Source organism: Mytilus galloprovincialis, chromosome 14, assembly GCF_965363235.1.
Source record: "Mytilus galloprovincialis chromosome 14, xbMytGall1.hap1.1, whole genome shotgun sequence".
Classification (NCBI taxonomy): domain Eukaryota; kingdom Metazoa; phylum Mollusca; class Bivalvia; order Mytilida; family Mytilidae; genus Mytilus; species Mytilus galloprovincialis.
The window spans coordinates 63735503-63807591 of record NC_134851.1 but is presented as its reverse complement, the minus strand read 5'-3'; the positions used below and the strand labels follow the sequence as shown (position 1 = coordinate 63807591).

The 72089-nt window shown below is 32.4% G+C and overlaps 1 protein-coding gene and 1 long non-coding RNA gene across 2 annotated transcripts; both read right to left on the bottom strand.

Moving 5' to 3' along the window:
* Positions 1–26892: 26892 nt before the first annotated feature.
* Positions 26893–28736, bottom strand: LOC143059612 (uncharacterized). The gene is made up of 2 exons (XR_012973537.1): positions 28479–28736; positions 26893–27011 (listed from the first exon to the last, which is right to left on the bottom strand). It is a non-coding gene; the product is annotated as an uncharacterized LOC143059612 (long non-coding RNA).
* Positions 28737–29044: 308 nt separating this feature from the next.
* LOC143058144 (tubulin delta chain-like) lies at positions 29045–50965 on the bottom strand. Its single transcript, XM_076231605.1, has 10 exons — positions 50946–50965; positions 46117–46287; positions 45347–45399; positions 44628–44706; positions 43601–43659; positions 36600–36741; positions 34343–34495; positions 30927–31022; positions 30449–30521; positions 29045–29209 (listed from the first exon to the last, which is right to left on the bottom strand). The coding sequence occupies exons 1-10, from the start codon at positions 50963–50965 to the stop codon at positions 29045–29047; spliced, it is 1011 nt and encodes a 336-aa protein (XP_076087720.1).
* Positions 50966–72089: the final 21124 nt, after the last annotated feature.

Below are 72089 nucleotides of genomic sequence, written 5' to 3'. Positions count from 1 at the left end.
TAAAAACAAATACTACCTCAAGATTGTATTTAATTTATGATTTAATTTTGAATTATTGGTTTCAGCTGTGAACTAGTAGCACTCAGCCCTGGAGTTGTAAAACATATCCCAAAGATTCAAAAAGACGATTGGAAATTTTATTCAAAATGTTACAGATACAATGGTGCATGTCTTTGGTGTTACTTCTGATGGTGTTCGTCTCCATCTAAGAGTTTGGTGTTACATCTGATGGATGAATGTTACTTTATTCGAGTGCAACTGTCGAGTTAGTCGACATGGATTTTCTTCTGGATGATGAATGTTACTTTATTCGAGTGCGACTATTTGTTAGTCGATATGAATTTTCTTCTGGGTGATAAATGCAACTTTATTCGAGTGCGACTGGTTGTCAGTCGACATGGATTTTCTGTAAAGGTAATAAGCCGATAACAGTCAAATCTGTTTAATATTTTACCGAATGGACTGTTGAAGGCTTATATCTTACTTAAAACATTGTTTAACATGTCAAAAATGTGATAAAATGCAAGCAAATAAAAAATTGTGTTAACATTGTTTTTAACAAGTGTGAATGTTTTTAACAAGTGTGAAAATTATAATGAGAATAAATTTTCTTTACATAAAAAGTTACCCTACATGTTAGTCCCTTTAAATATTAGCTCAACTTAAACAATAGACAAAGACAGGTACAGCTTAAGGTAAACATTGTCAACATGTTTTGCTACAAGGACTACTCTAAATATTTCAATGAATACATTTCCATGCGTTTCGTTAAAGACGATGACAGTATATTCTAAATGCATAAAAATGAAGTAAGTGGTGTTGTTATTAGTGATTGTGATGTTTCAAATTTTAGTTAAAAATCCAATGTGTATTCGGATATATTACCGAATGGACTGTTGAAGGCTTATATCTTACTTAAAACATTGTTTAACATGTCAAAAATGTGATAAAATGCAAGCAAATAAAAAATTGTGTTAACATTGTTTTTAACAAGTGTGAAAATTATAATGAGAATAAATTTTCTTTACATAAAAAGTTACCCTACATGTTAGTCCCTTTAAATATTAGCTCAACTTAAACAATAGACAAAGACAGGTACAGCTTAAGGTAAACATTGTCAACATGTTTTGCTACAAGGACTACTCTAAATATTTCAATGAATACATTTCCATGCGTTTCGTTAAAGACGATGACAGTATATTCTAAATGCATAAAAATGAAGTAAGTGGTGTTGTTATTAGTGATTGTGATGTTTCAAATTTTAGTTAAAAATCCAATGTGTATTCGGATATATTAAGTGTGGATTACAAAGATGACATAGATATAGATATATCACCTAATTATGGCAAGTTTTATGTATATCATATTTCAAAATGTAGTCCTGTCCAATAAGTTAATTGTATCTTGTTGGAATTCCTTTCTTACTAGTTGAATGATAAACCTTTTGGTGTTGTTAAAATCAATTTAAAAGTGATTTTTGCTATCAAGAAATCATTTTGATGAGTGACAAAATTAAGATATTGGAATATTGACTTTAATTAAATGATTTTTTGTAACTGGTATTTGTGTTTCGGTCGTTTTTTTTTACATTATGAAATTAATAGTCGGAATTGATATTTTTTTTCAGTGATGGACTATCACTTACCTTTAAGAATCAGTTATGCTACCTTCAGCTGTCCAATATATTCAAGAAAGTAGAGGACTTTTCTTAAAAATATTGGACAGTTAAAGGTAGCATAATTGTTTTTAACAGGTAAATGATAGTCCAATTAAAGAAATAAAGAACGGTTACACCAATAGAATGACGTCACAACAATGTTTTATTCTTGATGATAAATGTAACTATATTCGAGTGAGACTGTTTGTCAGTCGATAAAATGTAAAATCACAAAAATACTGAACTTAGAGGAAAATCAATTTGGAGAGTCCATAATCACATGGCAATTTCAAATAACAAAACGCATCAAAAAACGAATGGACAAGAACTGTCATATTCCTGACTTTGTACAGGCATTTTCAAATGTAAAAAATGGTGGATTTAACCTGGGTTTTATTATTAGTCTGTGTAATATAGTTATGTGACTCTTAGTTTGATGTATATTTCTATGTTGTACATACATATGTAATTCTTTTATACAAACTGCCTTTTTTACAATGAACAAATTTTAAAATGAAATATTAATATCTTTTAAAAATCAAAATTAAACCAATTTGTTGAATTAAACAGCTTGACCTGGAGTTAAACTTATAAAAACTCTTCATATCCCGATTCTTTTGTGTATGATTTTTGTTATATCAATTCCATATAAATGATTAAATCTTTACGAAAGAGATACCAGTCAGGAATCACCAACGACTGAAAAAAGTCTTTTGATATTTTGAAAATATTTATGACTTTGCTTCGTAAAGAATTTACCCTTAAATTTTACGAAGACAGGAGCCTATAATTCAGTGGTTGTCGTTTGTTTATGTGTTACATATTGTTTTTTTTTTTTTTTTGTTCCTTTGCTTTTTCATAGATCGTTAGTTTCTCGTTTGAATAGTTTTACATTGTAATTTCTGGGTCTTTTATAGCTGACTATGCAGTATGGGCTTTGCTCATTGTTGAAGGCCGTACGGTGACCTATAGTTGTTTATTTATTTTTCATTAGGTCTCTTGTGGATAGTTTTATCATAAGCAATCATACCACATCTTCTATTTTGTAGGTAAAATGTGGGCTTAAATTATATCATTCCACAATTGTTTTGCATTTATTTGTTATTCATTTATTCTGTTAATCATCAACATCAAACTAACTATGTTCAACTTTGTGAGTGTCGCACTCAATGATTGAATTGTGTTGTGACACGTAACATTCCAACATAAAAAGTAAAATCACAAAAATACTGAACTCAGAGGAAAATCAATTCGGAAAGTTTATAATCACATGGCAAAATCAAATAACAAAACGCATCAAAAACGAATGGACAAGAACTGTCATATTCCTGACTTGGTACAGGCATTTTCAAATGTAGAAAATGGTGGATTGAACCTGGTTCTATAGCTAGCTAAACCTATCACTTGTATGACAGTCGCATCAAGTTCCATTACATTGTCACCGATGCTTGGACAAAACAAACAGACACAATAGTTAAAAAGGTAAACATAAATGACCATGGTACTAGGAGTATATTCTTTGATGGTTTAGATGAAGAGATATTTGTGTATATGTTCTTTAATCATAAAACCCCTATGTAACAACGCATTTAATGTTGCCTCATAGGCCCCGACAGTATTTAAGTATTTGGACAGTTAAACGTGTAGAGTGTCCAGTTCGGCTGTTAAAGATTTCAATAGTCCTGTTAGATTAAGATGCATATATCATTTATGAAAATTATTTACATACTAGCTAATATCAAATTATATATTTTTAAATGATTCATCAAAAGATATAAAGACAGATCTGCCATAATCAAAGATTCGTTAACGAATGTCAGTTGTTTAATATGTTTTTTTACTTTGATCTAGTAAGTATGTCCCCTAGATCTGTTTGTTTGCTATACATAACTATTGGTTCAACATTAAACACTTGCCCACATTTTTTGTCAAACTGCAATCAATTCTTACATTTTATATACCTTATTTTACGTATATATGGATTATATATAGTCAATAGAAATAAAGAAACTCATCTGTAATACATGCTTTACCTATTTTGACCTTATTCAATCTACATGTAGTTCGAGATGAATCTCAGCATTCTCTCTTTTTCATGCTTAGTTGTTGTGTGAGAGATCGAACAAGATCCCATTAGAGTTCGAGTAGAACCTTTGTCTGACGTTGTGAGCATAACAGACGAGCACGTTCGGAGTTTGAATTCTAATAAGTTTGGACGTTATCATAACCCCATACAAAATTTGGTAGATTTGTAATTCTTTTATATTATGGTAATTTGATGTTTTTGTATCTGCCGTATTGCTTCAGTTGCTACAAGTGGGAGGTTTAGCGCTATATAACCAGGTTCAATCCATTTTTTGCTACATTCGAAAATGCCTGTACCAAGTCACGAATATGACAGTTATGTCTATTCGTTTGATGTGTTTTATCATTTGATTTTGCCATTTGATTAGGGATTTTCCGTTTTGAATCTTTCCTGGGAGTTCAGTATTTTTGTGAATTTTTCATGGTTCAGAATGCCATATGTTGTAAATATTTGAAAAAGAGAGACGAAAGATACCAGAGGGACAGTTAAACTCATAAATCGAAAATAATTGACATCGCCATGGCTAAAAATGAAAAACACAAACAATAGTACACATGACACAACATAGAAAACTAAAGAATAAGCATCACAAACCCCACCAAAAACTCGGGGTGATCTCAGGTGCTACGGAAGGATAAGCAGATCCTACTCCACATGTGGCACCCATCGTGTTGCTTATTACATAACAAATCCGGTAAATAGTATAATTCGGAAGGTCCCATTTATGAAAGGGGATTGAAGTTACGACGTAAAGAACATATCTGATATCATTTGTGCAACGGTTGCATAACTGTTAACCAACTCGTGAAAATGCTTTTCAGTTACAATAACGTCTATATATTGTGAAAATGTTCATGGTGGATAATCAGTAATGGATTGAAAGTATTTGACAGAGTAAAACATTGTTTTATTTCATCTGATGTTTCATCATATATCAAAAATATATCGTCCCTGTATATGCAATGAAATTTCGTCTTTATGTTAAAATGCAGAAAATATTTGAATTATCACAGATTTTCGGTTGAAAGGAACAGCCGCCCATAGCCGTACCTATTTTTTCTTTTAATATTTTCTTATAAGATTTCTGAAAATGAGAGATAACAAGCCAAAATCAAAATTTTGAACATGACCTTGACCTTTGACTATGACCTCATTTTCATTTTTTTTTACCAAGGACTTCAAATCAATAGACTTAGGCCTCTATCACTTATAGTTTTCCAGTTAGAAAGACATTTCAAAATTTTAAATACAAAAGGGGAAATAACTCTCATATGGAATCTCTATACGTCTTCGGTCAAAATAAAACAGAACATCCTGAGGATGTAGCGAGCAATTTGGAAAAATAAATTTGTCGGTTTCTTATACGGTTGCGAAGCCTTAGAGATAACAAGAAAAAAAATGTTCGGGGGAGATAACTCTTATATGGGAAGGTATTCGGTTAAGCAGTGTCAGTTTCAAAAGCATATAAACTGTATGATACCATATTCCAAATATCTAAGCGACATCTTGCAAAACAATAAAACAGCGAAGGAAAAAAATTTGGCGGGAGTAAAAAAAAAGTAATAATCAGAAGAAAACCAATTGGTCTTTCCACGGAAAAGTGGAAAGACCTAATAATAATCAGAAGAAATCCAATGGGTCTTTCCACGGAAAGGTGGAAAGACCTAATAAATGTATAATACATCCGGTTTACTGTCACATTCTGACATCCTCATGTTTATGTCGTATACTTGTTTTAAAACTCGTGTTTGTCTTTGAGTCTCTTTTTGTTTTACTCAATGTCATCAGAAGTGTGTCGACACTGATTTTTTAAAACTTTTCAGCATCATTGTTGAAATAAATCTAACATATAAGTTTTATAAAAAAAAACATTGGCAAGAATTGTTCACGTTAGAGAGCTAACAAGACCGGACTGAAGGACGGACATTCTGTATTTCTATGTTCCCATCGACGCGTCGCACGGGGGGCAAAAATCCAACGACATCTTAAAATCTTTTTGAATTTAGATTCATATTAATTTACACTTTGGTCTTCGGGGATGTGTGTGTTTATGGTGTTTTGAGATCGACATGATGTACAGTAAAATTGAGAATGGAAATGGGGAATGTGCCAAAGAGACAACAACCCGACCATAGAGCAGACAACAACAGAAGGACACCAACAGGTCTTCAATGCAACGACGCCTTGAACAGCTGGTAAAAACGCAAAGTGGGGAGACTCACAGACGATTCGCAAAGGTGCCCATTTCTTTGTTTACATGAATAGAAATGTGGGATATACACAGCAACCGGCCAATTAACGACAATCAAAACCAAAGACATATAGATAACACGTGACTAATGCAGGATGGACAACAACATTGAGAATGGAAGTATATTTAACTGCTAATCTGTTACAGTAGTTTTAGTAAAGATTCGTTGGTCTCTTGAATATGAAAGATAATAAGTATATTTAGTATTGCAAGTATGAAATCTATCAAATTATAAAATCACATGGTCACAACAATAGTCAGATTTAAGCTACATGTATAACAGCAACAAAGTTTAATCTCCTAGAACGTATTTGTTTGTCTTGATTAAAATCAAACCATTATGACATAAGGAGATGTGATATGATTGCTAATTAAACAACTTTCCATCAAAGACTAAATGACGTACATATATATTTGTGATCTCCCAATTACTATCCCACTAATACTATGAACTGCTTATACAAAAAGAAATGTTGTCACCAAGTGATTTATTATAATTTATAAAATAGAACATCATTACATTTGTACATATGCTAAATAATTGTGTTCCCTTGGCTAAATACTGGAATCATATTGTTTTACCAGTGTCCTTTCTACAGTTCGTCCCGCACTTAGTATACTAGTATAGGTTTATACGGATGATTTCGTAGGATTATGTACAGTTTTTAATCCTTAACTTTTAAACGATGTACCTGGTGTTAGTACATACACTTAAGATTCGCATCTTGTCATTTTTTTTCTCTTTTCTCACAGATTGCTAAATTTGACATTTTAAAATATATTGCTCCGGTTAATTTTTTAACCTATATTGAGGGAGCACATACATATAATCTGTATATTCTTAGGGTCATTTTTTCTTTAATGACTTTTCGCAGACGACAGAATGTTGAACTTGGTTTATTTGAGTAAAATTTTGCATACAGTTTGTAAGGTTGTCCGACAAACTACGCACACATCCCACACGTTTACATTATGTAGAGTCTCCTGTATTTTGTATTGTATCAGGATATTGATTTTCTTTTTAATTTTCACAACTAACAGAATGTTTAACCTTTCTTGACGGCTGCACAAAATGTGTTTGTCAGACACAACAATTCAAATTGCACTGTATCGTACTGTATATATATAATATATGATGAAATACATGATGAAAATGTTCATTAAGTGATAATGCAAATGTATTATATACAAACTATTTCATCAACTGTAACAACTTCAAACGACCTAACATACATCTCGTCATTACTTGGTCCTCATCACTGATTTCAACATTTTATTAGTTCAATTAAATATTCCAATAAAGTATTATCTTTAAAATACATGATATAATATATGCTAAAAAAATCATTTGGTGCAAACTATAAGTGTAATATTAAAAACCAATTCTTCAGAGAACAATTGAAGGTCTTTCCACCTCGATAATAAGAATGAAATTTAAAAAAAACGATGTTAGAAAATGTCACTCCTTGTTGATGTAATTTGGTTCTTCAAATTGATATAAAAAAATAAGATTAATAGGTATATGCAGAAGACTTAATTGTTTTATTATGAACAGAAAATAATTTTTAGTAAACGTCAAAATCTAGAACGTCAAATTGACCATTGACCTTGACCTCAATTTCAAGGTCATAGGTCAGTGATCTAAAATCAAAAGACCCCAGGTCAATCATTTGTATGGTTGTGGAGAAATACTGTTTTCAAATACACAAGGGGAGAAAACTCCTATAAGGGTTAACCAAAACACTTCGACTGAAATAGGTTGAAGTTGCGCTTTTTTGTAAACAGTAATTTGGCAAACAAATCATATCAATAACTGTAACAGTTTCTTTTGAATAACGATAAGAAGCAAAACTGAAAATTTATAACATGACCTTGACCTTTCACCTAGATCTCAATTTCAAGGTCGTATGTCAGTGAACTCAAAACGGAAGACCGGAGGTCAATCACTCGTATGGTTGTGGAGAAATGTTGATTTGAAATACATAAGGGGAGAAAACTCCTATAAGGGTTAACCAAACACTTTGACTGAAATAGGTTGAAGTTGCGCCTTATTGTAAATAGTTATTTGGCAAACACAACATATCATTTACTGTCACAGTTTCTGTGGAATAACGATAACAAGCAGAATTCAAAATTTAGAACTTGATCTTGACCTTTGACCTTGACCTCAATTTCCTTCAAATGGACCAATGACTTCATATCAAAAGACTGTAGACCTCTACGACTTATAACGAATGAATTTATCTAACAAATCGCCTGTATTAAATTTTCAAAGGGGAATAACTCTCATAAGATGTCTTTCGATCACTTAAGTCAAAAAATAAATCATTCTCAAGAGTAGACGAACAATTTGGTGAAAACAGTTTGCTAAAATCTTTTACGGTTTTAGAGATATAGTGATAACAAGAAAAAGGGGACGCGGGGAGATAACTCTTATTAGAATAAGTGTTCGGTCACACAGGGTGAGTTTTGAAATCCCCATTTCTGTACAACATCATTGGCCAAAAAATCAATTCGATATGATGTAAGACAAAAAAGCATCTCAGACGGCAGAAGAAAAAAAAATAATCAGAAGAAAAACAAAAGGTCTTTCCACGAAAAGTGGAGAGACCTAATTAAAAACCAATTGTTCAGAGAAGGTTTTTCCACCAGTAAGGATCTATTTTGATATTAAAGTATTAAAATTAGGTTCCAAATGTCAATATTAGCGTCAAATGACAGCTTATTGTACGCTGATTCCAAAAATATATCGTTTCTATACAAAAAAAATATAAAGAATATAAAGTACTAAAAGGTGGCCCCATTGCCGGCAATGCTATTTTTAGCAATTATCTCCTTAAAAGACGCTTTTAATAAACTAATTATGGAAAAACTGCTGTTGTCTAATTGAAGCTCGATATCTATTTGCGATTTTACCGCACTCAAATATATATAGTCCCATGGCTTTTCTTGGTGAATTTTGGGGTTTTTCACGATACCTGACGATTTCGCAGAAAAATTTCCCTAATTTTGAGAAACGTAAAAAAAATATTTCCGGCCCTTCATACTATACATTTAAGGACAAATTTGTGCTTGCATGAAACTTCATTCATAATGCTTTCCAGAAGAAAAATATATAAAAGATATAACAACCAATCACAGAGAGCCATCTATTTTTATCTCTATGTCATGTTCCCTTCATAAAATGGCTGCGCCCATGTAATTTTATTTGGTACATTGTAACCATAAAAAAGGGAGATCATGTTTTTACTTCCGGTTCACAAGATGTCACTTCTGGTATTGTTTGAAAGTTTAATTGACACTGATTCCAAAACTATATGGTTCTACACACTTTTAAAATAATTTAGTACAAATTTTAGCGACTTCCGGTTTACAAAAGGTCACACCTCCGGTTAGTTTTTTCAACGTTATATTGCTTGCAACCTAATGCAAAAAGTCTGATAGCTTTAACATGAATACATATGAGGTAAAAGCACAGGTTGTTATGATATTGTAATTATTGTATTTATTTATGTTGGCCTAATTTGTGTTGTGTGGCCTGATAGTTGTTTACAGAATAATCTTAGAACTGTGCAGTTTAGAAATCACTGGAACAATTACAGAATGATTGGAACTTTCCAGAATGATCCCTATAAAAGATGCGTAATTTAAACTTCTACTTTATTCCAGAAACTTCCGTTATAGTTTCTAGAACTTTCCATTTATAGAATTTTCTAGAGTTTTCCGTCTCAACTATATATATATACAGACACTAAAGTAAAACACTCACTCTTGGATTTGGACTTAGACATCGATAGACATTAATATTCATAGCATTTGGATTGACACTTTTATTCTACAAACAACATCATACTGGATTGTGACCGTAGTAGTGAACGTAATATTCAGATTGGATTCCGAAAGATATCCGGATACAGATAAAGATAAAAGATTGGACTCATATTTTGACAGTTAAGTTAACAGTAATATTTGTGTAATACTTCTTGTAAACTTTTGTATAATAAATATTGTTAAATTTTACTAAATTTATTTGTGTCTTTTGTTGGCTACAATTTAAAGGCGATTTCTGGCCGTAACAGAAATTGGGGGCTCGTCCGGGATAACGAAAATATCTTATTCAAAATTTACTCAGTATTTTTAGTATAACTAGCCAACAAAATTCTACAAAATGGCATTTGATGCCGGTAAATTTTTGAAAACGCCAGACCTGGAGGGGTTTGATAATTTAAAGAAAGAGGAATTAGTGTTGCTTGCTAAACATCTGAAATTGAATTTTAAGGTATCTATGAGAAAACAAATTATAAAAAATTTGGTAATAGACAAATTAGTTGACGCAGAAATTTTAGGTGAAGAGGCTCTTGAACTTAAGGTCGAAAATGTTGACGCCTTTAAATTAAAACAGCTTGAATTAGAACATGAACTTAAATTAAAAGAACTGGAAATGAAGGAGATGGAGAAAATAAAAGTAAAAGAACTTGAAATGAAGGAAAGATTGGAAATGGATAAAAAGGAAAAAGAAGATGAGTTTAAATTAAAAGAGCTTGAAATGAAGGAAAGGCTAGAGATGGAGAAAATGAAAATTGAAATGGTCAAGGAAGAAAGCAACACTAAAGTCCAGCCGAAATCAGAATATTTTGATGCAGCAAAAAATATACGTTTGGTTCCCAGATTTTGTAAAAAAACAGTCGATAAATATTTTCCACAGTTTGAAAAAATTGCTCATAATTTGAATTGGCCAAAGCCATATTGGACTACAATGCTACAAAGTGTTTTGGAGGGTAAGGCCGCTGAAATATACTCCGCACTTCCATCAGAAAAAAGTTCTGATTATGACACGGTGAAACAGGAAGTTTTGAAAGCTTATGAGCTAGTACCAGAAGCATATAGACAGAAATTTAGATCGTATAAAAAGTTTGATTCGCAAACCTATGTGGAATTTGCTCGGGAAAAAGAAGATCTATTTGATAAATGGCTTACTTCAAAGAAAACAGATAACAATTTTGATAACCTAAGACAATTGATGTTATTAGAAGAGTTCAAACAATGTGTTCATTTAGACTTAAAAACACATTTAGACGACAAAACTATTGGGACAATACATGATGCAGCTGTAATTTCAGATAATTATACCCTTTCACATAAAAGAAGTTTCAAGGGTCAAAATGTTAATACTTTAAGTGGAAATTACAAAAATCAAAGCACTGAGCGTACTGATAGTAAGCCTGTTACACAGAATAAGAGTCAGTCCAGTTATAATATGTCTAGTCCAAAATTTGATACTTTTGAGAAGAAGTCACTGATTTGTGCTTATTGTAAGAAAAATGGTCACCTGATGGCTGATTGTTTTAGACTCCAGAAGAAGAATGAACGAGATAATAAGCCGAAGTCCAGTGCTTGTACGACACCTTATATTACCAGTACGTTGGAATGTCCTGCGAGTCAGGCTTTTAAGTCCAGTTTTTGTGATTACATGGAGGAATATAAACCCTTTATGTCTGATGGGTTTATTTCTATTGTTGATGATACCACTCTTCAGCCTATTAAGATTTTACGGGACACTGGAGCTTCTCAGTCTTTATTGTTAGAAGGTGTGTTGCCTTTGTCCGAGAAGACTTCTGTTGGTGCCTCCGTTTTGTTACAAGGTGTAGAGTTAGGTTGTATAGATGTTCCTCTCCATCGTATTTATCTGAAGTCAGATTTGATAACTGGACCAGTTATTGTGGGTGTTCGTCCTAATCTCCCCATTGAGGGTGTGACGTTATTGCTAGGAAATGATCTAGCTAGGAACAAAGTGGTTGCTGAACCAATTGTTACCAGTGAACCAGTGGTGGATGTTAAATTACCTGAAGATGAAGCTGAATTGTATCCAGCTTGTGTTGTAACTAGGGCGATGGCTAGAAAACAACAAGATGAGGATTTGCAAGAAAACCAGTTTGATTACATGTACCTTTCTGACACTTTCCTAGCCGATATTGAAGGTCCTGGTAGCTCAGAAAAGGCCATAATAAGACCACCTAATGTTAACAAGAATGTTATTATGCCATGGCCAGATGTAAACAGCCATTCATTAGACAGAAAGAATTTATTCGAAGAACAAAATAAAGACCCTGAGGTTCTTCAGCTCCGCAAGAGGGCTCAACCACAGGAGGAAGCAGACAAAGTGGCCGAAAGCTATTACCATCAGGACGGCATTTTAATGAGGAAGTGGAGGCCTCCTGATGCTACCCCATAGGAGGAATGGAGAGTGGTATACCAAGTGGTGGTGCCTAAAGTTTATAGGCAAGAAATTATTGGTCTTGCCCATGACACCCCCTTGGCTGGACACTTAGGTATAAGGAAGACTTGCCTTAAGATATTGCAGCATTTCTACTGGCCCAGACTTCGAAATGATGTCGCAGAATACTGCAAATCATGCCATATATGCCAGATTGTTGGTAAGCCTAACCACCAGCACCACTTCTGCCTATTCCAGCCTTTGACGAACCTTTCAGCAGAGTTCTAATTGACTGCGTTGGACCTTTACCAAAGACCAAAACTGGAAATGCGTATTTATTGACAATCATGTGTACATCCACTCGCTTTCCTGAGGCTATTCCGCTAAGAAATATCAAGACACCTACTATTGTCAAAGCTCTTATCAAATTTTTCACATTAGTAGGACTTCCTAAGTCTATACAGTCTGACCAGGGATCAAATTTCATGTCAGGTCTATTTCAGCAAGTCGTGTACCAGTTAGGGATTGCTCAGTATAGATCAAGTGCGTACCATCCAGAATCTCAAGGTGCCTTAGAACGTTTTCATCAAACATTGAAGAACATGATTAGAACTTTTTGTCTTCAATTTGACAGAGACTGGGATGATGGAGTTCACTTTTTACTTTTTGCAGTCCGAGAGGCTGTTCAAGAATCCCTTGGATTTAGTCCCTTTGAGTTGGTATTTGGCCATACTGTAAGGGGACCGTTAAAATTGATTAAGGAAAAGTGGCTTTCTGAACATACTGACTTGAATCTTTTAGACTATGTATCTAGATTTAAAGAAAAATTGAATACTGCTTGTCAACTTGCTCAGAAAAACTTAAAAAATGTACAGAACAAGATGAAAATATGGTATGATAAAGATGCCAGGGATAGAGTTTTTGAGCCTGGTGATAAGGTACTTGTATTTTTGCCAGTCCCTGGACATCCTTTCAGGCTAAATATTGTGGTCCTTATACAATAGAGAGTAAAATCAATGATTTGAATTATATTGTAAAAACTCCAGGTCGGCGTAAACAAAACAGAGTGTGTCATATTAATATGTTAAAACCATATTTTGAGCGTACTAATGAATGTGAGAGTAAACCAGTTGCCACTTTAGGCATGGTTAAATTTGAGAACAATCATGACAAACCAGATGTAATTGAACCACCTTTTAGTTCTAAAACTTTGGAAGAGACAGTTAGATTGAAAAATTCAGAAATTTTGTCAAATTTAGACTCAAAACTTGCACATCTGTCTTTTGATCGTAGAGAAGAAATAAAAACTTTGGTATTTTCTTTTAAAAATCTTTTTCCAGATGTGCCAAACAAAACCACTGCTGTTTGTCATGATGTTGATGTAGGAGATGCTTCTCCCATTAAGCAACATCCTTACCGGCTCAATCCACTCAAACTTGAAGTTATGAGAAAAGAAATTAAATATATGCTTGACAATGATATTATTGAGCCGAGTAACAGTGAATGGAGCTCTCCTTGTCTTCTTGTGCCAAAATCAGATAAAACCTTTCGTTTCGTGACTGATTTCAGAAAAGTAAATTCAGTCTCAAAATCTGATTCCTATCCGATTCCAAGGATAGACGATTGTATTGACAACATTGGTCAAGCAAAATTTGTGAGCAAATTTGATTTGTTGAAAGGTTATTGGCAAGTTCCACTGACACAGAGAGCTCGTGAAATATCAGCTTTTGTTACACCAGATGGCTTATTTCAATATACTGTAATGCCGTTTGGCATGAAAAGTGCGCCAGCTAAATTTCAAAGAATGATCAATAATGTTATAAAAGATTTAAACTGTTGTTATGCTTATATTGATGATCTAATTGTATGTAGTGATAGCTGGGCACAGCATTTAACACATTTGTATGATACTTTTGATAGATTGTCACAATCAAATCAAATTTGACTGTTAATCTTGGTAAAAGTGAATTTTGTCGGGCCACTGTTGATTATTTAGGGCATACAGTTGGACAAGGTCAAGTGAAACCTATTATGGCTAAAGTGGAAGCTATTTCCAAATTTCCTCCTCCTACAAATAGAAAACAACTTATGAGATATTTAGGCATGATTGGATTTTACAGAAAATTTTGTTCAAATTTTGCTACTGTGGTTCAACCATTGACTCATCTTTTACGAAAAGATTCTAAATTTATCTGGAGTGAAAATTGTCAAAACGCTTTTGAAAATAGCAAATCACTTTTAATTAATAGTCCAGTTCTGATTACTCCAGACTTTGAAAAACAATTTAAACTTGCCGTTGATGCAAGCGATGTAGGAATTGGAGCTGTTTTATATCAAGAGACAGATGATAATGTTGAGAAACCTATATCATATTTTTCTAAGAAATTAGATAAACATCAGAAAAATTATTCAACTATTGAAAAAGAGTGTTTTGCAATGTTGTCAGCACTTCAACATTTTGATGTATATTTGAATCCCACTGTATATCCTATTCTTGTTTGTACTGATCATAATCCTCTCACCTTCATACATAAAATGAGAAACAAGAATCAGAGGTTGACTAGGTGGAGTTTGTTGTTACAGGAATATGATGTAATTGTAAAACATATTAAGGGTAAAGATAATGTAATAGCAGATGCTTTATCTAGAGCTTATTAAAACACTTTGTATATACTATGTACTTTTGTTCATATTATTCATGATAAGTTTTTGTTACACTAAAACTTCTTTTATGGGGGGAGGTGTTATGATATTGTAATTATTGTATTTATTTATGTTGGCCTAATTTGTGTTGTGTGGCCTGATAGTTGTTTACAGAATAATCTTAGAACTGTGCAGTTTAGAAATCCCTGGAACAATTACAGAATGATTGGAACTTTCCAGAATGATCCCTATAAAAGATGCGTAATTTAAACTTCTACTTTATTCCAGAAACTTCCGTTATAGTTTCTAGAACTTTCCATTTATAGAATTTTCTAGAGTTTTCCGTCTCAACTATATATATATACAGACACTAAAGTAAAACACTCACTCTTGGATTTGGACTTAGACATCGATAGACATTAATATTCATAGCATTTGGATTGACACTTTTATTCTACAAACAACATCATACTGGATTGTGACCGTAGTAGTGAACGTAATATTCAGATTGGATTCCGAAAGAAATCCGGATACAGATAAAGATAAAAGATTGGACTCATATTTTGACAGTTAAGTTAACAGTAATATTTGTGTAATACTTCTTGTAAACTTTTGTATAATAAATATTGTTAAATTTTACTAAATTTATTTGTGTCTTTTGTTGGCTACAATTTAAAGGCGATTTCTGGCCGTAACAAGGTCAAAATCTAGAACGTTAAATTAACATATGACCTTGAGCTCAATTTCAAGGTCATCAACCAAGGACTTCAAATCAAAAGACTCTAGGTCTCTACTGTATATTGTTAATGAGTTATATTACCATACGACTGATATTAGATATAAAAGAGGGGAAAACTCGCATCAAATGTTTAAGTACTCTTTCGACTATATGTGTAACGACATGTCGCGACTAACAATTGTGTGAAAATATTTTGTCGATATTTTATCAGATTTCTGAAAATGAGAGTTAACAAGCCAAAATCAAAATTTTGAACATGACCTTGACCTTTGACTATGACCTCATTTTCATTTTTTTGGACCAAGGACTTCAAATCAACAGACTCTGGGCCTCTATCACTTATAGTTTTCCAGTTAGAAATACATTTCAAAATTTTAAATACAAAAGGAGAAATAACTCTCATATGGAATCTCTATACGTCTTCGGTCAAAATAAAACAGAACATCCTGAGGATGTAACGAGCAATTTGGAAAAATAAATTTGTCGGTTTCTTATACGGTTGCGAAGCCTTAGAGATAACAAGAAAAAAATGTTCTATGGGAAGGTATTCGGTTAAGCAGTGTCAGTTTCAAAAGCATATAAACTGTATGATACCATATTCTTAATATCTAAGCGACATCTTGCAAAACCAAAAAACAGCGAAGGAAAAAAATTTGGCGGAAGTAAAAAAAAAGTAATAATCAGAAGAAAACCAATTGGTCTTTCCACGGAAAAGTGGATAGACCTAATAATAATCAGAAGAAATCCAATGGGTCTTTCCACAAAAAGGTGGAAAGACCTCACAAAAGTTTAATACATCCGGTTTACTGTCACATTCTGACATCCTCATGCTTATGTCGTATACTTGTTTTAAAACTAGTGTTTGTGTTTGAGTCTCTTTTTGTTTTACTCAATGTCATCAGAAGTGTGTCGACACTGATTTTTTAAAACTTTTCAGCATCATTGCTGAAATAAATCTAACATATAAGTTTTATAAAAAAAACATTGGCAAGAATTGTTCACGTTAGAAAGCTAACAAGACCGGACTGAAGGTCAGACATCCTGTATTTCTATGTTCCCAACGACATCTTAAAATCATTTTGAATTTAGATTCATATTAATTTGAACTTTGGTCTTCGGGGATGTGTGTGTTTATGGTGTTTTGAGATCGACATGATGTACAGTAAAAATGAGAATGGAAATGGGGAATGTGCCAAAGAGACAACAACCCGACCATAAAGCAGACAACAGCAGAAGGTCACCAACAGGTCTTCAATTCAACGAGGCCTTGAACAGCTGGTCAAAACGCACCTTTTTGCAAAGTGGGGAGACAAAACGACTCACAGACGATTCGCAAAGGTGCCCATCTCTTTATTTACATAAATAGAAATGTGGGATATACACAGCAACCGGCCAATTAACGACAATCAAAACCAAAGACATATAGATAACACGTGACTAATGCAGGATGGACAACAACATTGAGAATGGAAGTATATTTAACTGCTAATCTGTTACAGTAGTTTTAGTAAAGATTCGTTGGTCTCTTGAATATGAAAGATAATAAGTATATTTAGTATTGCAAGTATGAAATCTATCAAATTATAAAATCACATGGTCACAACAATAGTCAGATTTAAGCTACATGTATAACAGCAACAAAGTTTAATCTCCTAGAACGTATTTGTTTGTCTTGATTAAAATCAAACCATTATGACATAAGGAGATGTGATATGATTGCTAATTATACAACTTTCCATCAAAGAGTAAATGACGTACATATATATTTGTGATCTCCCAATTACCATCCCATCAATACTATGAATTGCTTATACAAAAAGAAATTTTGTCACCAAGTGATTTATTATAATTTATAAAATAGAACATCATTACATATACTAAATAATTGTGTTCCCTTGGCTAAATACTGGGATCATATTGTTTTACCAGTGTCCTTTCTACAGTTCGTCCCGCACTTAGTATACTAGTATAGGTTTATACGGATGATTTCGTAGGATTATGTACAGTTTTTAAGCCTTAACTTTTAAACGATGTACCTGGTGTTAGTACATACACTTAAGATTCGCATCTTGTCATTTTTTTCTCTTTTCTCACAGATTGCTAAATTTGACATTTTGAAATATATTGCTCCGGTTAATGTTTTAACCTATATTGAGGGAGCACATACATATAATCTGTATATTCTTAGGGTCATTTTTTCTTTAATGACTTTTCGCAGACGACATAATGTTAAACTTGGTTTATTTGAGTAAAATTTTGCATAAAATTTGTAAGGTTATCCGACTAACTACTCACACATCCCACACGTTTACATTATGTAGAGTCTCCTGTATTTTGTATTGTATCAGGATATTGATTTTCTTTTTAATTTTCACAACTAACAGAATGTTTAACCTATCTTGACGGCTGCACAAAATGTGTTTGTCAGACACAACAATTCAAATTGCACTGTATCGTACTGTATATATAATATATGATGAAATATATGATGAAAATGTTCATTAAGTGATAATGAAAATATATTATTTACAAACTATTTCATCAACTGTAACAACTTCAAACGACCTAACATACATCTCGTCATAACTTGGTCCTCATCATTTCAACATTTTATTAGTTCAATTAAATATTCCAATAAAGTATTATCTTTAAAATACATGATATAATATATGCTAAAAAAATCATTTGGTGCAAACTATAAGTGTAATATCAAAAACCAATTCTTCAGAGAACAATTGAAGGTCTTTCCACCTCGATAATAAAAATGAAATTTAAAAAAAACGATGTTAGAAAATGTCACTCCTTGTTGATGTAATTTGGTTCTTCAAATTGATATAAAAAAATAAGATTAATAGGTATATGCAGAAGACTTAATTGTTTTATTATGAACAGAAAATATTTTTTAGTAAAGGTCAAAATCTAGAACGTCAAATTGACCTTTGACCTTGACCTCAATTTCAAGGTCATAGGTCAGTGATCTAAAATCAAAAGACCCCAGGTCAATCATTTGTATGGTTGTGGAGAAATACTGTTTACAAATACATAAGGGGAGAAAACTATAAGGGTTAACCAAAACACTTCGACTGAAATAGGTTGAAGTTGCGCTTTTTTGTAAACAGTAATTTGACAAACAAATCATATCTTTAACTGTAACAGTTTCTTTTGAATAACGATAAGAAGCAAAACTGAAAATTTATAACATGAACTTGCCCTTTCACCTTGATCTCAATTTCAAGGTCATATGTCAGTGAACTCAAAACGGAAGACCGGAGGTCAATCACTTGTATGGTTGTGAAGAAATACTGATTTGAAATACATTGTTATAATAAAACACCCATGCAACCACGCATCCCATATTGCAGATAGGACCCGACACAAATATCAATTTCGTGTTTCGGTAGTTAAGCTTGGGATGGTCATTTTAAGATGCATTATTTGAATATAAACAAATATGAAAATTATTCATGTTTATATTGATAAATTTATATTTTAATTCTTCTTCAATATATCTAGTTATTATGACAGATCTACCATCATCAGGGGTCCAACTGTCAATTTAATGTTAAAGTCTTTAACTTTGATCTACTAAGCTTATCTCCAATACTTTTATGTTTGCTATACGCAACTATTGGTGCTGTATTGAATATTTGTATACAGTCTTCGTCGAACTGTAATAAATGCCAGTGTTTCATTATACGTTTCTTTATTTTACGTATATATGGATTATATTTAGTTATTAAAACTAACGGAATACTTTGCTTCTCTTTAAATTTGTTTTGTTGTAATAAATCAGTACGGTCAATTGATAAAGCATCAGTAATACTATCATCTATTTCAGCGTTATCATAACCCCTATCTAATAATTTCACTTTGAAATTAGTTAGATTGTTTATTAATTTGTTATGGTCACTTGTATTTCTAATTTGCCGTATTGCTTCACCTTTAATAAATCCTCTGAATACATGCTGTGAGTGACAGCTATTTCTGTGCAGAAACAGATAAGAATTTGTTTCTTTAAAATGTATGTCAAGGTCAAGGATGCCATATGTTGTAAATCGTTGACCTTTAATTACATCAACATCCAAGAACGACATTTTATCGTTTTTGATTTCATAGGTGAACTTTAATAAGGGGTTATAATCATTTGCTAGACGAAAAAAATCTATAATTTCATCTGATGTTCCATCATATATTATGAATCCATCGTCTCTATATCTGCCATGATAGAATATTTTGTCTTTATATTGAAATGCAGAAATAATTTGATTCATTATTTCAAACATAAGTATGTCACAGATTTCCGGTGAAGGAACTGCACCAATTGCCGTACCTATTACTTGTTTGTAAATTTTCCCATCAAATTCAAATACATTGTTTTCTAAAATAATTCTCAACAAATGTATTAATACATTGACTGGCAGAGCATTGACTTTGAAGTTTGATTTGTCAAAACTGTCATAGGCGCGTTCAACCGCACTCAATAACGCTTCTTGAGGTAGATTAGTAAACATCTGTGTTATATCATATGAAACCAAAAGGCTGTTTGCCATAGGTTTTAATTTCTCAATGATATTAATGAACGATGTAGTATCTTTTATATACATGTATGTAGACTGATTTTGAACTATTGGTATAAGAAAACTTCGCACACATCTCAAAATCAAACGTGACTTAAACAGAAAAAAATAGACACATTAAAAAGATAGAATTATCTCGACAGTATATTGAAGTATTTTCTCAAACAGAACCAAGCGACTCTGAAATATCATTATTAGCTAAAGGGTTAAAATTCATACCTGCCCTTGCTGAGAAGAACATAAAGCGTAATTTATTACAAAGCTGTGACAAATTGGCACGCAAAATGAGACTTAAATTTCTGTTCTATGGCAATGAAAATGTCATAAATAATCACCCGTTTACTATGAAATCAGGATATACACCAAACTTGGCTAATACAGCTATAGAAAATTATATATTTGCAACTAAAATAGAATTAGGAAGAATACACTTGCATAAATTCAAAGATAACTTAACAAAATCAGAAAGAATGGCATTACAGTCACTGAAACAAAATAAATAAATAGTAATTAAAAAAGCTGATAAAAACTCTTCAACAGTGATTCTTGATAAAAAGAATTATATTGAACAAGCGTTATCTCAGCTTAACAATGGAATACATTACGAACAAATTGCAATATCACACTGTACGGAGATTTACAATCTAATAGAGAGTAAAGTAAAGATATTACATGAACAATCACACATAGATGACATATCGTTGAGATATCTTTTAGACACAAAAGTCGAAAAAATTCAAGTTGACAGATTATCTCTATTACCTAAAATTCACAAAATTGACCTCAACATCAGAAATGAAATTAGGAGTAATAAAGAATTACTTCAAAAGGTACAAATACCTGGTAGACCTATCATTTCACTATGTAATAGCCCAATTGAAAGAATTGGCCAATTCATTGACTACTTTCTTCAACCTATTGTACGTCAATTATGGACATTTACATAAGATACGACGTTCTTCATTAACAAAATTGAAAGAATAGAGGCACCTGATAATGTCATGTTAGCGACTTTTGACATAAGTAGTATGTACACAAATCTGAGTCACGAAGAAATATTTCAGGCTGTGTACAGAGCGTGGCCTAAACTTATAGCATACAATTATGCAATCCCACTCCCATCACGGAATGAATTTCTGGAATTACTAAGAATTACACTAGAAAACAATGAATTTGAGTTCAATAGCGGAATATATAAACAAATAGTGGGTGTTCCCATGGGAGCCCCTATGTCGCCAAGCTTAACAGATTTGAGAATTTTTGAAATCATCTCTAAAATACTTGGAGAATTTACACACGCTTTCAAAATTATACATTTGTCAGTATACAGAGATGACGGCTTCATGTTATTTACCGGAAATGAAAATGAATTGCTTGACTTTTTTGAAATAGCTAACAACATTCATCCACTCATTAAGTTCACACATGAAACCTCAGGGACAAACATTCAATTTTTAGATGTAACAGTGTACAAAGGAAAGAGATTTATTACAAATAGAACCTTAGATATCAAACTATATCGCAAACCGACAGATAATTACCAATACCTGCATAGATCATCATCCCACCCATCGTCTGTATTTAAAGGTTTTATTACAGGAGAAATTATAGATTTATTCGGTCATCTAATAATGTAGAGGACATAGAAGAACAAGTTCAATTGTTCAGAGAAAAACTCCAGAAACGGGGTTATGTTGCAAACAAAATTGATCCCATAATAACGACAACAATGAAAAGAACAAGGGAAAGCACATTACGTTACATAACTAGGAATAAAGGGAAATCACCACCTTTATGTTTCATAACAAAATTTAATCCTAGAGTTAAACAACTGGGTAAAACTTTAAGAAAACACTGGCACTTAATTTCGAATGATGGCACAGCAAACCAACTTTTTCAAAAACCACCCATTATTGCATACCAGAAACACAAGAACTTAAAAGAATATTTAACATCTTCTAAACTAAAATAGAATATAGAAGATTAAGCTATATTACAATATTCGCAAGTTAATTTAAAGAAAACAGAGAGATGATTCACCGAGTGTCGTGAACCAAAATTTTCGTTTATTTTTATCATGTTGCTGTAAGGCTAGGGTACCTGATGAGGATAATGCCTAGGTAATATAAAACCTAAACCGAAACACCAGGTGAAATTACATCATCAAATCAATTATTTCTTACCAATATCTATGCGTATATATGAGTGTATGATTTTACTATTGAAGTAATAATAAATAGATACTTGCCTACATAGTTTGGTTCAAAACGAAACTAACAGTAATATTGACCGACTATTTCAAATATTTAAATACATGAAAATAAACTATATATGTATTTAATGATACGATAGGTCACTGATTCTCTGAAGATATATACTGTTACAAAAATAGAAGAGTGTGTCCTAGAGATAATATTGAGATGTTTGGATTGCTTAAGGACTCGTTCTTATTTCAACATCTCTGAAGATTTATGTTGTTACAAGAAAAGGAGAATTGTGTCTCAGGAGTTGTATTGAGATATTTGGATTGGTTAAGGACTCGTTTTTATTTAAACATTAAATTTGCTAGAAAATTACGATGTCGGTATATGTTCAGTCAAAAAAAAACTGACCTTCATCCATTTCGTAGCAATACAGGATATAAACCTGCCTCTACGTGGCATACGTTGGAAAATTATATAGATTTAACCAAGCTTGAATTGTCTTTTCTACCAATAGAAAGAAATGTAAAAAAACAATCTTACTAAGGGCGAAAGAATAGCGCTACGCAATTTGAAAAATGATGAAACAATAGTAATAAAAAAGGCAGATAAAAATTCAAACTGTGTTATTTTAGACAGGCTAGACTACATAACAGAAGTCACAAGACAACTAAATACTCAACATTACTGCCAATTAGATTCATTTAACATGACAGAACTGAAAATCCAGGTCATTGAGTATATTAAATCATTATACGACCAAGGCATAATCGACAAAATATCATTTAAATTTTTAACAAATGGTCAAAAATTAAGAGATGCACGATTAGGGAGAATTTATATTCTCCCAAAAATTCACCGTCTTGAAACAGAGACGTTTAAACAAATACAACATGATGGATTAAATGAATTAAATATAATTCCACCTGGCAAACCAATTATATCACAGTGTGGTTCTGTAACTGAACTTATAGGTCATTACGTTGACTATTTTCGTATAAAAATAGTTCAAAATCAGTCTACATATATAAAAGATACTACATCGTTCATTAATATCATTGAGAAATTAAAACCTATGGCAAACAGCCTTTTGGTTTCATATGATATAACACAGATGTTTACTAATCTACCTCAAGAAGCGTTATTGAGTGCGGTTGAATGAGCCTATGGCAGTTTTGACAAATCAAACTTCAAAGTCAATGCTCCGCCAGTCAATGTATTAATACATTTGTTGAGAATTATTTTAGAAAACAATGTATTTGAATTTGATGGGAAAATTTACAAACAAGTAATAGGTACGGCAATTGGTGCAGTTCCTTCACCGGAAATCTGTGACATACTTATGTTTGAAATAATGAATCAAATTATTTCTGCATTTCAATATAAAGACAAAATATTCTATCATGGCAGATATAGAGACGATGGATTCATAATATATGATGGAACATCAGATGAAATTATAGATTTTTTTCGTCTAGCAAATGATTATAACCCCTTATTAAAGTTCACCTTAAAATCAAAAACGATAAAATGTCGTTCTTGGATGTTGATGTAATTAAAGGTCAACGATTTACAACATATGGCATCCTTGACCTTGACATACATTTTAAAGAAACAAATTCTTATCTGTTTCTGCACAGAAATAGCTGTCACTCACAGCATGTATTCAGAGGATTTATTAAAGGTGAAGCAATACGGCAAATTAGAAATACAAGTGACCATAACAAATCAATAAACAATCTAACTAATTTCAAAGTGAAATTATTAGATAGGGGTTATGATAACGCTGAAATAGATGATAGTATTACTGATGCTTTATCAATTGACCGTACTGATTTATAACAACAAAACAAATCTAAAGAGAAGCAATGTATTCCGTTAATTTTGATAACTAAATATAATCCATATATACGTAAAATAAAGAAACGTATAATGAAACACTGGCATTTATTACAGTTCGACGAAGACTGTGTACAAATATTCAATACAGCACCAATAGTTGCGTATAGCAAACATAAAAGTATTGGAGATATGCTTAGTAGATCAAAGTTAAAGACTTTAACATTAAATTGACAGTTGGACCCCTGATGATGGTAGATCTGTCATAATAACTAGATATATTGAAGAAGAATAAAAATATGAATATATCAACATGCTCAATATAAATATGAATAATTTTCATATTTGTTTATATTCAAATAATGCATCTTAAAATGACCATCCCAAGCTTAACTACCGAAACACGAAATTGATATTTGTGTTGGGTCCTATCAGCAATATGGGATGCGTGGTTGCATGGGTGTTTTATTATAACAAAATGCGCCTTACTGTAAATAGTTATTTGGCAAACACAACATATCATTTACTGTCACAGTTTCTGTGGAATAACGATAACAAGCAAAATTCAAAATTTAAAACTTGATCTTGACCTTTGACCTTGACCTCAATTTCCTTCAAATGGACCAACGACTTCATATCAAAAGACTGTAGACCTCTACGACTCATAACGTATGAATTTATCTAACAAATCGCCTATATTAAATTTTCAAAGGGAAATAACTCTCATAAGATGTCTTTCGATCACTTCAGTCAAAAAAACCAAATCATTCTCAAGAGTAGACGAACAATTTTTAGCCATGTCATCGGAAAATTTTTTAAAACTAGATACCCATTGATGTTTGTGGCCGTTTGGTTAAATTTGGCCCAGTAGTTTCAGAGAAGATTTTTTTAAAAGATTACTAAAATTTTAAAAAATGGTTATAAATTTACTATAAAGGACAATAACTCTTTAAGAGGTCATTTGCCAATTTTGGTCATGTTGCCTTATTTGTAGATCTTACTTTGCTGAACATTATTGCTGTTCACAGTTTATCTCTATCTATAATGATATTCAAGATAATAACCAAAAACTGAAAAATTTCCTTAAAATTACTAGTTCGGGGGCGGCAACCCAAAAACGGGTTGTCTGATTTGTCTGAAATATTCATGGCAGATAGATCTTGACCTAATGAACAATTAAACCCATGTCAGATTTGCTTTAAATGCTTTGGTTTCAGAGATATAAGCCAAAATCTACATTTTACCCCTATGTTCTATATTTAGCCATGGTGGCCATCTTGGTTGGTTGGCATGGTCATCGGACACATTTTTAAACAAGATACCCCAATGATGATTGTGACCAAGTTTGGTTAAATTTGGCCTGTTAGTTTCAGAGGAGAATATTTTTGTAAAAGTTAACGACAGAAGCTTTGTCATGTATGCCTGTATAGCAGGTTTTAAGCCTCTTGATTATACAAACAAGAATACACATGCTGAAATGTCTCCCCTTCTTCACTAACCGTTAATATCATTTTGATTGTCTTAAATATAAAGCTTTACTAAAACTGTCAGATAAATTTGAAATGATCCAAGAAAATGAGGTCAGATAAACCAAACTGGAATTACATATTATACACCTTACAATCAAATATACATGTACTTTAAATATAGTTGATCTATATATTGCACTTCGAAAAAAACAAACCTAACCAGGAAAGCTTAACATTGATCAATGAACCATGACAAGAAGGCAAAGGTCAGATGAACCCTGCCAGACTGACATGTACATCTTACAATCATAATATGCTAGAAATAAATATAGTTGACCTTTTGCATATAGTGTCTATGAACAAACTGGATCAGGAAAACTCTAGATTGACCAATGAACCATGAAATTGAGATAATAGTCAAATGATAATTTCCAGACAGACAAATACACCTCACAATCATAACACACACTAAAATATAGTTGACCTGTTGCTAATAGTATTAGAAAAAACAGAATAAAAAACAAAAGTTAAACATTAAGTAATGAACCATAAAAATGAGGTCAAGGTCAAATAAAATATGTCAGACTTATATGTATATCGTAAAATATGTTCATACAAGAAATATAGTTAACCTATTGCATACAGTATATATGTGTTAAAAAAAAACACAAAAACTTTAACCACTAAACCATGAAAATAAGGTCAAGGACAGACTACACCTTCCAAATGGACATGTACACCAAACAATCATTTCATACACAAAATATGGTAGACCTATTCCTCATAGTATTTGAGATATGGACATAACCAAGAAAACTTAACCTCACTGATCCATGAAATAAGGTCAAGGTCAAGGGAAAGGCATTTCTTTTTTATACATATAGATTAGACCATTGGTTTTCCCGTTTGAATGGTTTTACACGTCTAGTAATTTTGAGGCCCTTTATAGCTTGTTGTTCAGTGTGAGCCAAGGCTCCGTGTTGAAGGCCATACATTGACCTATAATGGTTTACTTTTTAAATTGTTATTTGGATGGAGAGTTGTCTCATTGGCACTCACATCACATCTTCCTATATCTATGAAGACATTGCAAGGTATGCTAATACCAGGTATAGGTTAGCAAATGCCACTGAATCACTATCCCTATGTTAAGCTTTCTGCTATACAAGTCAGGCTCAACAAAAACAACAATTAACATAAAGACATAAGACACACATTTGTTTTGATGATCATAAAAAATTAAAAATGATCAATTTCATTTATATTTTATGAAAATGCACTTTTATAATTCTGTATAATGTCTTCTACTACATCAAAAGCTTCTTCAAAATCCTCCTGAAAAAAGAGAAAAACAAAAAATCGGAAAAATTTTACACTGTTAATTACATTTTTCTTTGAATACTCAATTCCAAACAACTTCATTTTTTTTTAAATTAAAATGCATTTCAGTGTGTTCAGGCTTGCTGTTTCAAATGATTTCCGACCAGGGTTTCAAAAGCAAAAACTTCATTATTCTTTTTTTTTTCCTGTGACTGCAATGATTAGCTTTATATCTGTTACCATTGATTAATTATTTAGACATTTCATTTGATTTTTGTTTTTTTGCGTTTTAACACCAGTTTTTAGCACCACATTTGGGCTATTTCATGATTACCAGTTTTTAATGATGGAGGAAGCCATATTGCCTAGAGAAAACCACTGACCTTTGATAGGGGAGCTGACTATCCTAGACAATAAAGATTAGATCTAGTGCACCAGTTCCAATTCACAACCTAAGTGTTGACTAGCTAGTGGTTACAGTAGTGACTACTTATACCACTCAGCCACTGAGGCAAGCCCCTTTTAGACATTAGACATGTGTAAATCAACTATTGTCACTTTTTGTCATATAGCTCAATAGTGTTTCCAAAACACATACATAGGTTTCAAATATTTGACTATGAGCATTCTTGATGAAAGTGAAATCATAAAAAAACTTTCTCACTACGTTGAAGACCGATTGGTGGCATTAGGCTGTAATCTGCCATTTGGTCCGGTTGTTGTCTGATTGACATATTCCTCATTTCCATTCTCAATTTTTCTTTGAACAGATACAATTAATAAACTATTATTTATAGAATAACTAATTGAAAAATTCAAATAGAGAAAAATATTCAACTAGTGCATGACTGAACAACACATTAATGCATGCGCATGAGTTAATTATCCGTGTTGTTTGGTCAAGAGTTGAATATTTTTCTATATTTGAATTCTTTGATTAGTTATCTTTTTTATTGATCTCAAGACAATGTATGGTTATTCTTTTATCATGTTTATATACTGCAATTCTACAACTGTTTCAAATGAAATATTTAGGGTAAAATGTATCATTTGTTAATTTGGAGCATATGAGGTAAAAATTCTGCTAACCTGTACTTAAAATAAAGATGTCATAAATAAAACTCTACAGATGCAGTTTCAAGGTCACAAACAAGGCAATATATAAGGTGAGTGACTGTGTATCACAAATGATTTAAAAGACAATACAATTTGACAGCACAAATAGCACTTCTGCAGTGTATAAATATCTAAACACTACTACATGTGGTTTCATCAATATTTGTTGGATACCAATTTTTCGTGGATTTGGTGGGTTCAGGGGAACCACAAAATTAAATGTTCAACGAAATACATATTTTTAAAAGGAATGTATGCAAAATCTGCCAAAAACCACAAATTTAAATCTCCATGAATTTGCAAGTTTTCATCGATCCACTAAAATTGGTACACACAAAATAAATGAATCCACACTATCCCACTTACATTGGTAACACCATATTTATTGTACCAATGGAGATATGCTTTGGCAGCGAATTTGACCCTTGACCTTTCATAGACAGTCTCAAGGTATTCTACTATTGACTCTGAATTTGATGCTACTGTAATTGAAGCTGTGTCTTTTGGTCCAATACTGTTGGTTTTAGTTGAAACAAATTAATCAATGTTTTGTTGATACATGAATATAACAGTTGATAAAAAAAAATTGTACCTAATAAACATGTAGTTTGTCTATGTTTTCTATAAAACACTTTCTTTTTTTAATATACATGGTAAAATTAACATTCAGAATACCTAGTTTTGTGTACACTTAACCTACACAATTCTACATTGACTACCAACTGCATGTAGATTAAACATGATTTAAACTACATGTAAACATCAATGGGAATGTATTTGTGTTTAGTTTATGTGTGAATTACACTAACACAACACCAAGTTTATGTCAATTTGAACACGGCCTTACTTTGACCTATAATTGTTTACTTTTTACACATTGTGACTTGAATTGAGAGTTGTATTATTTGCACTCATACCACATCTTTTTATTTCTATATTTTTTTACACATACCAGTCCAAATAGCTATAGGGAACGGATTCCAGCCGACCGTGTTAAAAGATTTACGGAACTTTTTCTCCAGCCCCTGTGTCATCTGAGGGTAAAATGTCTCTGTACTGTCACCTCGTGCTATCACTACATTACCAATACTACCAAACTGATACTTTATAAGGAAAATGTTTGCATGCTCTCTCCTCTTGTATCAACAAACATATGTACCAAATAAAAAAATAACCAGGTTAAGCCAATTTTAAGTAATGAAAGCTAAGGAACAGATAACTGTTATAATTAGAATTCAAAATAAAACTAGATGTGTCAAAGTGACACGAATGGCCCGTCCCAAAAAATTGAAAAATTGGTAGTCTCACATATTAAAAATCAGCTCACAATCTGGAGGGGAATAGAGAAAAAATCTGTATAACTGTGATTTTCAATAATTTATCAAAGTCCAAAGCCCGTAATTTCAGCGAAAATTAGCGGAGCAGAACGAAACTTAAGCTTGACCTATAACTCGTCATGGTTAACTCACATATCAAAAATCAGTCCAATATCTGAAGGCGTTTAGAAAAATAGTCTGTATAACTGTGATTTTCAACAATTTCTCTAAATCCAAAGCCCGTAATTTAGACAAAAATTAGTGGAGCGGAACGAAACTTAAACTTGATCTGTAACTCATCATGGTTAACTCACATTCCAAAAATCAGCCCAATATCTGAAGGCGTTTAGAAAAAAGTCTGTATAACTGTGATTTTCAACAATTTCTCATAGTCCAAAGCCCGTACGTAAATTCAGCAAAAATTAGTGGAGCCCAATATCTGAAAGCGTTTAGAAAAAAAGGTCAGTCTAACTGTGATTTTCAACAATTTCTCTAAGTCCAACGCCCGTAACTTAGACAAAAATTAGTGGAGCGGAACGAACCTTAAATTTGATCTGTAACTCATCATTAGAAAAAGCTCTGTATAATGGTTTGTTGGGGAATGACAGAATGACGGAATAACAGAATTTCGAAATGACAGACAAGGGTTAAACTATATGGCACCGACAACTTCGTTGCGGGGCCATAAAAATCAACCCATCAATATTCTTTATAGCTTAGCAACACCATTTTAACCATTCTTTAAGTTGGAGCCAATTGTTTTCTTTTCTATCTTATATTTTTTTATTATTTTATATTTGTTGGTCTATGTTTCTCTATTCTATGTTTTAGTCCAGTTATTCACTATTTTATAGTTTTTTGGCCTATCTTTTTATATTGTCTATTTTTAGTAGCCTGTTTTTCATCATTTGATATTTTTTTCTGGTTCAAATTTGTATATTCTATATTGTTTGCACATATTTTGTTGTCCCATTATTCTCTTATTTGTAAACCACATCCTAATCCTGATACTAAGGATACTACATTTCCTTTCCCATCATGTCGTCTAATGCCTTGACTCATCTGTTTCTGTAATCCTGCCCAAGACAGCTTACTGTAATACATAAAAATATAACATAACTTTGATTAGTATATACGCTGCCTATAATTACTTCTTGATATCTTCTGTGTACACTAATAGAGTAGCAGTAAATCATAATTTTCCTTTCCAAATCATGTATTTTTTCATTTGATATCAGACCAAGAGTTTGCGTTTGTAACTTTGTTTACTGTAAATTTAGAAATTATTGCAGGGGTTTTATTATTTTTTGCAAATAGCATGACTTGGTGATATAATTAGCAACTACAAGAACTCATATTTTGATATTAGATACATATATTTGCATGCAGATGATTATCCTGAATAGCACAAATAATCTTGCATTTGTGTCACACCAATAAATGTGTTCATTAATGTCTGAATTTAAAGTACATATTTGACTTAATTATTTTAACTTACCTCTTAGCTATATGATGGACCTGTACAAATTTATTTGCAGGAAGTGGACACACTGATCTTATCATCTCCCAAGGTTCCATACCTATACTTGGCCCACTACAAAACAAAAATTATGAACTTGCAATTAGAATACAAAAATGTAACAACATAAAAAAGAAGATGTGGTATGATTGCCAATGAGACAACTCTCCATAAGAGACAAACATGACACAGAAATTAACAACTACAGGTCGCCATACGACCTTCAACAACGAGAAAAGCACATACTGCTTAGTCAGCTTAAAGTATATTATAACTAAATCTTATTTAGATACAATATTTTGTTTACTCTCCACATTACCCCATACGGTCATACCACAAAGTCAGCGATACAATGCATTGATTAACTCCTCTTAAGCTTGTAAACTGTATCTACTGTCTGGTGTATCTACTGTTCCAGGATGTAAGTAATTAATAACAGAAACAAAGGTCATAAAATAATCTTCTTTCAATTCAAATTGATGTAAAAGTGATTACTTTTACACATTGTTGACAAAAGTTATAATGAACAAATTCTTTTAACATGGTGAGACAAAACGGAAAATTTGTATGGTAAAGGGGGGGGCTGTGTTTACCTCCTTTTATGTTATAGGAGACCATGGTGTAAGAAGTGACCTTTCATTTATGAATTAAAACTCTTGTCCCATATTAATCAACAATTTTCAAGAAAGATGTTACAATTTTATTGTAGATTTGAGATAAAATAACACTTTAAAACACTATTTTTGGTCAATTACTAGGGGTCAATCAAAACTTTTTGTGAAAGGAATCAAATCTTTCAAAAGGGACAACATTTTTTTTCATTTTTAGTGCAAGGGGAGATAACCAAGTCATTTTTTATTTATTGTACAGTCAGAGGCATTACTTAAACAAGTAACATTTAAAATTACCTAAACAAGTAATGTTGAAAACAAGCTATCTTTCTGAAACACTAATTGCCTTTCTAACGCACTTATCTTTCATATCGACGCATTTGGGTCAAAGATTGGTTTCTTGGGACTATTAAAATATCGTTTTCCTCAAAAATCTTGAAGGTAGACAGAAATAGATAGAATAGAAACTTGTGAATTAATTAAGACTTGAAGTTATTTATAATTTGTAACCCAAAACAATTACATGTGTTCCTAAAATAAGGTTTATTACTAAGTCTTTCAAAGATGTATAAAATAACTTATCCAAGTAATATTTTTGTCATTATTTTTAAAGTAACCCTTTATCTCTATATTCCTCTAAAATCTAATGAATTCTTCATTTTATGATATAAAATGATGTAAAAATTCATGAAAACTACATTTAGTCCATGCTTCTATTGAAATTTAAAATAACTCTATTAAGTAATTTTTTGATTTTTTAAAACAAAAATTACGTATATAAGTAACTAAAAAAATTACATGTTTAAGTAATGCCCCTGACTGTTGTAAGCAAGTGACCATATTTTACTGTTTTGAGACCATTTACAACCTTTAACATATACTAGAACACACCCGCGAAATCGCGGGCATTCAGAGCGTGGTTGAAAGTATGTAAAGTGTTGTAGGAAGAATTTTGTAAAAGATTTAGTGACTGGAGAATTTCAGGAAAAGTATCAAAAGTCATAGGTACTTGGGGACAGGATCCCTCCTCCTTCTTTCCAAAATTCCCAATATTTGTTTTCTTTCAATTTTATTATGAACATTCATTCAGTATGTTATTAACATTCAAGTCAGGAGCCTGTAATTCAGTGGTCGTCGTTTGTTTATGTGTTACATATTTGTATTTCGTTTATGTTTTGAACATGATAAATAATGCCGCAAGTGTTCTTGTTTGAATAGTTATACATTATCATTTCGAGACCTTTTATAGCTGACTATGCAGTCTAGGCTTTGCTCGTTGTTGAAGGCCGTATGGTGACCTATAGTTATAAATTTCTGTGTTATTTTGGTCTCTTGTGGAGAGTTGTCTCAATGGCAATCATATCACATCTTCTTTTGTTATAAATGAATTTTTGTAATAGATTAAATGACTGGAGAATTTCAGAAAAAGGTATCAAAAATCAAAGATACTTTGCGACAGGACAATTGGTTTTTTTTACTAGCCCGGCTCCTCCTTTTTTTCTTCTTCAAATTACCATTTTTTTTCTATTATCTTAATAACACATGAATAATTTTAGGGCTTATCTGTAAATTATGAACATTAATTACACTGTAATTAAAGTGTATTTGCAATTTACTGTCAATTCTCAGTTTACTCATTTTTACTGTCAATTCTCAGTTTACTAATCCATCCACGACGGTCATTCATAAAGACCCTTTCTATCTAATAAACTCTGTGACAGCCATGGATAGTAAACTTGAAAATGATAGCAAATAGAAAATACTCTTTATTCGTAGTATATGCATGTTCAAATAGTGCAAAAAACGCAAACCGGAAGTCTAATCTGACTTAAAATTTCGTCCAATGACGGGAAGAATATCCAGATGCATTTTTTCTCGTTTTTCTCCCAAAATAACTCTGAATAATCATATGAATGGATGACAAATGCGACTATGCACTGCACCTAAAGGACATAGATGCATGATGATTAATATCTTGTGGAAAGAAGAGAAGCGACACACAAAATGAGGTCTTCTCGTTTAATAGTATAGATATGGGAAAGTAATCCATACCTTGCGTGTGAAAGAACTGACAATATATAGCTTGTTTTGAATGGGTTATTATTTCTTACACATTTTTATATAAGGGAGGGACGCATCAAACCTAAATGTGTAAGCATATACCTATATATGTTGTGTAGATTTAGGGAAGAAACTATGTGTATGCTCCCTTTTATACATGAGGAGACTTTTTTAAGAATTTGTGTATAGTGTGATTTTTTTATAATGTATTATGTAAAGTGAAATGAAATAAATTTCTATGGTGAAAAATGTTTATTTCTTAATCTTTAATGAGTAAGGGGAGACAATTCAAGCTATTTTTTATGTCAGTATTTTACAAATTCTTTTCTAATTTAAACAAATCTAATATTTTTGGTACTCCAACAAATTAACATTAGGTATTTGTATACTTAATGAAATTATTGTGTTTTTTTCATAATATACATATGTATTATGTAAAAAGTGATATTCAAAAAATCTGAATCAATAGTAGTAAGGGGAGATAAATTAACCTTTTTGGTGTCATGGTATCTGTGTGCAGGAATACTCCACCTTGAGTAGAGGCTATAGAGGTGTTCATGGCATCAAAAGAAACATGGTCACTTTATATAAGGGGAGAGAATCTAACCTTTTTGGTGTCATTGTATCTGTGGGCAGGAATACTCCACCTTGAGTAGAGGCTAAAGAGGTGTTCATGTCATCATAAGAAACATGGTCACTTCATATAAGGGGAGAGGATCTAACCTTTTTGGTGTCATGGTATCTGTGGGCAGGAATACTCCCCCGAGAGCAGACGCTATAGAGGTGTTCATGGCATCAAAAGAAACACTCTCCATCTTTCTCTGCAGTTTTCCGAGAACATCATCGTTATAAGTCAGAACAACACAGTCAGTATTCCTGAAATAGAATCGTCTTTATAAAATATATTTGCAAAATTAAAACTGTATTTGAAAAAGATCATTTAAATTACATATATCCATAGTTTGGCTATAAATTTGATAAAATATTTAGGAATAGCTTGAAAAAGTACAAATCAAAATGTAGCAAAAGAAACTGTCGGGCCAGGTGAGCTATTCCCATCACTTTGCGTCCGGCGTCCGGCGTCGTGTCCGTCGTCGTCCGTCGTCGTTAACTTTTACAAAAATCTTCTCCTCTGAAACTACAGGGCCAAATCAAACCAAACTTGGCCACAATCATCATTGGGGTATCTAGTTTAAAAAATGTGTGGCGTGACCCGGTCAACCAACCAAAATGGCCGCCACGGCTAAAAATAGAACATAGGGGTAAAATGCAGTTTTTGGCTTATAACTCAAAAACCAAAGCATTTAGAGCAAATCTGACATGGGGTAAAAATGTTTATCAGGTCAAGATCTATCTGCCCTGAAATTTTCAGATGAATCGGTCAATCGGTTGTTGGGTTGCTGCCCCTGAATTGGTAATTTTGAGGAAATTTTGCTGTTTTTGGTTATTATCTTGAATATTATTATAGATAGAGATAAACTGTAAAAAGCAATAATGTTCAGCACAGTAAGATCTACAAATAAGTCAACATGACCAAAATGGTCAGTTGACCCGTGTAGGAGTTATTGCCCTTTATAGTCAATTTTTAACCATTTTTTGTAAATTAAAGTAATCTTTTACAAAAATCTTCTCCTCTGAAACTACTGGGCCAAATTAATCCAAACTTGGCCACAATCATCTTTGGGGTATCTAGTTTAAAAAATGTGTGGCGTGACCTGGTCAACCAACTAAGATGGCCGCCACAGCTATAAATAGAACATAGGGGTAAAATGCAGTTTTTGGCTTATAACTATGAAACCAAAGCATTTAGAGCAAATCTGACCAGAACTTAAATTGTTAATCAAGTCAATATCTATCTGCCCTGAAATTTTCAGTTGAATCAGTCAACCCGTTGTTGGGTTGCTGTCCCTGAATTGGTAATTTTGAGGAAATTTTGCTGTTTTTGGTTATTATCTTGAATATTATTATAGATAGAGATAAACTGTAAACAGCAATAATGTTCAGCAAAGTAAGATCTACAAAAAGGTTAACATGACGAAAATGGTCAGTTGACCCGTTTAGGAGTTATTGCCCTTTATAGTAAATTTTTAACCATTTTTCGTAAATTAAAGTAATCTTTTACAAAAATCTTCTCCTCTGAAACTACTGGGCCAAACTAATCCAAACTTGGCCACAATCATCTTTGGGGTATCTAGTTTAAAAAATGTGTGGCATGACTTGGTCAACCAACTAAGATGGCCGCCACAGCTAAAAATAAAACATAGGGGTAAAATGCAGTTTTTGGCTTATAACTATGAAACCAAAGCATTTAGAGCAAATCTGACAAGAAGTTAATTTGTTAATCAAGTCAATATCTATCTGCCCTGAATTTTTCAGATGAATTGGACAACTGGTTGTTGGGTTGCTGCCCTCCAAATGGTAATTTTTAAAGAAATTTTGCCGTTTTTGGTTATCTTGAATACTATTATAGATAGCGATAAACTGTAAACAGTAATAATGTTCAGCAAAGTAAGATCTACAAATAAGTCAACATGACCTTAATGGTCAATTGACCCCTTAAGGAGTTATTGCCCTTTATAGTCAATTTTTAACAATTTTCATTAATTTGGTAAATTTATGTAAATTTTTACCAAATATAGTTCTCTGTTACTAATGGGCAAAGTTCATTATAGATAATATTGTAAGAAGCAAAATCGTTCAGAAAGTAAGAACTTCAAACATCACCATCACCAAAATACAATTTTGTCATGAATCCATTTGTGTCCTTTGTTTAATATGCACATAGACCAAGGTGAGCGACACAGGCTCTTTGGAGCCTCTAGTTTTTGTGCCTTCAAGTTTTGAAATTTCAAAACCAAATATATTCCCAGGTTTCCTTTTCTAGTTTTTCTTGTTCCTGATTTTCCTTGAAGATCATTTTCAAATGTTAGAAGATTTTAAGGTTATCATAAAATGTCCGAAATATAGCTTGTAATTTTACCTTTGAAGGTAGGACAGCGTTAGCAAGGCATTATAGTTCTGTAACGGACTTTCTCCCGTCAAACATGGCGCCACAGTACAGGAAATAAGATGGCTCATGGGATATTCCTCCCTCAAGGCCTCACACAGACGAGATCCTAATCCTAAAAAATATACAAATATATGTAAGATTATGTTTAGGAATGATGCTGCACAGTACAGGAAATCAGATAGTTCATGGGATATTCCTCCCTCATGGCCTCACAAAGATGAGATCCTAATCCTAAAAAATATACAAATATATGTTAGGTTCTGTTTAGGAATGATGCTGCATAGTACAGGAAATCAAATGGTTCATGGGATATTTCTCCTTCATGGCCTCACACAAACTAGATCCTAATCCTAAAAATATAGAAATCTATTTACGGTTCTGTTTGAAAATGACCCCAACAGTACAATAATAATTGGATAATCTCTTTTCTTTGAATATATAGATCTCTATAAAGTTGAGTTTGATTTTTCCTCAAATCACAAAGACACAACAAAAAGGAATATCATGAGGCCTTGTGATTGGTTTGGGTTGTCTCCCTTTGTACTATTATTTTACATCATGATATATATGGTTAAATGATAATGAAACTAAATGTGTCAGAACGACACGAATGGCCCCAACCCCATATCTGCTATTTCAACAATACATGTGGACACAAATATGCTCAAAATCTGAATGCGTATTGATAAATAAACTGATTTTCAACAATTTATCAAAGTCCAAATAGTACTGCAACTGACATCGAAAAAGACGCTTAGTTAACGAGTTTAATGGTCCGGAATAACACACGGCTGCAAATTGTTTCAAATGATAGAATAATATCTATATTTTAATTTCCGTTGGGTCGTAAAAAGTTTCTATGGTAACATTTTTGTATTTAATCCCTTTAATGGGGGTACCCCTCAATTTACGGTTTTGGGTAGTTACCTTAAAATCCAAAAATATATATTTTGGTTAAATTTCCCGCTATTTTCGTAGCTATTTTCTATGCACATATCATCAAGGATCATTGGAATGATGAAGACATAAATATAATACCATCTCCTAGTAAAACTTTCAAACTTAAAGTTGGCTGATTTTTTAGATAGAAATTTAACACGTTTTTCTTTGAAAACAAGAAAACATATGATTCAAAAACAGTATTTGACATTTGAGAGGACAAAACATATTATTGCAATACTGCATGCAAATTGTGTTGGGCAAATTCCAAACAATTTTGTCAAAAACTCAAAAATAAAAACATCATTTGTACCTTTTTTAATTACGGAAATTTCCTATCCGTCAATCAGCTCCACCATTTATTTTTTCCTTCACAATCAATTTGATAGTTTCGATGTGATTATGTAGATTTTGTAGATTTTGTAGGAGAAGTTTGAATATATATAGTAGTTCTTTCGTGTATTTTCGTGTATTTTCTGTAAAAAAGTTATATTTTTGTTAATAAAATTTTGACTTTATATAAAAGTTAACCAAATCCTTCGGATAAGAGGTTTTTCCGGATAATGACTATAGTTGACATTGTGTGAAAATACATTGTATGTCAATGTTTAACCTCAAAGCAATTAATATGCATGCAAGTGGTCGGGGGGAAAGTACTATTGAAGTTTCGTAGAGATTTGGTGTGTGACAAGGTGATGCTAAAACCAACTTCTCTTGAAATTCTGCTTTCCGTGGGCGAATCATCAGTGATGTTATGAGACTTGCACAAGATGGCAAACTTGGTGTGCATCTTTATATTAGATTGATTGATTGTTGGTTGCTTAACGTCCAGTGGTAAATATTTCATGCATGTTCAGGATGAGAACAAGTTAACAATAAAAACAATAGGTAGGTTTTGTCATAATAGAGGCCATTCGACATGATGATCGGCAAAATTTAGACTGCCAATGGAAAATGATGGTATATTGGATTGGGACAGAAATTGTCCATTGCAACATGCCACCTACGGACCCCTCAAAGAGTTGATGCAAGGGTTTTTAATGTGCAAAGAACGTGACACTCCCTTTACACGAGGCATCGGATTTAACGTCCCCATTCTGACCGGACGTGACTGCGAACTTGATACATCCCGCACAGCCAAACGGACACCCCACTTCGTTTTACTGCCGGTCGGGGGAAGACCAAGTGACCATATTTCGTTTCCCCAGTCACCCTTGGGGAACTTTAAATTAGAAACAACAGAAATCCATATATGTGATCAAACTAATCGACATGTATCCTCACAACCTGACACTTTTATACGATCTCGCGCTCAGTTTCTTCCTTGTAGTTTGGATATGAAAACAGGGTTTTTGTGTAAAAGAAAAACCTTAAAAAAAACAACAGAAAACTACGCAAAACCGAGTCCTTTAAACGTGTTGACAGTCTTTTAAGTTGTGCTTATTAATGTGAGTAATCATTTAGCCATGCATAACCAAGTACTTATTGAAGTCAACACCTGTGCAATTAAGTAAAACAGTTTCTAAAAAATTAGAATTTGAACTTGCTATCAGTTCATTAATAACGATTGTTAGTGATGTGATTTGTTCTTCCATAAGAAAAAGCCTTTCTCATGTAGCACATCCTCTATATATACCGATCAATTTTATCCAAGATTGTCTCTGATGCTTACCAAACTGCCAAACTCCAGAACTAACTAGATATTGTGACACCTTACAATTCAGACACAGTGGGGCCAAGGGATATGAAATTTAGAGTTTAGCTCTGAACTCAATTTAGGGGATGCCATATCTGCTGCAGGAAAATTGAAGTCTATGTTAAGACTTTCAGAATTACACCAAGGTGTGTCTGAAGGTGTCTGAAAATATCAAGGATACATTAAAAGAAGAACAATAACTTCACCCTGCCACCAGTGCTCTTATGAGCTATGTCCTCGTTTTGGTAATTCTATGGAAATGATGCCCGCATAGCTTGTTAATAGATATAGGAAGATGTGATATGAGTGCCAATGCTACCATTAAAGGTCACGGTCCGGTCTTCAACACGGAGCCTTGGCTCAAAAATTCATTTGTTAGTTGATTGAACAAAAATAACACAAAGGCGCTTCTGAACCGTATATTGTCCCTAAAAATAACAAAAATTCGTAAACGTATGGCTATTACAAAATCAATCGTTTCTGTAGCAACATTTGCCCCATTACATTTGGGATTGGCAGTGCAGATACATCATGCATATGCATATGGGAATATGGGTCATGAACATTGATCGAAACTTTGTACTCACATTTCTTTTGTGTTTCCTATGTAAAGGCAAGACTATACCTGACGACTTTGACCGAATCATGACGGTATTTACGCCCCAGATAGCATTTGTACTCAAAAACTGTGTTTGCCTTGAACAAACTCTGTCCTGCGCCTAACTTGTTCTTATAAATAAGGGACCTGGCATTCGCCTCGGGTGACTATAGTATATTTTGTGTTATAACTGCTCTGTCCAGACTTTGCAAAAACACAATATGTATTTATCTATAACTAGATACTAATTTTCACAAAATACACAACCTTTAAGATGCAAAATTAAAAACACTGTTTCAGCGCTTGAATTTTGTTTTTTTCAAAGATAGAAAAAATATTGAAATAATTTGATAAAGTGGTGTTTTAAACTTTAGAAAATAATTCTGTAATATACTATAGTGAAATACTATACACAATATGAAAGTTTATGGATGTGAAAAGGTCAAGGCCACTTCTTCTTTTGTTATGTCTTAAATGGAAAAAAATCAGAAGGTTCCAAATCAACGCCATTTTGTAATGGCAGCTCTTCATATAAGTAGTCAAATTTGTCGTTTTAACATCGTTTATAGCATATGCTTATGATTGAATCGTTTTTGTAGCATTCTATAGAATAAATATCAGAATATTTCTCCTTTTTGTCCTTGTGGTTGAAATATTGATATTTTTAAGTCTGACCTTTGACCTCAATTTCACAAAATTGTGACCACTCTGGATTTTTACGACCCAACTTTTCTTATTGTACACGTTTTCCTCTTTCCATCGATATATAATTAAGGTGTGTGTACTTCCGGACCATTAAAGTTTTAAAAAATGAACTCTGGTTGCAGTACTAAAAGCCCATAATTTCAACAAAAAATAGCAGAGTGAACTTAAACAGGAACTTAATCTGTAACTCATCATGGTTAACTCACATACCAAAAATCAGCCCATTATCTGAAGGAGTTAAGAAATTAAGTCTGTATAAATGTGATTTTCTTCTATTTATCAAAGTCCAAAGCCTGTAATTAAGGCAACAATAAGCGACTTGAAACGAAACTTTAACTTGTTCTGTAACTCGTCATGGTTAACTCACATAACAAACATTAGCCCAATATCTGAAGGTGTATAGGTAAAAATAGATATAAGAAGATGTGGTGTGAGTGCCAATGAGACAACTCTCCATCCAAATAACAATTTTAAAAAAGTAAACCATTATAGGTCAATGTACGGCCTTCAACATGGAGCCTTGGCTCACACCGAACAACAAGCTATAAAGGGCCCCAAAATTACTAGCGTAAAACCATTCAAACGGGAAAAAAAGTCTGTGTAACTGTGATTTTCAACAATTTATCCAAAGCCCGTAATTTCAGCAAAAATTAGTGGAGCGGAACGTGCCTGTCCCAAGTCAGGAGCCTGTAATTCAGTGGTTGTCGTTTGTTTATGTGTTACATATTTGTTTTTCGTTTATTTTTTTATATAAATAAGGCCGTTAGTTTTCTCGTTTGAATTGTTTTACATTGTCTTATCGGGGCCTATTATAGCTGACTATGCGGTATGGGCTTTGCTCATTGTTGAAGGCCCTAGGGTGACCTATAGTTGTTAATGTCTGTGTCATGTTGGTCTTTTGTGGATAGTTGTCTCATTGGCAATCATACCACATTTTCTTTTTTATATTTGTTGCAGAATGACAGAATGAGGGACAAGGATAAAACTATATGGCCATAAAAAAAAATTGTGAAATATAGGTTGCTAAATCATTTAATTTTTTTAAGTATGGACTTCAATGTTCAAGTAAATGACCATGTAGATTATGTTAAAAAAAGAAGTATTTTATTTGAAAGTTGATATATCATTATCATGATTATGCAGATTATAATTTTGTCAGTTTCAGCCAAAAATCAATCACAGCATAGATCAAACTTGGAAATGTGAATTTGTAAATACTCAAAGTATTCTAGGAACAACAAAACATGAATAAGTGAAGCCTTGTTTTTTATAGAACTAAAAAAAACATACAAATCTTTTTTTTAGGAATTAATTGACCAAGCTGCATGATCCAGGTGTAACTGAACATAACTGAATTATGTTCACTTCTATTGAAAATTTTTATTCATTGAATTTTAATTCCCAAATCATTAACATATCTTTTTGTCATCTCATGATTGATGATCAAGGTATGAATTGGTGAACACAGGAATTGTTTTGTTGTGAGTTATGCATCAAATTAGACTTGAAATAAGCTTGATTTTTAACTAATTAAACACTTGATTTCATTAAACATTGTTATCACACGAAGAATGTGTGCTTTTGTAGATTTCATACCATAAAATAAACAGGAAAAAAAAGGAGTCCCTGTATACAGTTTTTAACACCAGAAAACTGGGATGTACACTGAAATCAGGGAAAACCCCACTTTTCTTGACTTATCTTACCTGTTGAATTTTGTAAAAATTCAATATAGAAAAAATTATATCAAGAAATAAAATAAAATAATTTGCCTACCTACCTACCCATACCCTGATAACCTCAGTCGGGGAGGGGAAACAAAGATATTTTTAATGTTGGCCTAAATGGTTTCTGACTTATGGTGCGACATGTAAAAAAAACACTTTTTTTACAAAATACTCAATAACTCAAAAATAAAATTTTGAATCATCACCAAAAATTATACAGATCTTTAGACTTATAACTAAGATGTGTGTAAAGTTTTAAGCAATAACCATAAATAGGTTTTGAGATACAGTGCAACCCTGTGACCCCCCCCCCTTTTTTTTATACAAAAAACTCAATATCTCTAAAATAAAATTTTGAATCAAAACCAAAAAGTATACAGATCTATAGATAAATATAACTAAGAAGTGTGTAAAGTTTTAAGTAATAATCATAAATCCTTTTTAAGATACAGTGCGACATCTGAAAAATAAACACACCCCTGTTTTAGTTACATATATAGTCCCGTAACTCAAAAAAATTTAATCTGTTTTTCACTAAAAAGTGTACAAATCGCTTAACCATCATAAGAAACAACTATATTAAGTTTCATGAAACTTGAATAAGTCGTTCTCAAGTTATGGTGCCACATGTTTACGCCAGACAGACAAACAGATGGACATTTGTATACCATAATACGTCCCATCAAAATTTTTACTGGCCTATAAAAAGACAACAAAAGGAACATTATAATGCTTTGTGATTGGTTTGGGTTGTCTCCCTTTTCCCAATTACTTCACATCAAGATATATATGGAATACTGTGGATTTATTATAATCGTTGGATACAAATTTTCGTGGATATAGGTAAACCACGAAATAAAATGGTCAATGAATGACAAATTTTCTATAGGCTTGTATGCAGACCACAGACACAGCAAAACCATGAAATTAGATATCTATGAACATGTTACTTTCCCATTATCCACGGAAACTGGTACCCACAAAAATAAATGAATCCACAAAACAATGAGAATAAATAAACAGTTGTGAAATATATGTTGCTGAATTCAATCGTTTCATTATTTAAAGTAAGGACTTCAATGTTCATGTATATAACCATGTAGTTTATGCTTATGAAAATAAGTCTTTAAGATATATCATTATGCAGATTATAATTTTACAAACCAGTTTCAGCCAAAAATCAAACTTCGAAATGTGAAAAAAATCACATTCAAAGGACATAACAAAAAGGGGAGATAACAAAACTTTGTCATTTCATTTACATGAGCTATATATATATAGTACCTACATACATACAAATACTGACCTGAACCTGTACCACCAGTCAAACTGTGCATCATTATACAACCACTGTACATGTCACATCTGTAAAAAAAAAAAAAAAAACTTTTTGAGAACCAGGCTAATTTTGACATACTGTATATGCACCTAATTACTTACTGTGCCAGATTTTGTTGACATCTAAAGGTTTTTGCTTTTAGAGTGATGTTAGTATATATTGCTATATTGTTATACAACGTACTGATTCAACAAGTAAATACTGGAGATCAATACATTTTCTTGAGCACCACTTTTCATGGAATTCAATGTTAGCAGAAATTTGATTTCATGGTTTTGTCAGTCAGCAACCATGATTATTCTTAGTTCGTCTTTACCAACAAAATCCACCAAATGCAAAATAATAAATAATAAATCTATAGTAAAATAAATAATTCCATTCATTTAAATAACCGCCCCTTTTATGTCATTTATGTTGCTTTGATGAATCATTTGATTAGTTGACAAGAAATGAAAAACAAATTTTGGTTTTCTATGATCTGTTTTGTTGACAGTTTAATCCATGGCCTCGACAGTTCGTCTTCGATTTGAATATCTCTTGGGTATCTTTTTTTAATATTAACATTATTACTTTGATTACTTCCCTTTGACCTATGCAAGACTTAGTGGCATATGGCAAAGAAAATAACTTTATCATCATTTATGCAACAGGTTAGCCTTAATTATTGCTTTTTTTATATCCAAATGTAGTTTTGTCTTTGTGTTTGGAATTCAGAATTAAGTCAGTTATTAAGACCTTGCTTTACAGTAGATATAAAGGAATATTACTTATATATTTACAAAAGATTTAGGTGTACAGTGTAGATGCTATAATTCAAAATGACCCTACCCCACATCTCCTTATATCAATGCAACATAAAATGCTACTGTTAATTGAAAAAGTTATTCTGCATTCTATTCAAGACAAACAATATGTAAATATTTAAATCAACATTTCAATTATAGCAAAATTTCATGTAATGTTATCACATTTTCTGCAATCAATATACTGTTACCTCTCAATTTCTTTCCTGACTTGGTTTGCAGTATCCTCTAGTATATGATCTTCTCCACTTTTCTTCAGTCCATGGTAACCTATAAATCATACAAGGATACCATAGTGAGTCAAAAAGTGTGTTTCTGATCATCCCTAAATAATACATGTATTTATAGATTATCGTTGATCATTTCAACGAGATTGATTTTCTTGCTTGAGCTGGTATGGTGAAAGTGAGAAAAGTAATCAAATTGAGATGACCAATGATAATCTGTTTATCGCTATTTTACCTATAACAAAGTCAATTTCATTTGCAAGGCTGTCATGGCTGTGTGCCTCCTTAGTTTCTAGCGATAATTCATCATATCACTGGACTCAGCTGAGAAAGAAAATTATCATTCAGCAAGATCAAAGGAAAATTTCTTAAAATAGCAATAAAGGGAAATATTGCAATGTCCATACTTTAGTGATATAAGCCAGAGCAAATTCACACCAAAAATTAAATAGCTGATGTACATGTAGGCTTTTTTGTCTTGCTTTCTAGCAAAGGAATTTCTTCAAATGTGATGGAATTCAATTGAACAGCAGTCTTAAGTCAGCTGTTATTCAGCTATCTAACAAATAAATGCAAGCAAAGATTTTTGAATTTACATATATATGTACAGTTATTTTCAGAGTGATTGAATAGAGGGAGACAACTTTTGCATTGTCAATGGCGATATAAATATATGTATCTACCTAATGCCCAGTTTGTTCCTCTTCCTCTCTTCCCAGATACAATATTTCCATCTCTGAAAAAAATAAATATTTCTGAGCCTTGAATAAGTCAGGAACCCAAGACCATTAGTAACAAAATTTTCATTTCAAAGGATCAGGTTGGACTGAAAGGATAGTGTTCATGAATTTTAATGGATGTGGCTTATATAGAGTACAATGTTGTCTAGTGAATTTCAAATTATAAAGCATGGCGGCCTAAATTATAGCAAGATGGTACATTTTACCACTGGTTTATAAATTAGTAGTTTTTGTTTGTTGCTGTATATCGTTTTATTTTTATTTTTCTATCAGCTGGCTATTAGTATTCTTGTTTGAACTGTTTGAATTTACATCTGTCATGTTAAGACTTTTTATAGCTTGCTTTGCAGTTATGGGTTTTGCTCATGAATGTTGTATTGAGACCTATAACAATGGATAGTTGCTGCTTTTTTTCATTTGGTCTCTGGTGGATAGTTGCTGCTTTTTTTCATTTGGTCTCTGGTGGAGAGTTGTCTCATTTGTAATCATATCAGATCTAGTTTCTATAGCATCTTGATGTTTTGCCATGTTTTTATTGATGTGAACAATGAGATGAAATTGTCACAAAAATAACAACTTGCATTTTAATTACAGCATATTTCTAAAATTGCAATAATAATAAATCTTGCATTTGTCTGTGGATGTGGCTTTTGTTCACTTATGACAATAATAAATTGCAAGAACACATTTCTGAATTTCTAGTTATGCTTTACCTTATTTTTAGACCTTTACAAGCCTTTTGTACCACTTTTGGCTCACTATCTACATGTACAGATCTTTGCTTCCCATCAGGGTGTATGCAAGTGTGTCTGAAAAGAAGAAACAGAGACTTAGGTGATTGTAAAACAAAAAGACAGAAAATATATTTTATCACAGCCTTATTCCTTTGATATCAATGTAAGCATCAGAGCTCACATTTGTGCACTTCAGAATTATAGGGAGAGGTGACTTTTCTTTTTGAAATTGATAGGGAGAAGTAATGAGATTCATGAAATTTTTTTAAAAGAAGTACTTATTCACTAGCAGCGCTCAAATGTTTGTTTATCATGTTTATAACAAAGCTTCTGTTTTAGTTTGTGACAAAAAGAATGCTGGACAACTTGGCCCAGAGACAAGTCGGACCAATTCAATCGGACAGTCTAAAGAGACAACTTGGATTGTCAATAAAACAACTTGGATAGTATAAAAGGACAACACAAACAAAGTATTAAAAGAGGATTTGAACTATATAAATTATCATAAATTATTAAATGATCTATTTTAGATTGCAACATCATTTAGGCATTTTAAATTTGCCAATCAAAAATTAACAAGATAACAATAGAAGAAACTGCAAATAAAATTATTGATTATGCATTTATAATATTTATACGGCATGTATAATCCTATTGTAATGATATGGCTGTCGACATGATAAGGCAATATGGCCGCTCTATACCATTAGCAAAGTATCCCAAAACAGCTAAGTGTTGTCATTTGACAATTCACGAACGAAAATATGACAAACATCATCCAACAACAACCATGTATTAGGCTCCTGGCTTAAGGCATGCCGTGACATTTTTGGATGTACAGGCATGTGCAAGCGAAAAACATGCGCGTAACATACAGTGGTTTAACAGCATATATAACATAAGAAAAAGATGTAAGATTTCTGTACAGTTGGTTCAACTTGAACGATGGTGCGAGCTGTTCTCTGCTAGTGATGACTGGAGTAACAATGACTTTTTGGATTGGCATTAAATTCCACTTGGTTATGGTATATGGGAAAATATATATATGTATGTTTTTCGGTTGAAATGTGTATATAAAAATAAATTATGATTTTAGCTGGTTCCACTGTCTGATGGTATGAGAAAACATATGGGATTGCTACGATTTCATGAACTATTTTGTGTTAATCTTGCGCGCAGTCTTTCCTGTAGTGTAGGCCAGTTTCATCAGTTTATCATGTCTGTCGGACTACTAATGTTACGGTATCTGTTACAGACATATCTGGCAGCTTGTCTTTGAACCATCTCGATTTTGAAGGTTTATTTTACTGTGTGAAGGTTTCATACTGTACATGCTATGCGGTATGGGCTTTGCTCATTGTTGAAGGCAGTACGGTGACCTATAGTTGTTAATGTCTGTGTCATTTTTGTCTCTTGTGGACAGTTGTCTCATTGGCAATCATACCACATCTTCTTTTTTATATGAATATTCCAGATTTAGTCGGACTTGCGCAAGATATACCTGTATTTTGATGTTCTGACATGATGTTTTAAAGTTTCTTTTTATGAATCTCACGATATCGATGTGTTGCCATAAGCTATGATGTTGTTTGTATGTTTTGACAATTTTAAGTTTGCTTATGTTCTAGTTCAGATTACATTTTTTGTTTTTCTTTCAATTACAGAAAGATATCTTGTATACTGCATATCTATCTTCAACTGAAAAAAAACTTAAAATAACCTACTTCTAGTAGGTTTGTGTTGTAAAATGTTCAAAGAAAACAGTAGAAAAAATACAGAGAGTCTCTATACATTATAGTAGTATAATCGTAGGTTACATGTGGATAAACGCGAAAAATAATTGTCTCTCAGGAGGTATAATAGTTGTGGTTCTTGCGATCTAAAATCCATGATATGGAGAACGCTCTGGTTGGCTTATTTATTTTTCATTTTTGTAATCTATCATACGATTGGTTGTTCTTGTGCATGTTTAAAACCGGAAGTCTCATCTATGACTAAAAGTCAGTTTGATGATGGAAACAATATCTGGACACCTATTTTGTCGTTTTTCTCTCAAAATAACTCAATCTGAATAATCATAAGAATGGATGACAAATGCGACTATGCATGTTACCTATAGAACACAGAGGCATGATGATTAATTTATTGTGGAAGGAAGAGAAGCGACACACGAAATGAGGTCTTCTCGTTTAATAGTATAGATAAGTAACCTACTTCTAGTAGGTTTGAGATGTAAACTGTCCCAGCCCTCCTTACTGGTTTTTAGTGTCGCTGGTTGCTGTCTCTCAGAAACATTTAAATTCATAATCTTTAATGTTGTTATAAATGACACACACAACAGTTGTAGTAGTAATACAAATTATATATACATCTTCTTGTTGACAATACCATTGCTTTTCAAATATAACAGCATTTATAAGAAAGAATCAATGCTATACCATAAATTGAAATTATACATTATGTACAAAACTAACACATTATTCAGTGTCATTTGATAAAAATAATGATCAAGGGACATAACTCATAATGTGTTGCACCATGACAGCCAGAACCAATCACTAAGCATTAGCAGTGTTATGTATTTAATATTTAGTTTTAATGTCCAAGACTGTCATGGAAACACTAATTTCATTGATTACCAAAGAATAATGATAAAGTGTGTACCACATATTTGATTTTTGAAAATTAGGAGAGGAGCATTATGTGTGATTCTGATATGGTTTCTGAGAATACGTATGTATATACTATTTACATGGGTGTATTTATGTTCTGTTGTGGTAGTGATTTCTTACTTTGGGTTTTCCACAAAAATAGTGAAGGATCTTTCATTTCTGTTTCAGTATCATTAGTAAAAAAGATTCGTTTTCATGCCGAAATTGTTCTCAGAAGACATTTAATGGTTTCAAGTAATGACAATGCCTGACATGATGCCTTTGTGCTCAATGAGCTAGGAGCTAACTTCTGTGTTATTTTTTTTTTATTAGTTCACCCTTCGAAAATGTCTTCTCCAAAGCATGGTAAAATTAAAAAAATATTAATAAATGTATCATGTATATAGTATGCAACTGAAGAGATATATTTAGAAGGCGTTTACATATTCTATCTCAAACATTTAAGCTGTGATTGATGTTAATGATAAAAAGTAACCCACTTCTAGTAGGTTTAAAATGTAAACTGTACATAACAAGCTCTGTCGGTTCTTGGGTTATTCGTTGCTGTCTCCATCAAATGTGTAAGTTCACAATCTTTAATGTTATTATCATTGCCACAAAAAAACAGTTGTCCTAGTTACATGTTTAACAAATCATACATGTTCTTCTTTCTGACAATACTATTGATTTTCTGATTCCACATCATTTAAAATTAAGAATCAATGATATTCAACAAATTAAAATCATACAGAACGCATAAAACTAACACAGTATTCAATGTCTTTTCGTAAGCATAATTATCAAGAGACATAACACAGTCTTATTGAGATTTGAGATGCATGACAGTCAACTCCTAATCAAATCTTGATGTTAAACTTTGACTGAGGGAGCTACCATTTGATTTTAAGGACGATAAAAATAAGGAGGAGGAATCTAGGATGAAAAATTTTGTTCAATTTTTTTTTCAATTTCTGTCCTGCCTTTTTTATTTTTCATTCTATTCGGTCTTGCCTTTTTTATTAGATTATCCGGACTTTTGTTTTTTTACATAAATTGTCAATCTGCCCTTTTCCGCAAAGTTTCATATCCTGCCTTTCTTGAATCAAAATTCATTACCTGCTTTTTTCCCAGTTTCATCCTATACCCCCCCCCCCCCCTTAAATCAAATGGTAGCTTCCTAACTACGTTTTATTGTAATGTTATGAGACGTAGTTTTTGGCAAAACTTGAATGTGTTTTTGTGATATAAAATTAGGCATTAAGTTTCCTCAATTGAATTCTTTCAGATTTTTCATGTCGGGGTCTTTAATAACATAATATAGGTTGCTGTTTGGTGTGAGCCGAGGCTCCGCGTTGAAGACCGTACCCTGATCTATACTGGTTTAATTTTATAAATTGTGACTTGGATGGATAGTACGTTGTCGCAATGGCACTCATAAAACATATTCCTATATCTTTATACGCAATATTGTATTTTTTTCTCACTGTTGAAGGCTTTACGGTTGCGTGTGTGTTTCTATATTGTATTGATACTCCAAGTTGTCTTCCTGTTGCTGATAATTGTGGGTTTTATCTGTTTTTATTTTCTTTTCGCGTAATGTATGCTGTGAACCATTTAAATATGATGGCGTTTTTAATTTTAAAGTAAACAAAAAATATTCCCGTTATTTGCACGAAACTGTAAATAACCTAAGGATCCTTCAAGTATCATTCGAAAAAGATTTCGTATAAATGTAGAAATTGTTTCGCAGAAGATATTTAATGATTTAAAGTAATGCCAATGACTCACATGATGCTTTTCAGCTAATGAGCTAGAAGGTTAACAATTGTGTTACCTTTTTTATTAGATCTTCCTTCCAGAAATGTCTTCTCAAAAGATTGGTATTCTTTTATATATTTTGTTTTATACATATCATGTTTAATGTATGCCACTAAAGAGATATATTTGGAGGGCGTTTGAATGATCTATATCGGAAAATTCATAGCTCTCTGTACTCTACATTACAATTAGTAACCTACTTCTAGTAGGTTTGAGATGTAAAATGTCCGCCCCTCCTTTCTGGTTTCTTGCGTCGTTGGTTGCTGTCTCTTTAAAATTTAAGTATTCATAATCTTTAATGTTGTTATAATTGACACACAAAACACCTGAACTAGTTACCTGTTTAACAAATCATACATCTTCCAATTGACAATAACATTGTTTTTCAGATATGACATCATTTATAAGTAAGAATCAATGCTATTCCATAAAGTAGAATCCCACAGGATGGACAAAACTAACACACTATTCAGTGTCATTTCGCAAGCATAATTATCAAGGGACATAACCCAGTTCTACTGACTAAAGCTACGTGGCAACCCACTACCTAGCCACTCTTACATACAAAGATCTTGATGTAATACGTTGAATAATATACAATTACTGTCTTTTGATGAGGTAAATGTGTAGTTTTATTGACTTTTGAAAAACTGATATTCACTGAGGCCAACGGCCGAAGTGAATATCAGTTTTTCAAAAGTCAATTAAACCACATATTTACCGAAACAAAAGACAGTAATTGTTTTATTCCATATTCCGAGAGAAATGTATGTAATGGCAATTATTAACCAAAACCAATTGTACATCAATCGTTTTTTTACTAAAATAGTGCAGGTAAAAGCACGCGACGTTATGCGCGGTGAATATCTTTTTTCCGCAGGTGAATATGCTTATTTATTCAAAATCCCATTCATATAGAAAAACCTACCAAAGTTTTATCAATATGGAATAACAACGTTTATTTGTAATTTTGTGAGAAGATGTTTATTGCAAAACTTATTCTGGTTTTGTCATAAGTTAGGCCGTTAGGGAGTAAGTTCGGAATAAACCATTAAACTTCAAAAGGCGGGAGGGTATTGTGTTTTTTTAACGAGTCAGAGTTTGTTAAATAATTTTTTTTATCAAAACTTAACCACATAACGTATTGGGAAAATCCGGATTCATAATACTTTTGTTTTTGTCATCTGCTAGACCAAAATATATTCTTTTTCAATCAAATTTGGTGTTAGAATATTTGTTAGGGGAAAAATACACCCCCGGCCTATTTTGAAATTAAATGGTCGTTCCCTTAGTTTTCTGAATTGAAATGTTTTATATCTTTTTTTTTTATGTCCGGGCCTTTTATAACGTTAGCATAAGGATAAATTCAACACCGTAGTTAGATCTTTGAATATTGGTTTTATTAAATTAATAAAACATAACTTATATGTATATGTTGGGGGGAGGGGCTATGTATTACTATGGAAATTGTGGTTTTTCATCGTATCTACACTATTCACTTGATATATGTTGACATAGAAAAAAGTTGAGCTTTTCTCTGATTGTTTATAACGTCTTTACAATAAATCCGTTTTATTTCACTGATATTCATACATTCAGATACACACATGCTTAGTTTTTCAGAATTTACAATCTTATAGGCTGAGATTCGTTCTTTTTATAAATATGCAATTGCACTAAGTAATTCGGTTAGCCATATCTTAAGATAGGAAAAAAATGTAAGTTTATGTTCTAGTTTAATTAAGATTTTGGTTTATCTTTTAAATAATAACAAGTGTGGACACATATCAGTGTGGATAGTATGTTTGGATGTTTGACAATATTTTCTGACAGAGAGAGTTGTCTGTTTTCCCCCATAGTTGTTGTATATTTAATTGTGTTGCGCCATGGCAGCCAGACATGCAGTATTTTTATTTTACCTTCAACGATAAAATCCCGAGTATATCTTATATCTTGCCTGGTCAATTCGAGGCAATACATTAATAAACTGTATCGCATTATTCTACATGTCCGTCCTTTCTTCCTAGGAAACAACTGCATGTGAACCTGATATGATTCTTCTTGTCCACAAACACCTCTGTAGATATGAATGCCGTTATCTGGAGTAAAATAGACATCGGGCTCCTTGAAGGTTGGTCCACTCCGTAAAACATTCAGTATGCCTTCGGAACATACAACTGTTAACTATATTATAGTATTGTCGAGAATTTTCATAACGGTCGGTAAACAGACTAGGCTCCTTATGACGTCGCATGTATGGTTGGTGATACTACGGGTTTTACTGTCCAGTTCGCACGTATTTGTCGAGGATGCACAACCGGCGAAAGACAAATCAAATTTTACAAAGAACCCTTGCAATATAATTTACAATTAAAGTTTAAACTTTATCTGTTTTTTTTTTGGTAAAGATTTAAAATTGCATTAGAGTCTAATGTATGCATGATAAAAGTGTGTATGACACGGAATTCTGTTTGGCATGTTCGAAAGGTACGTCAAACGGGTAAGACAATTTTAGGCCTTAATAATTACAATGCTAATGTCTTGAAACTTTGCAGAAATATGTTTAACATGTTTAAGATGTCTTTTCCTAAGATCCTTTAGCATTATAAGTACCCTGAAAATAAGGACAAATTTGAACTAAAAATAAAAAAACAGAGAAAACAGACATGATATTTTAACATGTTTTTAAGTGCACAATTTGTTAAATCCGTTTATCTTACCTTTTATATTCCTTTGTGTTTAATTAGTTCTAATATTAAACATATAATTGTCGTAATGAAAACAACCTTGACACCAAGAAGTTAATCATCCTTTAATATAGATATTGTTTTTTTTATATATACTTCTGCATGTTTTTTTAAAGAAAGTTTAGGTTAAAATATTACTGCAAAGTTTTCAGTCATTTGAAAACAAACTTTACGACAAAAGAGATAATTTAAGCTTTCCAGTTGTAAACTTTCCATTTTTAAATAGTAAAATTCAAGCAGTACCTGCACACGGGGTATATATATATATATATATATATACGATATTCCCGTGCTTCTATTCACTATCATGATTTTCTTGATAGAGGGTTGCTGGTCACAAGGAAGCTATAAAACCAAGAGTTCCAAATGGCGAAGTTGTAATCATTCCTTCGTAAATTTTTCGGACGTCATCACGAGTTGGTTGATCGTTTTGGAATAACCGTTTCACACGTTTCACATATGATATCGGATATGTTCCTTACATCGTAACTACAAACCCCTTCCCTTTCATGAATAAGGCCTACCGTAATAGACTATTTGCCAGATTTGTTATAACATCACCCCTAGTTGTTGGTGGGAGTTCGTGTTGCTTATTCTTTAGTTTTCTAAGTTGTGTCATTTGTACTTTTGTTTGTCTGTTCGTATTTTTCATTTTAGCCATGGCGTTTTCAGTTTATTTTCTATTTATGAGTTTGACTGTCCATCTGGTATCTTTCGTCCCACTTTTAGGTCTTAGGTCTGGCTAATAAAGTTTAAGAAAATTGAGATAGCAATTTCCTTAAAATTTGAAAGGATTGCTGAAGGCTTTTTCTCTCAATACTCCTTTTTTCGACTTTCCTCCTGCGTTTCATATCTATTTCGCTTTGTTCTCGATTCCTGTCAGTATTCCAAAATATAAAACAGAACTTGTTTAGGGTATATAATTTACATTCTTTACGGAATAATTATTTTGAAATATTTCTTCCATAAGGAGAGTTTATAAAGAAATTAAACAGGAACAAGTTTTTTTTTGTCATTTTTTACAATTTCAAATATGACGTCACTAATTCGGATGTGCTGCATTTTGTCGGGTTATGCAGTGTATTTCGGTTGTTTCCTGTAATTCATATATCATATATCTTTTGTATAATCATTTTATAAAATTTACTGTTTGCAAAAGTATAAATTATTCTAAATAATAGGGATGTTCTGGTACCTAACAGAAAACCCTGGCCGTTTTTGGCACAACTTTTTTGAACTTTTGGTCCTCGATGCTGTTCAACTTTGTACTTGTTTCGGCTTTCAAACTTATGTATCTGGGCGTCACTAGTAAGTCTTGTGTGGACAAAATGCACTTCTGGCGTATTAAAATTTTAAACTTGTTGCTTTTTGTTAGCTATTATTCGTGTGTTTCTTTGTCAATTATGTTCTCCTATTTATTTATATTGCAGTCCTGTAATGTTGTGTTGTCATCATACTGTTATATTTCACATGGCCATAAAAGATGGAGGTTTGGCGTGCCACAAAACCAGGTTCAACCCACCATTTTGTCGTTTAAAAATGTCCTGTACCAAGTCAGGAATATGGCCATTGTTATATTATAGTTTGTTTCTGTGCGTGTTACATTTTAACGTTCTGTTTCCGTTGTGTCGTTTGTTTTCTCTTTTTTTTTTTAGTGTGAATTCACATTACTATAAGACGTGTCACGGTACTTATCTATCCCAAATTCATGTATTTGGTTTTGATGTTATATTTGTTATTGTCATAGGATTTTGTCTAATGCTTAGTCCGTTTCTGTGTGTGTTACATTTTAATGTTGTGTCGTTGTTCTCCTCTTATATTTAATGCGTTTCCCTCAGTTTTAGTTTATTACCCCGATTTTGTTTTTTGTCCATGGATTTATGAGTTTTGAACAGCGGTATACTACTGTTGCCTTTCTTTAATAGGACGGATTTTATGAGAAAATTATATTTGCGAACATCATTACTATATAGTTTAAACACAAGATTTAATTGAAGAAAAAAAAAAACAATCTATAAAATCACTTTTGTGTTTTGATACGATACCTGCATTTTAAGTCTAGTTTATCAACATCAGCGTCGAGTATATACATTTTGCGTAGCACTCCTCCTATTTCATGTCTCACGTTTTATCGTTTACGTTTAACGTTTTTATCAATTCGTTTTAGTTAATTAATTATGATCTAGATACACATATGTTTTAATACACTTGTTCATCACCCTATATATTTCTTTTGCAAAAGATATAACATAGCTAAGCGGTTTACATTACACTACTATATTCTGCCACTTACTTCCGATTTAAAATCAATGAACGAATAAAGGTGGCAATACAGAACTGTTTTAATAATTGTTGTGTTTTGTACATCACGAAACTCAGATATGAGTTTCTGCTAGTATATGTCAAATTTTGAGAAAATTCAAAACTGCTAAATAAAGAACTAGAACATAATCATTTATTATTATTATTATTACAATTTTTCTATAGCGCTAAATCTAAAACAATATTACTCAAAGCGCTTTACATCACATGTTAAACGAAATATACACACAGACAGTGATAAAAATATAAAACATGAACCCACAAAATAAATATTTAAGTGTTAAAACTTTTCTAGATAAAAGGATTAATAATGTGGATTTTTTTCTTCAAAAAAGTGGAATATATATATCAATGAATCAAAATAAAAAACGAGTAAAACATTATACTGAATAAACGTGATAAAGTTGGTAAAATAGATAGCCAAAAAAGTCTAAAATAAGATTGCTATTACAAATTATCAAATATAAGTTAAAAATTTGAAAACGTATTCAAAAGATGAAAAAGGAATATTACCATGTAAAAATATAATTACTGAAATGAAAAATATGTGTGCTACTAAAAAAACATACAATGTACATATTATAAATGAAACATATCTCCAGTTAAAAGAAAGGTTCGATAAATCAAAAGCAGGCTAACGTCTATGGCACAATGTATCACTGAAACGAATTTAAGGGATTAAAAATGCTTGTCGAAAAAAGTGAGTTTTTTTAAAAGTTCTTTTTGAATACAGGCACCGACTTTGCATTTTGAAGTTTTTTTGTTAATGCATTCCAAAGGATGGCCGCTGCTTGATCAAATCTTCTATTGCCGTAGGTTTTGGTTCGCACAATAGGAGTTACGAGTGTTAAGTTGTTTTCAGACCTTAATGATCTTGATGGCCTGTATAAATTTACAAGTTCACTAAGATATAATGGCGCCTCATGTTTCACGGACTTGAATACATATAATAATATTTTGTATTGCACCCTGTATTGCACAGGCAGCCAGTGAAGAGACTCAAGTGTCGAAGTAATCATGCGATTCGGATCAATTTCACGCTATCATAGTTTTACAGTTCAGCACAAAATTGACACCTAAATGTTTGTTAATTTTGAATATTTGCAAGTGGCGGACTTGTTTTCGTATTAGGTATATCAATGGTAGGAATATTTGATACCCTTGTTTTTGATTTTTTGTTAGATATTTAAAATTCTCTAATAATGATTCATGTAGTGTCCACATAAAATATGCCTGCAATCACTAAACAGTAAACCTCTTTATTTCTGACAAGTTAAATATTAGTTGGCAAACCAGGGGAAATGTATCAACTTAAAATACGTTAGTGTTCTCAAGCAAAACAAATTGAGAGTTAAATCAAGCATTGAAATGAGAAGGACGATTGAGATTGCCGTTGACTTTAGGAATGTAATCATCAGTTTGAATAAAAAATGTAGGGCTTCAGTTCAATGGTTCATTACAAAACTTATGAAATATAGCCGCAACAAATTTAATGTTTGATGAGTAAATAACAGTTAGAGTTTAACAACATCATAATCATATTTCACTTGAAATAGTAAATGCCATCACGATTTCGTTAGACATAAATACTTGTGCAAAAATAAATAAACGTAGATAAATACAGATTTATGGGTACTTATAAAATTAGCGGAGGTTTCTTTCTCTCATTCAAAACTGCAGAAATCATGTATCATTTTTGTCTTAAGTATCCTATAAACATTGATTTACAATTTGAAAAACAAACACTCGTGAGCAAATGCATATGTATATGCTAGCTGGGATATTTATCTTTTAAACCGCAGAAAGTAAGTACCAACATTTTCTCAGGACACTTACAGATGAAGGTTTACAAGTTCCTATTGTTATGATATTGTAACTATTGTATTTATTTATGTTGGCCTGATTTGTGTTGTGTGGCCTGATAGTTGTTTACAGAATAATCTTAGAACTGTGCAGTTTAGAAATCACTGGAACAATTACAGAATGATTGGAAATTTCCAGAATAATCCTAATAAAAGATGAGTTATATAAACTTCTACATTTTACTAGAAACTTCCGTTGTAACTTTCCAGGATGTTCCATTATAGACTGTTCTAGAATCTTCCATGACAACTATATATATATACAGACACTAAAGTTAAACTCTCACTCTTACTCTTGGACTTAGACTTAGACATCGATAGACATTAGTATTCACCGCATTTGGATTGACATTTTTATTCTACAAACAACATCATACTGGATTGTGACCTTAGTAGTGAACGTAATATTTAGATTGGATTCCGAAAGATTTCCTGATACAGACAAAGATAAAAGATTGGACTCATATTTTGACAGTTAAGTTGACAGTAATATTTGTGTAATACTTCTTGTAAATTTTTGTATAATAAATATTGTTCAATTTTATTATTGATTTGTGTCTTTTGTTGGCTACAATTTAAAGGCGATTTCTGGCCGTAACAGAAATTGGGGGCTCGTCCGGGAGACTGAATTGTCTTATTCAAAATTTGTTTAGTAATTTTTATTATAACTAGCCAACAAAATTCTACAAAATGGCATTTGATGCCGGTAAATTTTTGAAAACGCCAGACCTGGAGAGTTTTGATAATTTAAAGAAAGAGGAATTAGTGTTGCTTGCTAAACATTTGAAATTAGATTTTAAAGTATCTATGAGAAAACAAATTATAAAAAATTTGGTAATAGACAAATTAGTTGACGCAGAAGTTTTAGGTGAAAAGGCTCTTGAGCTTAAAGGGATAATTCGCGATTTTTCACTTTTCATCTTATTATGTTCATAATACCATAAAAAACATATTCACCAAGTTTTATTTTGATATGAAATCTAATAAAGGAGAAAATTAAGAATTATTAATTTTATTTCTTCAAACTTCCTGACTTATGTGACGTAGTTTAAGTCTTTAAGCATGCCGGGAGTGAAAATAATCTCATTTTAAATCTTAATCGTTAATCATCTTATATCTCTATTTAAAGCGCATCGACGACGTTTGGTGTAACTATTAACCAACTAATAATAAAGATGGAACAGCGCTCATCTCGAAATTAGAATGTACGATTTATATTTTAATATTTTCTGTAATGATTAAAGTGATACAAGTGAATCGTATAAAATATTTTTTTATGATTTTTTTTTCCGACGAATATTTTGAACAAACATATATAACTGAAAGTATTTTAAAAATGCATGTTTGTATTTTTTACCTTTTACGTCAGTCTAGTGAATATGTGCTGCTAGTACATTTACATAGTGTCCAAATACGGCCCGCAAATACAATGTGTATTGTACTTTGACACTTACATAAAGTTACTACCTGTTGAATGCGTGGTTAAATTCAAGTTAATTAAAAGATTAACATTTTGTATCTTTTGATCTTTACTCGGTGAATTTAAGCCGTCACGGTTCACTTTTCTAGGTGTGAACAACATTTTGTATGAATGATAAACGGGGGAATCTTAATATTTTCCATGAGCTCAGTTTAATTAAATATATTATTAACGCTGAATATTTCTGGTTAACAAAATAAGAAATACTTAATTTATTTAATTGAATAAAGTTATAAATAATGATGTCCTTATAAACACGAGTAAATGAATTAAAAAAAAAATAAGAATCGGTGACCTTGAATTTTTTAAATAGATAGTAATTACCAACTGCAGTTATATAATTGGGTCGTTCAAAGCGAAATATTCAGGAAGAAACGTCCTTATCAAAATGATTTAATTAATTCCGCGTACTAATTCTTCAGCTATTTAAACGAGAATATCAAAAATGTTGACAGAAAATTGAAAGGTCAACTTTGTCTTATTGGAACGGAATTGAATAAGAACGATTTTTTTTAATTCTTTGTGATTAAATCTTGCAATGAGCTTTCTATTTTATTTCAATCAGTGTATGGTTTCAACACCGAGGCCTTCAAAATCTTACATGAATACCCAGTGATTTGTTTGGATAACCTGGAATTCAAATAATGGAATCACCATTGTTATAAATACACAAGCTAATCTAACTTTTAACTTCTACCTAATATTTAGCCAAGATTAAAAGACGTCAAATTAACTTAATCAATTAACTTTTCTCAATTCCTTGTTTTCTAATGATTGTCAGGCACCAGAGCGTGGTTGTTTTTGTAAAAAGAAAAAAAGTTTGATATATAAGCCTTATTAATAAATCTATACTATAAGCTAAAATGTCTAGTTCAGAGAAAGAAAGTTCAGATGTATCCAGCTCCCAAAGTGAGACAAATTTTGACGAGTGTGGTCAATTTGGGTACATATTAGAACCGGAGTACACTGGAGAAGAACTCCAACAAATTGAAGCTGAAGAAACTTCTAGACAACAGGATATTATAAATAATCCTCGCAAGTTTGACACCAATTGGTGTTCATGTAAAAACTGTATAGTCATGCCATTGCCGGCGGAGTGTTTCTGCTACCACGAATTTACGCTATTAGACGAAAATATGAATTTGGGTGAATGTGTAACTGAAAATACAGATTTTAGAATAGTTTGTTTAGACCCCGTTGTTCTTGAAACAAGCTACATAAGTTTCCTGAGATACAAGCGCCATAGAGGGAGAGCTCAAGACGTACTTACTAACAGACAAAGCAGGCTTATGGCTTATCGTCAGTTTGTGTGTTGGGTCAGGAAAGGTCAACCACTTGGCAAGAAACACAGAATAACCCTACCAACTTGTGTAGTTAATGTCATTAAAAAAGAGTTTCCATCGTTGGATGGGGTATACGAAGGATTTAAAGAATGTGAAAGTGACACTTCAGACTTTGAATAGTTCTAAAATCATTTTCATGATTAACCAATACAATTTTTCACAGAATGTTTCAGATTCATTTCATTATTTGTGTATTAATAAACCTATTTATGAACTATTTAATTTTGAGGTCTAATTTTATAGAGTTGCTTGTTGTATATATTAACATGAAGGTTTGGTATACCACAGTACCACGGAGCGTTGATATCATTTGACACGAGATCCCCCCGAGATGTTGGTGGGGTTCTTGTTGGGCAACCTAAACCAGTTTCCGATGATCTGTTTTTTATCTGTTTTTTGTTTTTTTTTGTCTTTTTATCGTTTATTGGTTATGTTTTATTATGACGTTGTCAGTGTGTTTTTTAATACTAAATATGACTTCCCGTTTTGGTACCTTCTGCCTTTTTACAAACAAGACCTTGAAACTGAACATTGGAAATGTATCATGCTACTACACAATGCAACAAGTTTGTAAGAAAACCTTATATTGAAAAAATGACAACTCATTTGAATTATTGAATGTACATGTACAAACGAATACCGTATCTAGAGACAACCACAAACTAAGTATCATCTTCGTGTCATAATTGCGCATGCTTGTCTCTTCACATACAAGTAAACGCAAATTTCCTAAGTGCAAAATATTTCGTAAATGCGCCCGCTTATATCGAAAATAGGACAAGAAAGTATAAGATAGTCATCCATAATTCTCGGTTAAATTCTCTAGGATTTACTCCCAACAATGTTGTAAAATGATGAAGTTTTCTTTTTCTTAAATTATTCATTACAACTCAAGACCATAACTTAAATTAAACATTTGATAAGCAAATAAAACAATCTGACAAAACATAATGAAAGTTATTGTGTACAAAAGCATTGGCGGATCCAGAGGGAGTGGTTTCGGGGTTGGACCCCTCCCCCCCCCACCCCGCCCCCTTGTTTTTAGGCCGATCAATGCATTTGAAGTGAGACATGTAGTTGGAACCCTCCTTTTTAATGTGACTGGTTCCATCCCGAAAAGAAAATCTCTTGTACAATTGAAAATTCAAAAAGAAATCATTTTACATGGTACGTGTACAGTACTAGATAATCTTCTACACATGAATTTTGAAGCCGAAGTCAAAATTATTCATTTACGGTGTTTTTGTTTCTGTCTTTGCACATGTCAGAATTATTCAGCCTGTGGAAATAAATTTTAAAGTCTTAATTTCATATTTGGACGGATTTGTGTATTTCAATCATATTAGGGGCATACATTGTTAACAGGATGTATTATACACCTGACTATATTTTTGATGGCACTTTTACCTGTGCACACCTGGGTAAAACAGCTGGGTCCGGAATTGTGTAATGTCACCAGTTTATTAGCCTGCAGGAAGTATCAAGAATACCTGAATGTGACACTATTACACGATCGACCTCTGGCAATAATTCAAAAGATCGTCGGTTTTCATATTAGAGTAAAGTACCCGAAATGAATAAAATCTATTACAGATAAAAGACTTTTTTTGCATATTATTTTCGAAAAAATCATTAGAATAATTATATGCTTTAACAACTTCCAAATTAGTGTCCACCCACTAGATGTATTCCTATCATAAATATAGTTAGAAAAATTACTCCTACGATTGACTATAAATCATTACACATTTCGTTAGCCTAGCTGTCGACATTTTATATCCCGAAACTGCTTAGTCTTAACTTGTAGGACCACGCAACTGGGTTGACCTAGTAGACAAATAAAAAGCATAACAAGGGGGTGGTAAGATCTATTAAGTTTCCGTTTCCACACGAATCGGGGAAGACATACGCTCCCATATACCCATCACCCTTTCAACCTTTTCTATGGGGCTATATGGAAAAGGCGGGAAAGGGGTGGGACGGGGTGGGGGGGGGTGGGGGGGTTGAGGGTTAAACAGCATCTGTAATTATACTACATGTAAATAAAGTCTTATTTTTAAACCAATTTTATTTTAAACAAATGAACCTTTAAATGTTTTACGTAATTTTTATTTTTTTATGTACACACAAGGACTCATATAGTTAATTATATCAATGTAGGAATCATTTATATTTAAGAAAATCTTTATTTCATTAAAATCCATCAACAACTTTTAAAGTTTTAAGGTGTACAGTGTGGTTTCTCCAATGATTCTCTACATATTTTTTTATCAAAAGGATTGTTAAGAAGTTACCTATCCCTCTATATACGTCCCTGGTACACATACGTTTTTTTTGCACCTAATAAAAAATTATACTTCATTGAACTTGTGAATTTACGACAGAAAGTCACAAAACAAAACGTCATATATAATTCAGTTTCGAGTTTATTTTTCTTTAAACGAGTAAACGTATAAATTAATTAATTCTTTTTTTGGTTTGTTCTGAAATATTATTTTTAAAGCAAGTTTTAAACAGAATTTATTAAATTGATATAAATGACATCACATGATTGTTATAAAATCAAAATGCCGAAGTGGCTAGGTACCCTTTATGGCTTCATTGTGCCAAGAAATATAACCCCCCTTGCATGATTGAAATCAAATATCTATTATTTTAAGGCTTATAAACAAGTTCATAAACTTAAATTGAATAAATATAATAAATAATATAATATTTGAAGATTTTTTTCTTGTATATATTCAAAAATTATCAACAAATTTATTGTGACTTTTTGTCTGTGACCTTTTTACCCGTTTACTAAAATACTACTTGTAAACAACAAAATTTGTTACTAATGCATGAATGTCGAAACACTGAACTACGTCCGAGTTGAACATCCGTACGCTTGACAAGTCATTTTGATACTGAATATACGATATGCCATGCTTGTTTTTTCGCTTTGTGGTATTCAGATATTTTATTCAAATATACTCACCACGTGACAATTTGGATCGGAGATACCGTCAAAATGGCGATAAGTCGAGAAGTGATAGTGGGATTTTGATTTTGATTTTAATCACTCATCTAGAAGAATTGAACAATAATTTTAACAAATCTATGATTATTTATATCAAATAAACATAATATAAAATTTTCATTTTTTTGCGAAGTTTCCCTTTAAGGTTGAAAATATTGACGCCTTTAAATTAAAACAGCTAGAATTAGAACATGAACTCAAATTAAAAGAACTGGAGATAAGAAAAGAAGATGAACTTAAATTAAAACAAGATGAACTTAAATTAAAACAGGCAGAACTGGAAATGAAGGAAAGGTTGGAAATGGAGAAAATAAAAGAAAAAGAAGATGAATTTAAGTTAAAACAGGCAGAACTTGAAATGAGGGAAAGACTAAAGATGGAGAAACTAAAACTTAAAATGGTCAAAGAAGAAAGCAACACTAAAGTCCAGCCGAAATCAGAATATTTTGATGCAGCAAAAAATATACGTTTGGTTCCCAGATTTTGTGAAAAAACAGTCGATAAATATTTTCCACAGTTTGAGAAAATTGCTCATAACTTGAATTAGCCAAAGCCATATTGGACTACAATGCTACAAAGTGTTTTTGAGGGTAAGGCCGCTGAAATATACTCCGCACTTCCATCAGAAAAAAGTTCCGATTATGACACGGTGAAACAGGAAGTTTTGAAAGCTTATGAGCTAGTACCAGAAGCATATAGACAGAAATTTAGATCTGATAAAAAGTTTGATTCGCAAACCTATGTGGAATTTGCTCGGGAAAAAAAAGATCTATTTGATAAATGGCTTACTTCAAAGAAAACAGATAACAATTTTGATAACCTAAGACAATTGATGTTATTAGAAGAGTTCAAACAATGGGTTCATTTAGACTTAAAAACACATTTAGACGACAAAACTGTTGGGACAATACATGATGCAGCTGTAATTTCAGATAATTATACCCTTTCACATAAAAGAAGTTTCAAGGGTCAAAATGTTAATAATTCAAGTGGAAATTACAAAAATCAAAGCACTGAGCGTACTGATAGTAAGCCTGTTGCACAGAATAAGAATCAGTCCAGTTTTAATATGTCTAGTCCAAAATTTGATACTTTTGAGAAGAAGTCACTGATTTGTGCTTATTGTAAGAAGAATGGTCACCTGATGGCTGATTATTTTAGACTCCAGAAGAAGAATGAACGAGATAATAAGCCGAAGTCCAGTGCGTGTACGACTCCTTATATTATCAGTACGTTGGAATGTCCTGCGAGTCAGGCTTTTAAGTCCAGTTTTTGTGATTACATGGAGGAATATAAACCCTTTATGTCTGATGGGTTTATTTCTATTGTTGATGATACCACTCTTCAGCCTATTAAGATTTTACGGGGCACTGGAGCTTCTCAGTCTTTATTGTTAGAAGGTGTGTTGCCTTTGTCCGAGAAGACTTCTGTTGGTGCCTCCGTTTTGTTACAAGGTGTAGAGTTAGGTTGTATAGATGTTCCTCTCCATCGTATTTATCTGAAGTCAGATTTGATAACTGGACCAGTTATTGTAGGTGTTCGTCCTAATCTCCCTGTAGAGGGTGTTACATTATTGCTAGAAAATGATCTAGCTAGGAACAAAGTGGTTGCTGAACCAATTGTTACCAGTGAACCAGTGGTGGATGTTAAGTCACCTGAAGATGATGCTGAATTCTATCCAGCTTGTGTTGTTACTAGGGCGATGGCTAGAAAACAACAAGATGAGAATTTGCAAGAAGACCAGTTTGATTACATGGACCTTTCTGACACTTTCTTAGCTGACATTGAAGGTCCTGGTAGCTCAGAAAAGGCCATAATAAGACCACCTAGTGTTAACAAGAATGTTATTATGCCATGGCCAAACGTAAACAGCCATTCATTAGACCGAAAGAATTTAGTCAAAGAACAACATAAAGACCCTGAGGTTCTTCAGCTCAACCAGCGGGCTCAACCACAGGAGGAAGCAGACAAAGTGGCCGAATGCTATTACCATCAGGACGGCATTTTAATGAGGAAGTGGAGGCCTCCTGATGCTACCCCAGAGGAGGAATGGAGAGTGGTATACCAAGTGGTGGTGCCTAAAGTTTATAGGCAAGAAATTATTGGTCTTGCCCATGACACCCCTTGACTGGACACTTAGGTATAAGGAAGACTTGCCTTAAGATCTTGTAGCATTTCTACTGGCCCAGACTTCGAAATGATGTCGCAGAATACTGCAAATCATGCCATACATGCCAGGTTGTTGGTAAGCCTAACTAGAAAATACCACCAGCACCACTTCTGCCTATTCCAGCCTTTGACGAACCTTTCAGCAGAGTTTTAATTGACTGCGTTGGACCTTTACCAAAGACCAAAACTGGAAATGCGTATTTATTGACAATCATGTGTACATCCACTCGCTTTCCTGAGGCTATTCCGCTAAGAAATATCAAGACACCTACTATTGTCAAAGCACTTATAAAATTTTTCACATTAGTAGGACTTCCTAAGTCTATACAGTCCGACCAGGGATCAAATTTCATGTCAGGTTTATTTCAGCAAGTCGTGTACCAGTTAGGGAATGCTCAGTATAGATCAAGTGCGTACCATCCAGAATCTCAAGGTGCCTTAGAACGTTTTCACCAAACATTGAAGAACATGATTAGAACTTTTTGTCTTCAATTTGATAGAGACTGGGATGATGGAGTTCACTGTCTACTTTTTGCAGTCCGAGAGGCTGTTCAAGAATCCCTTGGATTTAGCCCCTTGAGTTGGTATTTGGCCATACTGTAAGGGGACCGTTAAAATTGATTAAGGAAAAGTGGCTTACTGAACATACTGACTTGAATCTTTTAGACTATGTATCTAGATTTAAAGAAAAATTGTATACTGCTTGTCAAATTGCTCAGAAAAACTTAAAAAATGTACAGAGCAAGATGAAAATTTGGTATGATAAAGATGCCAGGGATAGAGTATTTGAGCCTGGTGATAAGGTACTTGTATTTTTGCCAGGCTAAATATTGTGGTCCTTATACAATAGAGAGTAAAATCAATGATTTGAATTATATTGTAAAAACTCCAGGTCGGCGTAAACAAAACAGTGTGTGTCATATTAATATGTTAAAACCATATTTTGAGCGTACTAATGAATGTGAGAGTAAACCAGTTGCCACTTTAGGCATGGTTAAATTTGAAAACAATCATGACAAACCAGATGTAATTGAACCACCTTTTAGTTCTAAAACTATCGAAGAGACAGTTAGATTGAAAAATTCAGAAATTTTGTCAAATTTAGACTCAAAACTTGCACATCTGTCTTTTGATCGTAGAGAAGAAATAAAAACTTTGGTATTTTCTTTTAAAAATCTTTTTCCAGATGTGTCAAACAAAACTACTGCTGTTTGTCATGATGTTGATGTAGGAGATGCTTCTCCAATTAAACAACATCCTTACCGGCTCAATCCACTCAAACTTGAAGCTATGAGAAAAGAAATTAAATAATTATATGCTTGACAATGATATTATTGAGCCGAGTAACAGTGAATGGAGCTCTCCTTGTCTCCTTGTGCCAAAACCAGATAAAACCTTTCATTTCGTGACTGATTTCAGAAAAGTAAATTCAGTCTCAAAATCTGATTCCTATCCAATTCCAAGGATAGACGATTGTATTGATAACATTGGTCAAGCAAAATTTGTGAGCAAATTTGATTTGTTGAAAGGTTATTGGCAAGTTCCATTGACACAGAGAGCTCGTGAAATATCAGCTTTTGTTACACCAGATGGCTTATTTCAATATACTGTAATGCCGTTTGGCATGAAAAGTGCACCAGCTACATTTCAAAGAATGATCAATAATGTTATAAAAGATTTAAACTGTTGTTATGCTTATATTGATGATCTAATTGTATGTAGTGATAGCTGGGAACAGCATTTAACACATTTGTATGATACTTTTGATAGATTGTCACAATCAAATTTGACTGTTAATCTTGGTAAAAGTGAATTTTGTCAGGCCACTGTTGATTATTTAGGGCATACAGTTGGCCAAGGTCAAGTGAAACCTATTATGTCTAAAGTAGAAGCCATTTCCAAATTTCCTCCTCCTACAAATAGAAAACAACTTATGAGATATTTAGGCATGATTGGATTTTACAGAAAATTTTGTTCAAATTTTGCTACTGTGGTTCAACCATTGACTCATCTTTTACGAAAAGATTCTAAATTTATCTGGAGTGAAAATTGTCAAAACGCTTTTGAAAATAGCAAATCACTTTTAATTAATAGTCCAGTTCTGATTACTCCAGATTTTGAAAAACAATTTAAACTTGCCGTTGATGCAAGCGATGTAGGAATTGGAGCTGTTTTATATCAAGAGACAGATGATAATGTTGAGAAACCTATATCATATTTTTCTAAGAAATTAGATAAACATCAGAAAAATTATTCAACTATTGAAAAAGAGTGTTTTGCAATGTTGTCAGCACTTCAACATTTTGATGTATATTTGAATCCCACTGTATATCCTATTCTTGTTTGTACTGATCATAATCCTCTCACCTTCATACATAAAATGAGAAACAAGAACCAGAGGTTGACTAGGTGGAGTTTATTGTTACAGGAATATGATGTAATTGTAAAACACATTAAGGGTAAAGATAATGTAATAGCAGATGCTTTATCTAGAGCTTATTAAAACACTTTGTATATACTATGTATTTTTGTTCATATTATTCATGATAAGTTTTTGTTACACTAAAACTTCTTTTAAGGGGGGAGGTGTTTTGATATTGTAACTATTGTATTTATTTATGTTGGCCTGATTTGTGTTGTGTGGCCTGATAGTTGTTTACAGAATAATCTTAGAACTGTGCAGTTTAGAAATCACTGGAACAATTACAGAATGATTGGAACTTTCAAGAATAATCCTAATAAAAGATGAGTTATATAAACTTCTACATTTTACTAGAAACTTCCGTTGTAACTTTCCAGGATGTTCCATTATAGACTGTTCTAGAATCTTCCATGACAACTATATATATATACAGACACTAAAGTTAAACTCTCACTCTTACTCTTGGACTTAGACTTAGACATCGATAGACATTAGTATTCACCGCATTTGGATTGACATTTTTATTCTACAAACAACATCATACTGGATTGTGACCTTAGTAGTGAACGTAATATTTAGATTGGATTCCGAAAGATTTCCTGATACAGACAAAGATAAAAGATTGGACTCATATTTTGACAGTTAAGTTGACAGTAATATTTGTGTAATACTTCTTGTAAATTTTTGTATAATAAATATTGTTCAATTTTATTATTGATTTGTGTCTTTTGTTGGCTACAATTTAAAGGCGATTTCTGGCCGTAACACTATATATAAATGTGTATATCGTCTAACAAAAAGTCAATAGTTAATTATTTATATTTTGAACCAAAACACGATTGAAAATTCGCTTAAATATTGATAAAGACATGTTTGGTAAACTGATAAAAGAGGGACAAAAATACCGGAGGAACAATCAAACTCATAGATCGAAAACAAACAAAAACCGAAAAAGCCATGGCAAAAAAGAAAAGTCAAACAGACAAATAATAGTACACAGGTAAAAACATAGAAAACCAAAGACAAAGCAACACGGACCAAACTACAGTCTCGGGGTGATCGCAGAAGATCCGGAAGGGTAATCAGATCCTGCTCCACTTGTGGCATCCGTCGAGTTGCTCATGTTATTAGAAATTCGGTAAATAGTCGTATTCGGTAGGGCACATTCGTGAAAAGAAAAGGGGATATAATAACCACATAAGGAACATGACCGATATCATCGTTGAAACGGTTATTCCATTACGTTCAACCAACTCGTGATGGCGTCTGTAAAGTTTACTTAGGGATTATTTCATTTTCACGTTTTGGAACTCTTGGTTTAAATAGCTTTATTTCGAGTAACAACCCTTTACCAAGGAAATACAAGCTCGGGAATATCGTATCAATTTGGAAATATATATCCCATATGCTGGCGCTGCTGGAATGTTGCTACATAGAAATGGAAAGTTCATAATTGGAAAGCTGAAATCATCTATTTTTTAATAAAGTTTTGTTTTCAACGGACACTCGTTGTCAATTTCTTGATAAATTTGGGACATGCATAAACAGACACGTAAAATATGATTTCTCATTTTTAAAGTCTAAACAGGGTGAATTTTGGCTATGAGGTTCCCTTATGTGCTGATATCTTTGTACACGTTTTTTGTCTTTTCTTTTATATGTATCTCTTCATTTTGATCATGCAAATAACACGCTATTAACCGGAAGCTAATTTCGAGTTCTATGATCAAATGTTCGCTTTTAATTGTCGACTTGTCTTCCTACAGATTTTTTTATTTTTTTTTTCTCAAAGTGTAAATATCTTCGAGTTAAATTTTAATGTATAATGGCCCACCCGGGTTTTATTTTAAAGATTGTAACTTTCCAGGATGTTCCATTATAGACTGTTCTAGAATCTTCCATGACAACTATATATATATATATACAGACACTAAAGTTAAACTCTCACTCTTACTCTTGGACTTAGACTTAGACATCGATAGACATTAGTATTCACCGCATTTGGATTGACATTTTTATTCTACAAACAACATCATACTGGATTGTGACCTTAGTAGTGAACGTAATATTTAGATTGGATTCCGAAAGATTTCCTGATACAGACAAAGATAAAAGATTGGACTCATATTTTGACAGTTAAGTTGACAGTAATATTTGTGTAATACTTCTTGTAAATTTTTGTATAATAAATATTGTTCAATTTTATTATTGATTTGTGTCTTTTGTTGGCTACAATTTAAAGGCGATTTCTGGCCGTAACACTATATATAAATGTGTATATCGTCTAACAAAAAGTCAATAATTAATTATTTATATTTTGAACCAAAACACGATTGAAAATTCGCTTAAATATTGATAAAGACATGTTTGGTAAACTGATAAAAGAGGGACAAAAATACCGGAGGAACAATCAAACTCATAGATCGAAAACAAACAAAAACCGAAAAAGCCATGGCAAAAAAGAAAAGTCAAACAGACAAATAATAGTACACAGGTAAAAACATAGAAAACCAAAGACAAAGCAACACGGACCAAACTACAGTCTCGGGGTGATCGCAGAAGATCCGGAAGGGTAATCAGATCCTGCTCCACTTGTGGCATCCGTCGAGTTGCTCATGTTATTAGAAATTCGGTAAATAGTCGTATTCGGTAGGGCACATTCGTGATAAGAAAAGGGGATATAATAACCACATAAGGAACATGACCGATATCATCGTTGAAACGGTTATTCCATTACGTTCAACCAACTCGTGATGGCGTCTGTAAAGTTTACTTAGGGATTATTTCATTTTCACGTTTTGGAACTCTTGGTTTAAATAGCTTTATTTCGAGTAACAACCCTTTACCAAGGAAATACAAGCTCGGGAATATCGTATCAATTTGGAAATATATATCCCATATGCCGGCGCTGCTGGAATGTTGCTACATAGAAATGGAAAGTTCATAATTGGAAAGCTGAAATCATCTATTTTTTCATAAAGTTTTGTTTTCAACGGACACTCATTGTCAATTTCTTGATAAATTTGGGACATGCATAAACAGACACGTAAAATATGATTTCTCATTTTTAAAGTCTAAACAGGGTGAATTTTGGCTATGAGGTTCCCTTATGTGCTGATATCTTTGTACACGTTTTTTGTCTTTTCTTTTATATGTATCTCTTCATTTTGATCATGCAAATAACACGCTATTAACCGGAAGCTAATTTCGAGTTCTATGATCAAATGTTCGCTTTTAATTGTCGACTTGTCTTCCTACAGATTTTTTTAATTTTTTTTTCTCAAAGTGTAAATATCTTCGAGTTAAATTTTAATGTATAATGGCCCACCCGGGTTTTATTTTAAAGATTGTGAAGAGTTCCAATAAGGCGTGACTGGTTGGAAGTTATTTTACTGTTTTGGCTTTTAAGGTATTAACCATCAACACACTACATATTTTTTTTTCTTTGTTTACCAGGAGTTAAAATAAGCAGTAAAATATAGAGGCAAATGTATAGACTTGTAAAACAAAAACGATGAAAGGCAATTCACATTTTCAGTTAATTCAAGTGTACAAATAAGAAGGACAATTGTTATTGCTGTCGACTTTCAGAATTAAACATTGTGTGTACTTAATAAATATGAAAAACGCCGGACTTCGTTTAAGACCAAGACCAATTGATTATCACCGGAGAAAATCAAAATTGGTATACATGCTATAAAGGTAAGATTTTAACAACATCGTAAACTATATCACTGTACGTATTCAATTGCCACCATATATACGTTAGTTATAAAAACGTTTTAAAAAATAAACAAACATAGACGACAAATGAAATAAGCTACTTATGTGTTTGCTGTTTTTATACGCTCATTGCAACTGCTGCAATAAAGTAACATTTCTTCTAAGTACTAGTACTCTAACCAACATTAATTCACAATCTGAAAAATGAACAAATGTTGACAAATGAAGGGTTACTTGTATTCAAGATGCGGAGATAGTTATCAATAATACTGCAGAACGCATGTATTATTATTTGTTCAGGACACTCACAAATGATGATTTACAGGTTCAAATATATGAGTGTGTATTGTATCAAATGGTCAATATAAGTCAAATATTTATATTTCAAACCAGAAC

Coding starts and splice junctions, on each gene's coding strand:
- LOC143058144 (XM_076231605.1), bottom strand. CDS start 50,965: ATGTATGATTTGTTAAACAG. Junction 43,660..44,627: donor GTCAGGAAAGAAATTGAGAG/GTAACAGTATAT, acceptor TTTTTTTTACAG/ATGTGACATGTACAGTGGTT. Junction 36,742..43,600: donor GACTGGTGGTACAGGTTCAG/GTCAGTATTTGT, acceptor TATATTTTTTAG/GATTAGGATCTCGTCTGTGT.